The sequence below is a fragment of the Chenopodium quinoa genome, unplaced genomic scaffold, assembly GCF_001683475.1.
Source record: "Chenopodium quinoa cultivar QQ74 unplaced genomic scaffold, ASM168347v1, whole genome shotgun sequence".
Classification (NCBI taxonomy): Eukaryota; Viridiplantae; Streptophyta; class Magnoliopsida; order Caryophyllales; family Amaranthaceae; genus Chenopodium; species Chenopodium quinoa.
The window spans coordinates 6,704,190-6,776,278 of record NW_018745024.1 but is presented as its reverse complement, the minus strand read 5'-3'; the positions used below and the strand labels follow the sequence as shown (position 1 = coordinate 6,776,278).

At 33.9% G+C, this 72,089-nt stretch overlaps 3 protein-coding genes, 1 long non-coding RNA gene and 1 pseudogene across 5 annotated transcripts in view; 1 reads left to right on the top strand and 4 right to left on the bottom strand.

The window, feature by feature from the left end:
- Window positions 1-13,115: 13,115 nt before the first annotated feature.
- LOC110708421 lies at window positions 13,116-17,385 on the top strand (annotated as a pseudogene).
- Window positions 17,386-36,168: 18,783 nt separating this feature from the next.
- LOC110708420 lies at window positions 36,169-40,763 on the bottom strand. The gene is made up of 2 exons (XR_002508721.1): window positions 40,028-40,763; window positions 36,169-36,433 (listed from the first exon to the last, which is right to left on the bottom strand). It is a non-coding gene; the product is annotated as an uncharacterized LOC110708420 (long non-coding RNA).
- Window positions 40,764-50,371: 9,608 nt separating this feature from the next.
- LOC110708418 (protein ROOT PRIMORDIUM DEFECTIVE 1-like) lies at window positions 50,372-58,203 on the bottom strand. Of its 2 annotated transcripts, XR_002508720.1 has the most exons (4): window positions 57,704-58,203; window positions 52,471-53,813; window positions 51,246-51,416; window positions 50,372-51,028 (listed from the first exon to the last, which is right to left on the bottom strand). XR_002508720.1 is itself a non-coding variant. In XM_021886546.1 (2 exons), exon 2 carries the CDS (start codon window positions 53,744-53,746, stop codon window positions 52,505-52,507), a length of 1,242 nt encoding a protein of 413 aa, XP_021742238.1. In that variant the 5' UTR covers window positions 53,747-53,813; window positions 57,704-58,202; the 3' UTR covers window positions 52,342-52,504. The 2 variants fall into 2 exon arrangements, 1 of the variants encoding a protein (XP_021742238.1); XM_021886546.1 differs by lacking the exons at window positions 50,372-51,028; window positions 51,246-51,416 and having other exon boundaries at window positions 52,342-53,813; window positions 57,704-58,202.
- A 1,031-nt stretch (window positions 58,204-59,234) lies between these two features.
- On the bottom strand, window positions 59,235-68,642 carry LOC110708417 (surfeit locus protein 1-like). The gene is made up of 6 exons (XM_021886545.1): window positions 68,382-68,642; window positions 68,078-68,178; window positions 65,952-66,187; window positions 63,069-63,243; window positions 62,698-62,981; window positions 59,235-60,032 (listed from the first exon to the last, which is right to left on the bottom strand). The coding sequence occupies exons 1-6, from the start codon at window positions 68,539-68,541 to the stop codon at window positions 59,963-59,965; spliced, it is 1,026 nt and encodes a 341-aa protein (XP_021742237.1). The 5' UTR covers window positions 68,542-68,642; the 3' UTR covers window positions 59,235-59,962.
- Window positions 68,643-70,858: 2,216 nt separating this feature from the next.
- The window catches only part of LOC110708415 (protein MAINTENANCE OF MERISTEMS-like), a 2,825-nt gene continuing 1,594 nt past the window's right edge, over window positions 70,859-72,089 (bottom strand). The window contains exons 2-4 of the mRNA XM_021886544.1: window positions 71,720-72,089; window positions 71,230-71,625; window positions 70,859-71,138 (exon numbers count right to left, since the gene is read on the bottom strand). The exon at window positions 71,720-72,089 is cut by the window's right edge and continues 968 nt beyond it. Of these exons, the coding sequence (XP_021742236.1) occupies window positions 71,242-71,625; window positions 71,720-72,089 (754 nt within the window). The 3' untranslated portion in view covers window positions 70,859-71,138; window positions 71,230-71,241. The remainder of the gene's footprint in view (window positions 71,139-71,229; window positions 71,626-71,719) is intronic.

Here is a 72,089-nt window from a genome sequence, read left to right as displayed (position 1 = left end):
GAACTAATCTTGCAAGATGGTGAGCTACATAATTACCATCCCTCTTAACATGAGACCAAATAATAGAAGTAAAACTAGAACTAGATACAATTATGTCTTCTAGAATTCTGTCCACCGAGGACAAGTTGAAGGAGTTCTTCTTGAGCTTCAAAACCATAAGCTGTGAATCCGATTCCAAGATCAAGTCTGCAAAGCCAAGCTCCCTTGCCTTCCTTAAACCAAACGCTCAGCTTTGCATTCGGCCACAAGAGGATCTCACCTAGCCTTGACTCTCCTAACAGCAGCAAAAAGAACTTGCCCCAAGCTGTTACGAGCCACCACACCCAAACCAATCCATCCCTCGTCCTTGGTCGAAGCATCTACATTTAATTTAATCACATCCAGGGGAGGAGGAAACCACACACCTCTGCTGGCCGATTGAGAGGGATTTGAGACACCATATATCTTCTCATTGTAGAGGTTGAAATCAACAACCCACCTGCTATGGCGATGAAGAAACATCTCCTCAGCTTCACAAGTGTTCTCAAAAACCCAATTGTTGTACCTACTCCAAAATTGCCAGACAAGAAACAAAGCCTTCTGGAACGTATCTTCATCCAACTTCTCAAGCCATAGCAGAATTATATCACCAAAGGAAGAAAGAGTCCCTATATCGAGGGCAGCAATGCAACCAGACCTCTCCTATAAAGAACGAATGGAGGGACAAGAGATGAGGACATGGACAGTAGTTTCACAACTGAACCCACAGCAAGGGCATCTGGGATCTGCAATTAAGTGCCTGTAATGAAGTAAGCCACGAGTAGGGAGAGTGTTTGTGCTGCACCTCCACAAGAAATGCCTCACCTTTGGCGTGACCTTTGCTTTCCAAATTTCTATCCAATATTTTTCAAAGTTTTCGAGCCTACAAGATTTGCCTAAGAGATAGGCAGTCTTCACTTCATAATCACCATTTCTAGACCAAGCCCAGGAGGGAGTGTATGCAGGCAATCTGTCACTAATTGCAGTAGCATAGATTAGTTGCTTGTCACGATCATTAAAAATCCTCCCAACCTTCTCGAAATTCCATCTTTTTTCAGAAACCGAAATCAAGTCAACCACTAAAAGGCAATGCTGATTATTGCTATCACTTGTGACAAATCGCCCTTCATCATCTAAGAGCCAAGGATCTTCCCACACTCTAATCTTTTGCCCATTCCCAACTCTCCACAAAAGGCCTTCAAGAACAAGATATTTTGATCCCTAAATACTACGCCAAGAAAAGCTTGAGCTGGGACCCAAAGCCGCTTCAAAAACCAACGAGTGAGGGTAGTATTTTGCCTTAAAAACACGACTGAGCAGGGAGCTCTCGTTGCACGCAAGCCGCCAGATCTGTTTTCCTAAGAGTGCATCGTTGAAAACCCCCAAGTCACGAAAACCCAATCCCCCAAGCCATTTGGGTTGACACAAAAAATCTCAACTCTTCCAATGAATTTTCCTCTCTTTATAGTTTGATCCCCACCAAAATCGGGCCATCATTGAATGAATTTCAGCAATGAGAGAGGAAGGGAATTTATATACCCCCATAAGATACGTTGGAATCGCTTGAATAACCGATTTCAAGAGAACTTCTTTTCCGGCTCTAGATAGTAATCTTTCCTTCCACCCTTGAATCTTCTTCCATATCCGGTCCTTCACAAAAGAAAACACAGCTTTTTTCGACCTCCCAACCACAGTCGGTAACCCAAGATACTTCACATGATTGTCAACCAACTCCATGCCAAGAATTGAGCTAAGAGACACCTTCGAATGGAAAGCTACACCTTTACTAAAAGAGACCTTCGACTTCTCCAAATTAATTTTTTGGCCGGAAGTTGCTTCATATTTTTTGAGAATATCAACAATGATCGAACATTCCTGCTAGGTCGCTCTAGTAAATAATAAACTATCATCCGCAAAGAACAGATGAGAGATTTCCGGGCCATTTTTGCTAGCCGAACACCATGGATAAACTTTCTTTCCGAAGCCAACTGCAACATTCTAAATAACACATCCGCAACCAAAATAAAAAAGGTAAGGTGAGATAGGATCACCTTGCCGAAGTCCTCTCGACGGGGTAAGAGATTTCGAGGGGACTCCATTTATTATGAAAGAGTACTCCACTGTAGACACAAATTTCATAATGGTGTCCACCCAAGCTCTGGCAAAGCCAAGCTTAGTTAGTAATCTCCTCAGAAATTCCCACTCCACCCGATCATAGGCCTTGCTCATGTCTAACTTCATAGCTGCATAACCCCGTTTCCCTTTTGCCCTATACTTCATAGTATGAAATAATTCTAGAGCAATAAGGGCATTATCTGTGATCAGTTTCTTCGGAACAAAAGCACTCTGATTTTCAGTAACAGTACTCTGAAGTAGAGGTTTAAGTCTATTTACCACAGATTTTGAGGCCAATTTATATAAGCAAAACTAGTAGTACTCCCGAAATTGAGCAATACTAGTAGGATCTTTCACCTTCGGAATAAGAGCCACATCTGTCCTATTAATCTCCTTAGCATGTATTACCATAAATAATATTGTTCACAAAAATAGTCACATCATCACCAACAATATGCCAAAAATTTCTGATAAAAAATAGCATGTAAACCATCGGGGCCAGGAGCTTTACAAGGAGCCATTTGAGACAGGGCAACAAATATTTCATCTTTTGAAAAAGAACGGCATAAAGTGGAATTCATACCTTCTGTGATCATATGAGGCACACTTTCAAGAACTTTATCAATTAATTGATTATCCACTTCCCCTGCCGAAAATAGAGAACCATAGAAACTCATAATAATGTTCTCAATTTCTTTTTCTCCAGATTGCCAAACCCTATTATTATCTTCAAGCCCCTTAATATAATTCTTGCTCTTCCGTTGAGATGCTTTATGGTGGAAATACTTGGTGTCTTATCACCGTCTTTGATCTCCGCAACATGGGAACGAAGATACCAATAAGCCTCATTTTTCTCATGCAAGTCATCAAGCAAAGCTTCCAATCGAGAGCACTCCGAGAAGTTTGGATGGGAACCCCGAGTGTTCTGTGCGATTATTAGAGCCTCCTCTACCTCGGCTATTTTAACGCCCAAATTGTCATAAGCATCACTACTCCATTTCGTCAAGTAATTTGCAACTGTCTGAAGTCTGTGAGCCATATGTAGATGATTTGAGGAGCCCCAAGCTTGCTTTATAACATCCTCAACCCCTTCCTTCAAAAGCCAGCAGGTTTCGAACATAAAGCGTTTTTTTCTCGGTTTTTTTGGGACCTTCCTCTTAGCATCAGTGTCGAGCAAAATAGCCACATGATCGGATTTATATTTTGTCAAATGTTGCACATGAGCTTCTTTGAACCATGAACACCACCCCGTACAAGCTACAAACCTGTCAAGTCTCTCTCGGACTAACTTCTCTGGCGAATTTCCCCTTTCCCATGTAACCCACGAGCCATCATGACTAAGATCCTTCAAATTACATTCATCAAGCACCCTCCGAAAGTTATATATAAGTCTCGGTTCTCTAGGTACCCCTCCGGATTTTTCATCGTTGCTCAGAATTACATTCAAATCACCCTCAACAATAAAGGGGTAGGGAGAATCCAAATAGAGGTCTTTGAGAAGAGCCCAAGTTTTTTCTTTTGAAGCCGTGTCTGCCCATCCGTACATGCCAACAAACCTCCAGCTCCGACCACCAATATCTTTCACATATCCACAAATGTGATGATCAGAGTACGAGACAATAGAGAAATCAACTCCCTCCTTCCAAAAAATGCACAACCCACCCGATTTTCCTCTGCTGTCAACTCCCATAGCACTAAAATGACCAAGCTCTTTTTTTAATTTTTCAGAATGTTTACCATCAATCATTGTTTCCGAAAGAAAAAAAAAGTCCGGACAAATTTTATTACTCCAAAATCGGAGCGCACGAACTGTTGGGGGGTTGCCCGCACCCCGACAGTTCCAACACAATAGTTTCATTGTCCTTCGAGGGGTTGGTAATCTCCAACACCCTCTACTCGATTTACCCCGTCTCGGGCAATAAGGTCACAAGAAAGTTTCTATTTTTTGAGAGAAACTTCAGTAATCAAATTCTCTTCGTGAGTCAAAGTACCATCCAAATCTCTCTTTCGAGACTTCCCAACTAAAGCTAAATCGGGTTGTACCTTTGACAGAACATCATCAGAATAGTACAACATTCTGTCTCTGACTCTTAAATCTCCTCTTAATCCTTACAGCCCCACCTTTGTCTTCAGGTTGATCATGATCCATGACAATCGGCCCCTCCCCATCAAGACTTCCCATCTGCTCATTAATACTGTCAGCAACTGTTTGCTTGCTCATAGTAGTCTTACTCTTCTCTGCCGTTACCCCTTCTCCATTAGTCAAACCCCTCAGTCTGAGAACAGTCTTAGAACTGATTTCATCCACCACTTTCACAAGAGCAACCTCCCTAGAACGAGGACAAGTACCTAAGTCTTTCATAGTAGGGGAATTAAAAGACAATTTTCTCGCAGCTCCTGGAGGGCCAAGTCTAATAGCATCTGCATCAAAATACCTTGTAGCTCTGCTTTTCTTTGATGATAACAGTCCCTCTTTCAGTAGCCTCTCCTTCTCAATTTCAGCATAAGTTTTGCGAGAAATTTTCTTGGGTGAAGCTCTAAGCCAAGGACCATACTGGAAGACTACGCTTCTCTAGCATCTTCCTTGTGAGGGCATCCACTTTCAGTATGTTCCAAGCGCCCGCAAAAGAAGAAAAAATCCGCTAGGCGTTCGTATTTCAGAGAAATCCACTTCGAGGCTTGGTTGCCATTAGCCAAGAACAAACCCCTACGCAAAGGTTTGTTAATATCAATATTAACCTTAATCCACATAAACTCCCCCCATCCCAGAGGATCAAACTCATCAAACTCGATAAATCCTCCAAGATAATCCCCAATCTCCTTCATCATATTTATATTTCGCTTGTTAAACGGAACATCAAGCAGCCTAACCCATATAGGCGAAGAGTTAAACTCCACCTCCGATGGTTGCTCATTGCCGGAAATCTCCTTTAAAACCAACAGCTTATCATCAAAGAACCACGGGCATCCCTGCATTACCTTCTCCTTGTCATCTTCATTAAAGAATTGGAAGGCAAACAAATTCATCTCTATCATTTTAATTACTACATTACCCTGCAGACGCCACACATTCGTCAAGGTTCGTTTCATAGCTTTAGCATTGAAAGGTTTTGAGGTCCATAATTTCCCTAACAATGACAAGGAAATTTGATTATTCGATCCTGGATCATCTCCTTCCTCTACAACACCCCCTATCAACTTCGCTTCATCCTTCGTAAGTTGAAACTTCTCGAAATTATTGATTAAATCATCAGCCATTGCAAAAGTGATCAAGAACCAGAGGAAGCTAGACACCAAACAGAGAAATCAAGAAAAAAAATTGCGTGAAAGTCAAGGAAAACCACCAAGAAAACCTCAAACCCTAGTCGAGGGACCACAAACCCTAGACGAGGGACTTTCTTGAGAGTCTTTTTTTTTTTTTGAGAAAGATAAAATCCATTAATAAGAAAGCCATACGGCATCTACAAAGGCATTCAACCCCAACAAGAACATTACAAAATAAATCAAAAGGCTAATTGCTTTATCAACACTACAGACACCGCATAGAATTTTCGTGGGGGAGCGTCCCCCGCTAATATCGCCACAGGCTTTCATATCACACGAGAGACTATATATGGAACGGCTTTCGCCTTTGCGTATGTAGTCATGGAGAAACCTACCCTCTGATCCATCTTCATGTGCCCGCCGAATTGACACGCCTTGGAAACCCGCATCAGTTAATGAACAAGCCCTAAATTCCATAGATTAAAATCTAGGAAATAAACACACACAAAAATAAAACAAACCAAAAATCCCACAAGTGGGGAATTATTGAAACCTAAAAAGCAAAATCAAAGAAAAACAAGGAAAAAGGGTCGGCCTAAACAGCCAAACTTTTAGAAAACCCTAGCAGAGGGGGAGAGAGGGGAGAGGAGAGGATAATTGCGTTGTTTTATTGACTTTCTTGAGAGTCTTGATAACCTTTTCATGAGGAAGTATATATATTATACCTTCAAAACAATCGATCAAAAAAAAATACGGAGTACAAAAAATGAGTTAACATGAGAGTGTTTGTCAATAACTTAAGTATAAAGTGTTGTTATTAATATTGTTTCTCTCTCTAGACCTCTAGAGCACCTCTCTCTACTCCAAGTTTCTATCCCACTTCCTTCCTATTCCTTTGAAAACCCATCCCACTCTCCTCTAATCTCTCATCTACCCTTTCCTTATTAACACAAAAATACTTCCTAACTCCCACCATCCAGTCGTATGGCTGATCTAGAGGACTTCGCTCCTCCTAACAAAAACCCCTTCTCTTTCTCTAACATCCGACAAATGGGACCTGTTATACGACCGACAGTAGATGAAAAACTAAAAGCACATGCGGATGTTGGGAGGATAGTAGTGGGGAAGTTTAAAGATTGGAGGAACAAGGACTTTTCTAGTGAAGAAATTCAAGACTGGGTATTCTCAAACTGGTGCACCAAAGGCCTCGTGACTGTAGAAAAAGTGACCGACGTTTTCCTTTTCAAGTTCACAAATCCTGATGACTGCAAAGCATTGGCAGGGAATGGTGTGACTAACTACAAGGGGGCGCTTTTAGTCTTAAAATTATGCCTAATCAGGCATGCGCTGCGATCCATGCCTTTTGACTCAACATATATGTGGGTGAGGATTGAAGGTCTCCCTCTGTACTATAACAACATCAAGATTGCAAGCAGGGCTTTTGCGAGAATTGGGAAGATTTTATTTTATGATAAGGAATCTCTGCAAAACCCGGTTAGATGTGATATTAGAGCCAGGGTATGGGTGGATATCAACAAACCTCTCATACCAGGGTTCTACTTTGAGTATACAATGGGCAAATTTGAATGGGTAAGCTTTAGATATGAAGGAGTCTTTGTCTACTGCAGCATCTGTGGTAGAATAGGCCATAAAGGAAACCACTGCAGATCCTCCCCGGCCAACACCAGCAGAGAAATAGAGGCAGCCATGATGCGCGTCTGTGGTAGTGATGGCTGTCTGAAAATAAATCCATCCTATAAACCCCTGTTTACTAGAAAGCTGATAGGCTTGAAGAGTGTGTAGAGACACCGGACAAGATGCATTGATCTAACGGATGAGTACCTAGGGAGATACAACGAAGGGTCAAGCGAATCTGAGAATAATTGGGATCCGGAATCTCCAAGCTCAGACAGTGAAAGTAGCGAAGAAAGTGACGAACAGGATGAGGACGATGATGATGACGAGGGTGGAGAGGATCATCCAATGGAAGACGCAACGAAATCTAGCGACGATAGCTCACATTCAGGCCCAGGCAATACAGGACCCAGCACTGAGAAAAAAGACAACAACACCGACAACAATGGTGAGGCGGCCACCGAGAAAGGACAAAAAAAATGATAAAACACCCCCAAAAACGAAGGAAGGAGCAGCTCAACAGGTCCCCCAACCGCAATCAACTGCGAAACTCAATCTGAAAGCTTGCCGGAATTTTCTGGTAATGCCGGTAACATGCCCGGGGAAACGCAAGTCAAGTCCGAACCTACTGTGCTCGGAAGACGGAAGACAGCTTGGTAGGTGGAAAAGACCAAGATTAAATGAGGCATTAATGACAGGAAAATGCGAGAGAAGAAAGATCTTGGAGCAGAAGGTGAATCGGGTCGATGGTTCGGGTCGAAAGCTGTTTTCCGAATATACCCCTGGAAATAAGTTATCAAGTTGCTCTGATAAGGGTAATAAGGTAATTCAGGTTACCCTACCCCAGCCGCCTTTTCAGATGGTACGACCAAAGAGATCCTTGTCTGACAGTTTCTTTCCAGTTTCAAATAAAAAACAGAAGCTGATAAGGTATAAGGATAAACTCTTTAAACTTCCCATAAATGGAATTAATGTCAACCCACCCACCCAGGTTGACATTCCCACCTCCCATGAATTTCTTTATTTAAACAGACCAACCACACTCTTCACTCCCACTTGCTTCCTTCTTTCCAAAAAAGCTCAGAATTTACTTCAATCCTTTTCAAGACACATAGTGTTCCCCAACCCCCTTGCTGAGTTGTTCGACTTCGAACCCCCTTCCAGCGACATTGACTCATTGTTGTCAACCCCCTCGGTCCCCTCTAGCCTTGATAAGATGGATCTTCCAAAATTCGGTGATGTGGAGCTCTTGGGCGTTGGGGATGCGGAATGCATTATCTAGGATAGCAATGGGATGACGGGACCCACCAGCCTTACCAACCACTGTGGCCAACTAGCTAGAGGTAAACGCTTCTCAGCTCCTGCTTTTATCTATTCTGATGACTCAGACTCCTCCTTTGAATCCTGGGATGAACTAGGTAGAATAATTGAACCTTTTCTTAAGCCCAAACACAACCGAGCCCAAAAAGTGGCCCATTTTGATGCTTTAATACCAAAGTCCCAACTACCAAAAAAACAGTGTTTAAAACCCCAAAAAGCTCTCCTAACTCACCAGACTCTTTCTTTTCTGCCGCATCCTCCTTGGATTGCTCTCCAAAGCTAGATCTATCCAAACACATGGCCAAAATTAGTGATCTAAACATCTCCCCTAGGTCACCGGACACTGAAAAGGAAGGCCTCATCATCAGATCTTGTAATAGGGTGGGCTGGAAGGGCAAGGGTCTTATGGGACCGAGCCAGGAGCAGGGATATCGGCGTGAGAAGCCCAACAAACCAAGCCCACCCTCGGTAAGGCCTGTAAAGAGTATTTTTTTGGAAGCCTAGCAGGTTCTTGTTGGAAAACATTAAGCGTACTGAGTCCATTAAAGGAAAGCCCAACGCAGAGAAGGTGATCGAGCCCAAAGGAGAATCCAGTGGAGTCAAGCGTGCGTTCAACTCTGTCTTGGACCTCAACCTTGACCCAAAAGATCAAGCCCACGGAGAGCAAAACACAGAAAAGGGAAGGGGAAAGAAGCGCAAGAAATCAAAGGCTTACAGGGGTGCTCATGCCAGGAAGCTTGGTTTGTCGGACGATGATTCTCCAAGACTGGTAATGCCTGGGAGAGGCAAGGATGCAGGGATGGCGGCTCAAGAGACGAAGGATGGGATTGAGAGGGAGGCGCCGATCTTTTTCAAATGCTGCTGCTCATGCTCAAAGGGTTGCGTGGCTACCCCGGGAAAGCCACGAGGTGCGAAATGAGGATCTGGTGCTGGAATTGCTGGGGAATAGGGTCTCTGTCATCCCCTGTAATTCCATTTATTAGTAGTAGTAGTAGGTTGATATCTGTTGATTGTATTTTTATTTCAGAAACTAAGTGTCTAGCGTCTGTATCAATCCCAATTTTCTCTAGGCTGGGATTTAGTGTATGCTCCGGAGTTGATGCTCAGGAGTCGGCAGGGGGTCTCTTTGTAGGTTGGTCTAAACTGTTCTTTGTTGAATGGTTGACCACTAGTCGCTTTTTCATTTCATGTAAGGTCACTGACCACACGAACTTTGAATCAATCTTTACCTTTGTGTACGGTTCGCCATATTTAGATGATAGGAAACGGGTTTGGGAGATGCTACAATCTCACCTAACGGCAATCCCAGGCAATCATATCATAATTGGAGACTTTAACCAGGTTGAGTTTCACTCACAAAAAAAAGGAGGCTCACAGTTACTAAGGGGAGCTAGTTCCTTTAACCAATGGAGAATGGAATGCGACTTGATTGAAATTCCCTGCAAGGGCACACAGTTCACCTGGACGAACAACAGGAATGGGGAAGATAACATAATGGAAAGACTCGATCGAGCCTATTGTAACGCCAATTGGTTTAATCAATTCCCAAATGCATTGTTGTTCAACATGCCAATATTCCTATCTGACCACAGCCCTATCTGTTTAGATACCAATCCTGATTTAAATAAAAAACGAAAAAGACCATATAAATTGGAGGCATGGGTGGTTCACTTTGAGGAAGCCCTATCCTTAATATGCGAAGCATGGCAGGAACATCACAGCGGTTCGCACATGTACCAGATATGCCGCAAGATACAAAACGTAAGAGGTCAATTGCTACACTGGTGATGTAGATGGAAGGCCATAAGAGGCGTACAATGGGATGTGTTCCAGCGTTCCCTAATGGAGATGCAAATGGCAATGACATCAGATGGTGACCAACAGGGGCTTCTAGAGATGGAAAAACAATGCCGACAACAAATGCAACAAGACGCAACAGTCCAATGGTTGTACTGGAAGCAAAGGGCGAAATCGAGATGGGATAGATTAGGGGATGATGTCACCTCATTCTTCTTTCGGAGCGTGAAAGAAAGAAAAGCAAGAAACAGCATTATGGCGATCCAACAGGAAGGGGGAGACTGGATTCTTGAAGATGATAAGATTGCATCAGAATTCATGGGTTACTTTGACAACATCTACAAATGCAACCCTCAGGAGACAATCTCTTCTGGATCTCAACACAATACATCCCCAATATTAGAGGAATGGTTACAACATCTCCCAGAACTAACCTCAGCTCAATTACAGGTACTCAATGAAGACATTACAAACAAAGAGATAAAGGATGCCGTTTTCAGCATGGCCCCCTTGAAAGCTCCTAGACCGGATGGCTACCCGCCAATCATAATTCAAAAATGCTGGAAGTTCATGGAAGCTGACATCTACGCGGCAGTGAAGGGGTTCTTCAATGGTGGCAATCTTCTGAGGGAGCTAAACAGGACCTTCCTATGCTTACTACCAAAGGTAACAAATGCCACAAAAGTCTCACAATTCCGACCAATTGGCCTATGCAACACGTTTTACAAGATCATCTCCAAGTGTCTAGTAAACAGACTGAAGAGGATTTTGGGAGACATAGTAAGCGAGTACCAGAACGCATTCATTCCAGGGAGGTTACTTGTGGATAACAGTCTGATAGCACATGAGCTTATACATACAATAATAAATAAGAGAAAAGGCCCAAATTTCGCAGCTGCTATGAAGGTGGACCTGAACAAAGCCTACGACAGAGTTAGCTGGGTCTTTATAGAAGGAATACTCAGGAAGTTGAACTTCCCTGAGCGTTGGGTGGGATGGATAATGGAGTGCATTACCTCGGTGTCATACGCCCTGGTTATTAATAGGGAGCCAACTAAGTGGTTTAACCCGAGTGTTGGGCTACGGCAAGGGGACCCTTTATCACCATACATATTCATCCTATGTATGGAAGTTCTATCACGAAGAGTAAGCTTCCTACAAGGATCGGGCATCTTGACGGGGGTAAAGGTACAGAGGAACTCTCCTGCTATCACTCACCTCTTTTTTGCAGACGATGCCCTGTTCTTCTTTAAACCCTCTATTGCTGCCTGCACATCGATGAATCAATGTCTTGAAGAGTTTTGCTTGATTAGCGGGGAAATGGTGAGCAAAGAGAAATCATATGTCATCTTTAGCCCAAACACACCTCGGAGGTTCCAACGAATCCTAAGGAAACCACTAAAGGTACAACAGGAGAAGACGCTGGGAAAATATTTGGGATGCCCCATGGACATAGATGGAAGATCAACAAGCGCTCTAAACTTCCTAGTCGAACAGGTTCAGCAGAAAATCCTCTCATGGAAGTTTCAATGCCTGTCCCAAGCAGGGAAGTTTATGCTAATAAATTCCATTCTTATTGCGCTCCTGTCACATATTATGTCTGTATACCTCTTGCCCAACAAAGTTGTAACAAAGCTGACTTCATCGTGCCTCCAATTCTTCTGGGGTAAGTCGGTGGAGAAGAAGCCTATATATTGGAGGAAGAGAGAGGTGCTTGAAAGAAGGAAAGAAGAGGGGGGACTGGGCCTACGCAATATCTCCATGTTAAATAAAGCCCTGATCTTTAAACAAGCGTGGAGGATCCATACGGAAGGAACCTCACTTGTCAGCAGAATACTTAAGGGGAAATACCAACACTCCCCGATCGAGCTGGCTAAGAGAAACAGAAAGCCTTCCAAAATGTCGTGGGCATACAGAAGCATGATCAAGGCGGCGTTACGTATGAAGGAGGGAGTGGGAAAGTGCATTTCAAATGGGAGACAAACAAGCATAACGGAAGATGTCTGGCTAAAAGGTGGTCGAGTTTCCTTTAAGGAGTCAATAGGAGAGGAGGACAAATCAAAATATACAAGGGTAAGCCACCTTCTCAACGAGGATGGCAGCTGGAATTGTGGTTTGGTTAGGCGACTTTTTCCTCTCCGCACTGCAAGATACATCTTATGCACCCCGACCCTACCACTGCCAAATGAGGACGAAGATATCTAGATTGCTGATAAAGCGGGAAGGTATTCAACTAAGGAAGGGTATTGGTGGATGATGAAGAACGGACAAACAGATACTGAGCAATGGTCCAACTCATGGAGAGCGCTATGGAAACTCGACATACCAGGGCGATGGAAAATACTGTTGTGGAAAATCTTACAAGGATGCACGAGTACTAAGGAAAATTTACAGAAGAGGGGTATTGAGATCAGCGAAATTTGTGAAATGTGTGGAGATGCTAGTGAAACACCTGAACACCTATTTCGAGATTGTTCGATCGCTAAAAGAGTTTGGGCTTGTGGCCCATTGGGAATCCAAACGGGTGGGCTAGACCCACCCTTGAATGTTTGGACACGAAACCTGATCCAGTACTTGTCAAAAAACTCAGCACCCGAGCAACTCACTTGCTTCGCAGCCATGTTATGGAGTATCTGGATACATCGGAACGAGGTGACCTTTAGCAAGGCATCGCCTAACCCAAAAAGGATCATGGCGTTGCTAGAGGAATCGGTTTCGAGGTTGAAAGAAAATAGGGTGAAAGAAAAGTCGTATCCTAGAGAGAGTGGAGAATTAACCTTGTTCTGGTCAAAGGGAGTGTGTGAAGAAGGTTCGCTAATATCAGTGTTTACTGATGGAGCATGGAAGATGACCAAGGATGGGATTAGCTCGGCGGGAATAGGATGGGTCATAAAGAGGAACATATGGAAATTGCTAGCGGAGGGAAAGCAGTGATAGCTTCTACTCCACTACATTTAGAACTTCTGGCAATCAAGGAAGGCTTAATTCGAGCACAGGAACTGACCAAATCCGTTGAGGTTTGCACAGACAGCATGGAAGCAAGGAACTGCCTACAACATCCTAATACTGCGCCATGGGAGGTTCGAAGGTTAGCTCAGGATATCATCAAAGGTATTGACAATCTCGTGTACTTCTGTTGTAATAAGGTTCCTCGGACAGTTGTCTCAAAAGCCCATGCGTTAGCCCATGAGGCAAGGAAACAACGGGGGAACTAGTATTATTAACATTTGTTTACAAGTTACCAAAAAAAAAAAAAAAAAAAAAAACCTTTAAAAAACGAGATAATGATCAATAAAAGATGAAATTAAAAATCTAGGGAAAAGTGAGAAACTACGGTGGAATTTTCTCTATGCGCGTTTGATGTGACTTATGTGACTATGTGAGTACTCACGACTACAAATATGAAACCTTTATTTCTTTTTTTAAAGCAACTATAAACCTAGTTTACCATAGAAAATCAAACCAAAATACAAACTTCCTAAGATCATTCATCTCTGTCAGTTGATTCTTTTTCCTTGATTCATATCCATGGAATTACACCAACGTAAAACAACAAACCATTCCAATCACACCGTCAACAATGACGCACCATCCATTTCGAAACCTAAATGTTTATGGAGTTTGCCCTGCAAAACTGCTTACTTCATTGCTGTACTATCCAAAAGAGTCCTCCTCAAGAACACCCAGCACGTAAGAAGGGTTGTTACTCCCCGTTCTCGGTCCTATACTGCCGTTTATGTTGAATCTGATTTTGCTTCTTCGAGTTCATGTTTTCCTATAGATCAGCAAACCCTCTCTTCAGTGACAAGGGAAAAGAACATTGAATCACTTTCGCAACTTGGTGGTGTAAACCATCTTGCTTTAACTTTAGGAACAAACAATGCATTTGGTGTGAGTAGCACCAATACTACTGATCTTTCACGCAGAAAGACTGTATATGGATCTAATGTTTTCCAAAAACCACCTAAAAAAACCTTCCTCAGTTTCGTTATTCAAGCCTTGAAAGACACCACAATCATCATACTTCTCCTCTCCGCATGCCTATCCCTTGGATTTGGCATGAAGCAGCACGGCCTAGAAGAGGGGTGGTACGATGGTGGAAGCATCATCCTTGCTATTTCTCTTGTCGTTTCTATTTCTTCCATCAGCAACTTCAAGCACAGCCGAAGGTTCACAAAGCGCTCCAACATTAGCAGTGACGTACAGGTTGAGGTGTTGAGAGATAGACACCGCCAACATGTTCACATCTTTGAAGTTGTTGTGGGAGATATCGTGTATTTGAACAAAGGAGATCAGATTCCGGCTGATGGATTATTCTTGGATGCATACTGCTTGAAGGTGGATGAATCAAGCATGACCGGAGAAAGTGATCATGTTGAGGTCAATGACAAAAATAACCCGTTTTTGTTCTCTGGCACAAAGGTTACTGACGGTTGTGGGAGGATGCTGGTTACTTCAGTGGGGGTGAACACTTCATTGGGTGAGATGATGAGTTCCATAAGTTGGGATTTGGAAGAAGAGACTCCGTTACAAAAACGGCTTAACAATCTCATCTTAAACATTGTTAAGGTAGGGATTGTAGTCGCTTCACTAGCACTTCTTGTACTGTTGGTACGCTACTTCACAGGACATACTAGAGATGAGCATGGAATCCGGGAATTCAATGGAAGGAAAACAAGACAAAGTCATGTAATGACTGCAGTCTTAGATATGGTTTCTGCTGCAGTAACCATTGTACTTGTTGTTGTTCCTGGAAGTCTCCCTTTAGCTGTGACTTTAACTCTCGCGTATTCAATGAAGAAGATGGTGAGAGATAATGCCATGGTTAGGAGTCTCTCAGCTTGTGAGACAATGGGGTCAGTCACTACCATATGTACTGACAAAACGGCTACTCTTACTCTTAACCAAATGAGTGTCACTGAATTTTGGCAGGGGAAAGAAGTTGTACAAAGGCCACTTTCTTTATCAGAGAATGTTCAAGAACTGCTCCATCAAGCAGTTGGGTTGAACACAACAGGAAGTGTCTGTCAAATACCTTCAGAGCCAATTCTTGAGATATCTGGCAGTCCCACAGAGAAAGCAATCCTCGAATGGGCCGTTCATGTTTTGGGCATGGAGATGAGCATGCTAAACAACAGTTTCGAGGTTCTGAAAGTAGAAGCCTTCAATTCAGAAAAAAAGAGAAGGGGGGTTATGGCTAGGATGACGAGTAATAAAATGGTGCATGTGCATTGGAAGGGAGCAGCAGAGATGATACTAGCTATGTGCTCGAACTATTACAACCAAGAAGGGATGACTGTGAGGTTGGAGGAAGAAGATAAAGAATATTTCCAAGAAATAATTCAAAATATGGCGGCTCAAAGCCTAAGATGCATTGCTTTTGCTCACAAACAAGGGGAGGAAGATGGTATCATGCAGCAGCTCAATGATGGTGAGCTCACTTTGTTGGGTATAGTTGGATTGAAGGACCCATGTTGACCTGGTGTTCTAGATGCAGTAGAATTATGCAAGAAAGCACGAGTTAATGTCAAAATGGTCACAGGAGACAATATTTTCACTGCCAAAGCAATCGCTACAGAATGTGGAATTCTCAAACCAGACGACCAACTACATGAAGAAGCAGTCATAGAAGGTACTCAGTTCAGAAATTACTCACTTGAGGAAAGAATGGCTAAAATTGACAACATTCGAGTAATGGCAAGATCAACTCCATTCGAAAGGCTTCTCATGGTCCAATGCTTGAAGCAGAAAGGTCATGTTGTGGCTGTGGCAGGCAATGGTACAAATGATGCTCCTGCCCTTAAAGAAGCCGATATTGGATTATTGATGGGTGACCAAGGAACTGATGTTGCAAAAGAGTGTTCTGATGTAGTCATCTTAGATAACAACTTTGCTTCTGTTGTCACCGTATTGTGGTGGGGGCGATGGATATACAATAATATCCAGAAGTTCATTCGGCTGCAGCTGACAGCAAACATAGCCGCCCTTGTAATCAACTTTGTCACCGCAATTTCTTCAAGAAATGTTCCTTTGACAGCAAGCCAACTGCTATGGGTGAACTTGATCATGACTACCATAGGAGCATTAGCTTTAGCCACTGAAGAGCCGACAGAAGATCTCATGGAAAAAGACCCTGTTGGAAAAAATGAGCCACTGATAACCAAAGAAATGTGGCGAAACCTTATTGTACAGGCACACATGGCTGCCTTGTTAACCCTGCAGTTTAAAAGCCCGTCAATCTCTAAAGTAGGGGAGAAACTGGACTGATATGGAAAGCTATTGTGTAATTTTGAGTAAACTTGTGACATGTATGTTACTGAGAGTGTCTTAAAATCTTAATTCACTGTAAAACATGCAGTAGCATAAGCAATAACATTTCCTCGTTATAATTGATTTGAGTTTTAAGTGAGAATTATTCCTGACCATCGATTTAACTGTTTATCTCAAACACTCCTACTCAAGCCTCCGGCGATGAGTCATTCTTATCTTGTCTCCTGTCTAGTTTGCATGTTTTCTTTTTGGCTACAGTATATCCGACATTCGAGTTGAAGCAATGTGACATGTTAACAAATCACTTAATCAAACATTAATCAGTTACATTACCAAGTCTCACATACCCACCCCTTGAATCCATGACGAATCAAAAAAATAAAACATACCCACCCCTTAGAAGTGGAATATCTCTGTTTTTTTTTTCCTTCTAATGTGAGAAACTCAGAATTGGAGTTTACATGGTTCCAACTCTTTTTTTTTTTGTTTTTTTTCCATGGTTACATGGTTACAACCTATATACAAGTACTTCTTTTTTTTTCATTTGCGACAATTGAACTTTTTAATTTCTACTTTATCTTTTCTTGAAATTCTTAGAAATTGATGTTCTCAATTTTGAGAAATTTATCAATATGATAAACAAAATTTGTTTATCAAATGGCAAAATTGTAAATAAATCAACAACTTTTTATAAAATATGGGTCCCACTGTTGTTGATATATTTACGAAAATGTCATGATGACTAGGTGTTTATGTTGTTTTATTTACCATTTTGCCATTTGATAAACAAAATTTGTTTATCAAATTGATTAACTAGGACTTCCTCATTTTCGTCATATATTAATTAAATTTTCTGAAGAAATTTATCCATTAATTAATCACTTAAAAGTATATCCATTTTTTGCTTTTTTTTTGGCAGCTTAATACAAAATGATGCATTTTAGGATAGTACTGGTATTAAAAATAATTTCTAGAAGATAAAAATATACAAGTAGTAGTATTTAAAATATTTAAAAAATTATTTTTAATTAAAATTACAAATAAAAAAAATCAAAAAACAAATAATTGTACCGTTTATTTTAAAAAATTATGTTAGTCAAAAGTCATAAGACTACATTAATTATCACTAATACGGAGTACGGAGTACGAAGTACGGAATTGTATACAAAGATTACAAAGTTAATAAGCGCCTGGATTTTTGACGCAGCTAACCAAAATCGAACTACAAAAAAGGTTAGATCTCACTGTTTTTGTCCTGAATTCACTTTTTGTTTTCTTTTTTCGAAAGTTCCTTAATTTATTTTTATTTTTTTTGATAAGATCCTTAATTTACTGTTTGATTCTCCGTAATATAAAATCCACTCTAATCACTTATTAAAAAGGAGGAAAGAGGAAAAAAAAACCTTGTAATTGTAAAGTGAATACCGAAAATACCCCAACCCGAATCCTTCCGTCACTAATCAACATTCCCAGTTTAGTTAACACATCGACAATTCAACACCATCACAGAAAGCACAAGAAACAGAAACAGAGACAAAATAAAAATACCTCGGGTGGTTAATGTAGGTGGAGACGGGGGTTCTGGTTGAAGCGGTTTCTGAGCTTTCTCCTCTCCATTGAAGCGGCTTCTGATGTAAGAGAGAAAGAGTTAGGGGATGACAGGGTGTGTGGCCGTGTGGGTGGGGTTGAGGTATAACCATGGGTATAATTGTCCGTTCAATCAAATTCAAGTCTGGTTTAACAGTCAACTGATTAAAGGGGCGTTTATTTAGTTTAAACTAGTTTTTTGGCCCGTGCAATGCACGGTATGTAGGTGTACAATATAAATTTTTATTTTATAAAATGTTTTAATTGAAAAATGAATAATTTATATAGAAGAAGAAAGGGTGACAATTGAATGTTATTGTATAAGATATTAAGTTAGAACAAAGTGAATCAAATATCTTTCATACATATTCATTTAAAGTTAGTGCTAAATTAAAGGGGATTAATTAACGAAAAGGTGAGGTAACATGTGGCGTAAACAAAGCAGGAAAAAAAAATGAATCATTTAATTATTACAGAGTGTTGTATTACTTTTCCATTTGTTTGATTAAAAGATGAAAATGAATCATTTAACAGGAAATTAAAGTACGAGTATTGATTGATTAGAAGAGGCATAATATATGCCATACACTTTGGGTACCACTTGTACTATGGTGGATATTGATTGATTTTTTTTTTTAATAATAATAATACGATGTACGAAGTATTTGACTCTCGGTTTCAAAAAAAATAAAAAAATAAAGTATTTGACTACTCAATAGTACGTCTTTATGATATTCTAGTGAAGTTTGGTGATTGTGAAAGTTAAATATTCTCTCACATATAACAAACATAAGCCGCATGGACATATAACAAAGGGTTATCCTCACATGTACAAGATACAAATGGAAGAGCAATATTTTTGACAGGATATACTCTGTTGTGGTCCTCAACTACTCTCATAATAGGTCTGTCATATAGAGGTGAATGGGTATCTAAAGTGCAGTTTAGTATAAGAATTACTACCTCCGTTTCATATTATTTACAACGATTAGACATTTTTCTTTTCTATTTATGTCAAATCGTTGCAAATAATATGTAACGGGGGTAATATTTACTCGTGATCAATTCATCACAAAGAAATGGATTTTCTAGTGCAACTATACCAAGAGTGTTAATTATTAAATGATTGAATTTCAGGCTTCTTGGCCCTAAATTGCTCAGGTCCTAATAATGCCCCATTCGATGGGGTGTTTAATGCGACACTAGGTCACACTTTTGATTTTTATGAACCATGTTTAAAGTGATTGTTTTCCTGTTTCCAATCTTTAATACACAACCCTGTGAGCCAATGGCTGGCTAAAAGCTGTGACTAGTTGTTTTCAATCAGATGACTTCAGGGTTTTAAGAAATAGCATGTAATATGTCATTTTGGACTAGATGCACAAGATGTCGAGGGCTTCACATCTGGATCCTTGGCTTCTAAACACACTTTGTTAAACTCTTCATAACTAGCCTGTCTCATCCTCTAAGCTATCCGTCTGTCCACCAGTGAATGTGTTTATGCCAACACATAATAACTTCCAATTCATGTTACATAGGCCATACTTGTTCAGTTTAAACGCGAACCACAATCCTTTCGCTTAAGCACAACAATTAGATCAAAGATGTTATATAGCTATACTCAAGCAAACTTATGAACCATATTGCGAGAGCTTATTAAGACATATTGCTGAGTTGCAAATAACAAGAGTATACGATACAAAACTTGAAAAAGGTGTATAGGCCTTCATGATCTGGCTGTTGTACTGTGATGAGGATCTTTCAGAGAATCGTATGGGATTTGAAGAGTATGTCATGCAAAAAGTTAGTAGGAAAGGTACACCATGCATCATGGAAAAATTTAAGATGTATTGGAAATTGGAAAATCTCCCTCAGTTGACTGCTATAATTTATAAAATCTAGAAGAGAAAGCCATCAGAGGATTTTGCAGATTAATATGGGACCAACATAACAATCTTGTAGAGTATGTTGGAACCTTTTGTTTTAATTATTTTTTTTACATTTGAAAAGTGGTTTCTTCAACTAAACATTATCAATCTTTTGGCTACTGAAAATTTAAGCAGAAAGATGTACAGAGTAATATATAACCCCAGTGCGAAACAACAAGTAATAATCAGCTCTTGCTATTCATTTCTTGCTTTTAAGGTGCAGGATAGTAGTATTTGTACTCTTGTTTGTGAAAACATAACAATCCTAGAAAACTGTATTACTCTAAATTACCTGATTGAAAAGCCTTAACATTGTCTCTGATTATTATTTACTTATTTACATATAATTTTTGCCAGCATGAGCTAATCAAGACTATTGTTGTTCTCTTGTTCCCTGGCAGCACTTAGTAGGCTCTAATTGCAGGCCAAGAGACCTTCAATGTCGTATGTTCTTTCAGATATCTGGCATTGAACTCGTCGGACTTGGCAGTTGGCACAGCACATGTATCCAAAAGATGGAGCTGAGGGTGTCTTTCTCTTCGGTCTCCCTGGAGCAAGCTAAGACGGCTGTCTGATAAGATGTCTGCTAGATTTCACTGCAGGACTATCATGATCAAGTTCACCCACAATTGTTGGACTAAGGTGAGTGACAAATTTAGTGTCTATCTTAGAACACCTAACAGCTGCTCTGATTTTAATAAAAGTGCCTACTAAGGTGACATTTAATGAGAGAAATGGATTCTCACAAAGATGATTAGATGATAACAAATTTCAAGTCACATTCATTTAGAGAAAACAACCACCAAAGGGATAATTTCACATTTACTATATTCATTGAAAGTGCAATTTTTAAGTGTCTAATACCTCTTCAAGATTTACTTAATAATGATGAGTAATGAGCTAATTATTTCAATTAACGAGAATGATGTCACATTTCTGAAAGACTTGCGTGGACCTGGTCCACAATAATATTATTGTGGACCCGAGGTCTGTACACACGCAACTGTCATTATATTGAACATAGTGACCTTTATTTTTAACCTATTAACCTTATTTTTAACCTAGTAACCTTTATTAAAACTACTACAACGTTTAATAATATTGTGAATTTGAAATACGACGCTATTACATAGTGACCTTATTATTCATATTGATCGGTATATAAAATATTTCATTAAAAAAACTAACCACTTAGGCCTATATATTACCAAAATGACTTTTATTTTAACATAGTGACCCATTTTTTTTATTAATAAAACAACCATACTTTCTCTAATGTTAGTGGTCCACAATAAATTAGTGTGAACCTGCTTTATAAGCACGTTTATGCGTGGACCTGGTCCACAATAATATTATTCTAAAGTGCTAAGGAACTTGATGTCGCTTAAGGGAGGTCTCGGGTTCGAGCCTCACCATATGCAGAAACTCTTGTTGGGAGACTCACCCAGCATAAGTCAGGTGTGCTACCCGAGTCGGATCCGGATCTAGTCGGAGCTAAGCTCTGGTGAACCGGGTGGGCAACCTTAAAAAATAAGCACGTTTATGCTAAGTTTATTGTTGCTTTTTAGGTCTTTTTGTTGCTTTTTAGGACGCAAATGCATAAGTTGTTTGTTTTGTACTCTATTAAGCTCCGTTTGTGTTTGTCTTAATGTTTCATGTGATTTTATAGTCATTTGGACGCTTTCGAAGTGTTTGGAGTTGATTCGGATAATATTTGGATGGAAGTTGATTAATTGAGTTTATAAATCAAAGATCCCACATTCGTGGATGTTGATTTTGAGATTTATATGCATGAGGAATGAATATAGCATCCACAAGGGTTGTTATGCACTTTTCGGAAATGAATTTGAGTTAGAAATGAAGTTAAACGATATTTTACAAAGTGGCAAAACTGACCTTTGTCCACTCTTTTGATCATAACTTGAGTTCTACAGATCGGATTACTGAAATTCAAATTGCGTTGGAAACTAGACTTGAAGCTTTCCAATGATAGGTCACATGCTCTGAGAAGCCTCCTAGAACAAAAGTTATGGTCGTTTCAATCCGAGCTAGGCTGTCTGCGCCTCTGCCCCGCGCCCACTCGAGGCCACCTGATGCTACTGCCAGGCCGCGGCTAGGCCTGCGCCCGCAGGTCTGGTCGAGCAGCCCTTGAAGCCTCGAGTAGCTTCGTCGTCCCACATCGTACTTAGTCTTCGTGCCACATCATCCTTTATCATCCAATAATAGTAATACAACTTGTGTAATTTGTATTTTCTTATTTCTTTTCTTTATTTATTTTTAGATTAGATTTAGGAAGTTTAAAAATACTTAATGGCCTGTTTGGTATGGAGCATTTCATTTGATGCTGGAATTGGATCAAACACCTTGTTTGGGTAATCCAAAAAATTTTGAATTGGAATTGGCCCAATTCCAACCCACTTAAACTTAAGTTTATTTTTCATAATTTGAAATCCAGCATAAAAGTCTGTCATTTGAAATCCAAAAAAATAACGACAATGCATCTTTCTCTCTCCTCGTGCTTTCTCTCTCTTCTCATGAGCTCTCTCTCTTCTCGTTCGCTCTCATTGCTCCTTTGCTAAGAATTTGTGCGAAACCACATCTCTCTACAAGGGTTATTCAATTTGTTTAGCTTGAATTTGTTGTGTTATTGGTTAATTTCTGAGAAATTAAGGTTTTATTTTCTATAATCTTAGGTTTAATTGTGTTGGATCTTCTTGGTAATTCTCTGATTTTCCTTCAGATTTTATTTTTTTCTTTTGAATTGGCCTAACTTTCCTCCAAATTGGCCCAATTTTCTTTCTATAATGTATTTTGTTTCCAATTGAATTTCGAAGTTGTATGCATGCTTTGATTGATCTGTAAATTTTTTATCTAATGATGATTTGCTATGTTTATTTCATTTTGTGTAAGATTATCTTTAAACCCTAAAATCCTGAATTAATTGTTGAAATCAATTGTTCACTGCAAAGAAAGGAGCAATTTTGTTCTAGACATGTTGCTGCTAGTAAGCTAATACTGTAATTTCCAAGGAGTCTGAATTCCAAAGGACAAGACAAAGTGTTGTGAATAGGTTCGTAAAACAATGGATTTGATGAGTTCAATATGATAAAAAGATGTATCGAATTAGCAGAGTTAGTCTAAATTTTATATGTAATGATGAATTGATGATGATTAGTAGATTTAATTTGTTTAAGTGGGAGTGAACTTGAATTACAACTTTGATGTAAGTATGTTGTATTTTTGTGGTGATTTTATTAGAAGAATTTGCCTTTGTTTGAAATTCTGGATTTGAAATACATTGTATTACCAAACATCTTATTAGCATTTGAAATTCCAAATTCCAAATTCATAATTTCCCAAACAAATGACTTGAAATTGAATTCTAGCAATTGAAATTCTGGAATTGAATTTCACTATTTGAAATGAAATAAGAGTATCCAAACGCAACCTAAGGGATATTATTTTTCCCTCATGCCTTTTATATCTTTTATTATTTTACGTTCTTTTGAGTTTTCTCTTTTGAACCCTAGTTTCTCATGGCATCTCCATGGATTCTTCCATGGATGATTCTTGGGTTTACTATTTTAATTCATTGATGTATTTTATTTCTATTTTCTTGCTTTCAATTATGCTCTCTTCATTAGATTTAGTTTTTATCATTTATTTCATGCTAGAGTAGATTATTTCTAGGGTTTGGGAATCTATGTTTATACAATGAATCTTGATTGATGTTTTTAATATTTTGATTATTAATTTCTCTAATTGATAGTGTTTTATTGTTAATCTTGCAACCTGATCAATTGTTTGATTAATTATTGTTAATAAGAGTTTGAATCGAAAGATCTTACTTTTAGAGGCTTACTTACAATTAGCAATTCTGATTATGTTTGCGACCAAACTACATATGTTGAATTGAGAGCGTTAAGACCCGACAGTAGGGTTAGCAATTGCGCTAGATAATTGATTGATTGAATTGTTATTGATATTTGATAGATTTAGAACTATAAACATGGTGAACCATAACCCTAGGTATTTTTATTAATTATTTTATCCCTCTTTTAATTTAGACTATTTTTCTATTCCAATTTTGTGACATAGTTTAGATTCTCCATACCTTAGAAGTTAGATTGAATAACCATCTCTCTGTGGATTCGACCCTGCTTACCCTACTACATTGTTAGTTGGTTTTGTTAGGAATTTATTTTTGACAGGTATACGACAACCTATCAGAACCATGTCCATTTAAAAATTTGTATTCACATTTACTCATATCTGGTAATTTGACATTAACGAGAATAATGATTTAATAAAGTATAAATATGTATAGATTTCTATTATTTCATGTTTGTTTAACAAGAGATAACAATAGAAAAGTAAGATAAAAAAAACTTTTGTATACACCTAGTTTGTAGTAATATTTTTGTACATTGAATCACTCTGTGCTGGTCGTGATACAAATTTTTACCTACACCCCACGGCAAGGAACACTACCTGCACCCCCCCCCCCCACCCTCCGCGCGTGCTCCGCCCCGCCCCTTTTCATTTATGAATTTCCTGCAAATTTTTAAAATATGTTCATTTTTGAATTGGTAAATGTTCATTTATGTATCATTAAATGTTCATTTTTATAACAAGGAGTTTTTTGTTCAAATTAAATACATTTCTGAATTGAATTCTAAGAATTTTGTATAAAAAAAAAGAGAAAATTTATTTATAAGGATTAATGCGTTCAAAACATTTTTATTGTAAGAAACATTGCATCATCTAATGTTCATTTTTGTTTATTCGTGTTTCAACAAATGTTCATTTTTGTATCATCAAATGTTCATTTCAAGAGCTATGTGTAAGTTTCATAGTAAGTTGTATAGTATACAAATACATACGTCTTAGAATTCTACTTATTTAAATAAAAAGTTTTTAAAAAATAATTTTCAATATAAAATAAATTTAATTTAATTACAATAATAACGCATTACTATATAACTATACTATTACATGTAATAATTGTTTCATAAACATGAAAATGAACCAAATGTACATATGTGTCTTGGTAAATGAACATTCTTTATTACATTTGATATAATAAAGTGTGTGTATATATATATCCTCCTTTTTGCACCTCTAATATATACGTACATGTGTGTGTTTTCCATGAAATATATAATATGAGCACGATATATTTATCGCCTTCAACTTCCTTAATTGATTATCCTGTACAATAAGAGATCAATCAAGTGTTTTTTTTAAAAAAAAAAAATAACAACACATTCCAAACAAAAGTACATTAAATATAAGGATTTAAAATTGAACTTTTACGCATTAATAATAATTACAAATTTAGAAATGAACGCACTATAAATATATAAAAATATTTCAATATGAAAATGAAAACTTATAAAATCTAAATGAACATGTATTAAATTCTAAATGAACATTTATTAATATGAAAAAGAACATATATAAAAAAAATTCAAATGAATATCTATAAATGTAAATGACCATTAAAAATAATAATCCAATATATCAAAATACAACTTAATATGTATTGATATTAAATGTGGATAAAATACCATAAGATTAAATTATATTTTAAAATAGAATCAAAGGTTTATGATGAATGAACAATATGTGATTTATTTTTGAACATTTTTTGACATGTGAATGAACAATCTATGTGTGAATAAACACATATCCAAATGAACATCTATGTATCAAATTCGAATAAGCATCTATCAATATTAGAGCTAAAATATAATATTCAAATAACGCCCATGAGCATATAATTTAATATGAAATTAAACATGTATTATTATAGTCTATGTGGATATTTTCAATATGAGAATGAACATGTACGTATTTACATTCAAATCATATGTTTAAATACCAGTAAACATTCATTAACATGTAAAGATCATAAACAAAATTAGGGTAATCTTCTCTCAAGAATGAACCCTAGTAGATGAAAGGTAATAATGTAAATAATCATATACTACTATCATAATGAACAACTATCAAAATAAAAATGAACATTTACCGAAAATGAGCATTTGTTCAGCAACTGTCTTCTCCGACAGAACCTTCGAAGTGTTCTTCTCTGTTTCGTTTCTACAAATATACCACCAAATATAGTAGATTTTAGTCTATTTTGCATAAAAATAAGTGTAATTATAGTAGATTTTGTTTTAGAATATCAAAACGCAAAAAAAGATAAAATCTAAGGTTTACACTCAAAATTCTACTTAAATGTACAAATTCTTACTCTTCTTTTTCGGAATTTAGTTGCGATTGGCGAACTTCATCTCGAATGTCAGACATTTTTAGATGTTTTGATGCAATTTGCAGTAATTTTGAAGCAATTTGAGTGAGTTTTTGTAATACCCTAAAATTTTGAAAAAAAATATTTTAATACTTTAATCAATTATTTAAATTATATAGGAGCCAAAATTAATTTTTGGCGCCAAAAATAAGTATTTAATTATTTATTTTAGTACCTTAAATCAATAATAATTAATTATTTTGGTTAGTTCATATTTTATGATATACAACTATTTTAGTTTGATATTATCTAATATGAAACTCAAGCCAACAAGCCAAGTGATTACTTATCTTTATCCTATTAAACTTAAATCTCTTAATATATCTTTCTTAACCATATTAGCATCTATTTTACTTCCATCTCTAATCCGATCCTTTCCATTGGATTTTTCCACATGAATTAACCTAGACTAAATTTCACTCATATTCATTTAACAAACTTACATTTATCATGTTCCCATGTTAATCTCAATCCTCCTTTAACTCTATCTTACTACCCCTTAAACACTATAAATAAACCCTTAATTCTTCCCACTTATTCACACCAAATCAGAAATTCTCTTCTCTACTCTTTATCTCATCACGCCTTCTTCTTACTCTATCTAGCTTAAATAAACTCTGCAACCCATAATTAAGTTGTTGCCACCGAACAACTACCTCTTCCGCCACCAACGACCACCCAACTAGCCTGCTGCCAACATTCTGTTGTGACTTGCTATCAAGGAAGGTGCAGTGTCACGTTCCATCCTTCACCCTTCTTTTTGCCACAAGTCATGATTATTATATTATGATTATTATTACTAATATTATTCCTTTAAGAAGCTAATGAATTATTTACCACTTTGATACTAATAGCACTATTTTTTATAAAGGTTAATATTTAGGTAGTTCATGCACAATAGAATGGTGTTTTTGGTTTTGTGTTATTTTATTAACCTTATACGGAGTATTAATTAAGGTTATTTTATTTGTGTAGGAGGAGTCTCTCGATCGTGGTCAAGTTTAGTAGTCGTACCTTTTTGTTCTCGTGATCAAGGTACGTATAGGTGGTTAGGTTCTTGATACAATCTTTGAATGCGTGTTTTGTATAATGTTTGTTTTAATGATTGTTTGAATAAATGTTGTGTATGAATATTTAAGTTAACAATTTTCATGACAAGTTAAAGTATATAATTTTATGATTTGAAGGTTTGATCTCTAAAAGTGTTGATCGATTTAATAAAAGTTGTTTGATTTATAAATCACTTGGTTCAATTAATTTGCAGCTCATTATGAGCCTGAGTATTTGATATTTTAATTGTCCCTCTACCCGGGACTGGTTAAGTAAGATCATGAACTTTGTATGATCTGGTCTTTCCTCGAGTATAGTATAACTTGCTTGGGAGGTGTGCACACTTAGGTGAGGAAAATTGGTTTAGAATTATATTTTTAAAATTGGAAAGTTTTTAATGATGATCATTACTACCCTTGGAAGGGTTAATTTTAGAAAGTCTAATTTTGAATGTGACTTGTGACAAGTTAAATGGTTATTTCAAAATCATGTTTGACTACTAAAAGTATTTACATGCCTTGCGCTTATACGTACTTAGCGTTTTTGCTAATTTGTTTTTCTTTTTGTTTTGGTTCGCCCTGTTTACCATTTTTGGTAAGCAGTCTTGATTTCAGGTGTGGAGTTGTTCGTGCGCATACTAGAGTCGGGACTGGGATCACATAGTTAGGATTTAATTTTATTTATGTTTGGAGTTTTTATTAGATTATTTTGAAACAGTTATTATGGTTACTCATATTATTATTGATAAAAGTTAGTTATTTTTCCGCTGCAATTTGAGTAATTAAGTAAGCCTTACGTTTTTCACGTGGCGGTATACACCCAAGTCTACTTCTACGGTATTTGTATACGTATAAATATAGTAATTACATAGAGGGAGATTTGGGGGTGTTACAGTTTTATGCGAAATTTTGGTTTTGATGAGAGAGTATTTCACAAAATTGGGTTTGAAATGAAGGTTTTGATTTTTTTTTTCTTTTTTGTATATAAATGTGAGGAATGTGGGGTTACTTGCATTTACTGTGGTTAGTGGGTGGTAACTACATGATTAGTGGGGTGTGGGTAAGGGTTTTATTGTAATTTTGGGGGGGGTAGGTAGTTATGGCTATAAGGGGGTGTAGCCATTAGGAATTAGTATTCTTCCTAAGTCCAATATTTATTAAATGGGCCTAGCTTGTCTGAGGCCTCTAGGCCCTCTAACTCGGGTAAGTGGATCAATCTGATCCATTTTTGCGCTTATTGGATTGATTTAGTTTAGAGATATGGGCTAACTCGGATATAGTCCATACATTTGATGTTTGATGCACAACTTCAAAAAGGCAATTTCTAAGCTGCACCCTGAACAAATTTGATCTTTAATATTTTTTTTTCTTTTTTCTTTTTTTTTTTGAAGAATTTGATCTTTAATTCATTGCAAAATAATTTGACCATTGTATTGTAAAATATTATGTTCATGTACTAAATGGTATTTTCTACTTCTTTTTTTTTCTAAATACGGAGTAATTGTTTTCATTTTTTTTTTCTAAATATGGAGTAATTGTTTTCAAATGTGAAAATTTTATAGTGTTCATCCATAAAATGATTACAGAGTATAACTATACTCATTTTGTTTGACTAATTTTTTTTATATATCTTTTGTTGGCCAAACATATTTTAAGTGATTTTTCTTTTTTAAAAGTTCATTTTTTTAACTTGAATATTAATTTTTAATAATTTTCAAAAATCCTTTTTATTTTTATAATAAATTATGAGTTTCTTAAAAAGATAATTGATTTGTTAAAAAAAATATGATTATTAATTAAGTTTGACCAATATTTCCTCCGTTTCTTTATAGTTGCAACACTTTTTTAAATTAGAAATATCATAATAGTTGCAACACACTATAAAAGGAAGGGTTTATGGTGAAAATTATATTATTACATTGACTATTTAAAATTCATGATCCACTTGATCATACTTCTAACAAGTTAACAACCTCTTAACCCTATTTGAAGTGTATTATATTATGTGAGGTTCATTTTTCTTAAATACCGTGATAAAATGTGTTGTAATTATTAAAAAAAAAATGGAGAAAGTGATCTCTCCTATAATTCTAAAAACTATCATTAATTCACTAATTAATAAACGGCGAGAAGGAAGGAAGGGAAAAAAAAAAAAAAAAAAAACCTTACGATTCTGTTTTCCAACCTTAACCTAACTTTACCGCCAAATCTTACTTAGGGACTTAGGGCAGAACGACCACAATACTCTTATACTTCCACAATCTCAATTTTTTTTCCCCTTGCACTTAAACATTATACTACATATTTCGAAAAATATGATTATTAATCAAATACATAAATAAAAAAAAAAAAAAAAAAAATTATACGTAAGTATACATTATGTTCTTTCATATGATCATAATCCATTAATTTAAATATGACGCCGTCTATATTTAAGAGTTAAGAGTCTAGACTCTAGATCCTAATGCAGTTTTCGGTGAGATACCAAATTATTTAATTGCTTACGATATATTTAGCTAGCTTACTTCATGCAATACTGTCACTCAATAATCACGATTGGCTTCTTCTATAAGTCCAATATTGTGTCTTTCTGAATGATTTCATATCATAAGTAGCAAGGTTCGGTCAATTAGAAGATCAAAGTTTGGGGCGCTTAATCTAAATAACATACACTAAACATGTGCATATAGACATATAGTAAGATGCCACGGCCAATGACCTAATTATAACATACTAGTTATTATTATACGGAGTATATAATAAGAATATAAGACGGTATTTGATTTACAAGTATTTAAATTAGTTTGTAGTCGTAAGAGACTTGTTATAACGTAAGCAGAGTTTTAGATTCAGAACACTAACTATGTGCATATAGACATATAGTAAGATGTCTCGACCAATAATGACCTAGTTATAACATACGAATTATTACATACTCTCTATGTCTCAATTTACTTGTAACATTTTGACTGGACAAGTTTGTCGATGCACATGTTTGACCGTTGATAACTTTTATTATAGATTTATATAAGCTATAAAAAATTTATATTAAGAAACTATACATAAAAATAGACCCAACAACATTTTACATGATTATATTGGCTTCATATAATAGCTAAAAAAGATGGTCAAAGTGAGATATGTGAATAGTGCAAAAAGTCAAAACGTTGCGAGTAATTTGGGACGGAGGGAGTATAATAATAAGGCGGTATTTGATCAACCCGTAATAAAATTGATTTGGGAACGCATCAACTATTGTTGGGACTTGGGAGAGCTTTCTCCGAGAGTCTAACCCATATCTAATCAGAATTAGTCGAAGTCTAGCTTAGTAAACTATGTTGGTAAAAAGCCCAAGGACATCCATTCATAACAATAGATAGAGACCTGAATAAAGTCACTGAAACTTCATTAATCACACAACACCAGCCTATATTCATCAGAAAAAACATCACTAGTGATATTGATGTATATTTGTTTGCATAGTTGTATAATTTTTGACACCACATTATAAGCTCCAAAAACTAATTAATGTATGAGCTCTCAATGTAAATAAAAGCACAAACATACAATGAATAAATTACATGTTCCAATTAATTAAATTTACAGGCACAATTAAAGCGCCGCAGTACAGCTAAGCTCTGAGTTATAGTCTATGAATTAAAATATACAACCTATAAAGTCTAACTACAATCTTGCTCCTTCCTCTGCATCATAAATTATTTGCCCAATAGTTGCCTACATAATCTTATAAATATAATGTTTTTTTTTGTTAATATATTAATAAGATTATAAGATCATTAGTACACATAATTTAAATAATGAAGGTAATTAATGCCAAAACGACATGTTATGGTCAAACTTAACTAAGTACACTTCTTAAACTAGCTTACAAAGGCTACTTAAGCTATTTTTATTATTCCTACTAGTTGGCTAGTTGTTTTGCTTATCATAGTAAGTCAAAAGTCAACGTTTATGAATTTATTAGAGTGATCCTTTTACTATGAATTTTGATTTGAAAACACCAAATAAGTAGGATCTTGTTAGAAAGCTAATGTTACTTATAGTAGTCAAAAGTAGTAATATTCAAATTAGGGGTTGGACTTTCTAAAAAAAAAACAAAGAAGAAAATTATGGATTGGACCAATAATAATGAAGATGGTGACAAATTATTTGGTAAAATAGTACTCGTAATAAATTGTGGTCATGTTAAAGTAATGAACTTGTGCATAGTTTGTGACAAAAAACTATCTTTCTAAGCAAAAACACACATGAGTTGGAGAACTACTACAATGAAATTCTTATTGAACTTTACTTTTAAAAAAATAAGTTTCAAATCTAAGCAGGTCTAATCATATGGTTAATTAGGTCCAAACAAGTAAACATATAACATGAAAATTAAGCTTAATTAAATCTAATAAGTTTAGTTCAGGTAAAAAGAACACAACTTAATTATTAAATTACAAGTCATAGACACCTAACTTAATTAGAGTACCATTTTTAAAAGTATAAAAAGGTTGTCTTGTTCGATTTAATTGAATTAACTTTAACTAATTATTTGTATATAAATTGAACTTGAATTGGGTATCTCTAATCTTTCCTTAACTAATACTTGTATGAATTTGTTGTTTAATCTAAAATTATTTGAATTTATTGTTGTATAAAATATATTATTTATTGTCTAATAATGAAGGATGTGTTGCTAGAATTGAATTTTTAAAAAAATATATATAAAAAAATCAAGATAAGATTAAGGGTCTGTTCTCATAGATTGAACTCAGTTGAATTGAATTGAACTGAACTGAACTGAACTGAATATTTTATAAGAGAAGGAAATTAAGAGCTGAATTGAACTGTACTGAACTGAATTGAAAATAAACGTATGAGAACAGACCCTAAATCAAGATAAAATGACAAAATTCAAAGTCTGATCTAAAGTTGAAAGGATGAATGGAGAGAATAGGATGAATAATGAAAATAATTACATAATTTTAGTCATTATCATATGCTAAAATAATGATAATTGGTATAGATCATGAACTAAAGAAAAATTTGTGGTAAAGATTTTGTACTATATTTTATAAAATATAGAAAGTGGAAATATACTCTCATTGTTTAATACTATTAGGTTAAATTGAATTGGAATGTGATGATTCCTTCTCTAGGTTACCCTTTTACCATGTTGTTATTAATATTATACTCCTTAAGTTGAGCAATAACCCTATAATTATGATACTACAAGCCTACAAGTCTATATGACTTTGCATAGGCATAATGTTCCTTTTAAGTACAATTCATAAATTGTGACTGTTAGTACTGTTTCAACCCTGGCATCCACTTAATTAGTTGAGCATGTAGGAATAGTAAGATCATTACACCAAGCATGCGTATTAAGCCACATGAATCGGACAATTTGGAGTTTTGGACTCACTCTTCTTTTTCAATTATTTTAAAATGAATTATATTCAAGAAAACAATTACTTGCATTAGAAAAAGAATTACTTGCTAGAAAATTAAATTTAATTTTTAAGATGAAATAAATTGTATGATTAATTAGTAATTCCCCTATGTAATCGTCTTAGAATAATTGATAGATTATAATAGTTTAATTAACCTTAATATGCTCTCTAAGGGGAAGTCCAAACCAAATGCTATTTATTGGCTCTACATTTGAAATCAAATAATAGTTTTTTGACAATAACCAAAAAAAAAAAAAAACTTTAGAATAATTTTAATTTAACAGATAGTTTTGGTTAGTACATCTTTAATTATTGCCAAATATCTTTGTAGGCGACTAACACACACTATTGACACAATAGTATTACTTGGTCAAACAAGTCAAGTCAATTAGATAGTAGCCAATTATGCAATCAATATAACCAAGTAAGACCATATATATTTTTCAGAAAAGCAAGTAATCGAAATATGTTCACAAAAGAGGATATAATAGCATTAACTATTTAATTAATTAGACACGAACAATAAATATTACATATATAATAAAATGAAATATCCCCTCTATTTCGATATGATCTTCCCTTATTGAATCTTCAAAATAAATTAGAAAGGGAAAGATTCTAAGAATCAGCCTTCAAAACTATCCTTGTTGGCCGAATATCCAGTTATGCATTTACGATGATATGAATCTGAAATTATTATTATTATTATTGTCTTGAAAAGGTAAAGTACTTTAGTATGACGGTTATATAAAACAAAACTATGACCTTTGAAATGCTTGTCTTGCAAATCAGCGTGCAATATTTGATTATTTCAATGAACCAATAAAATTTAAGATAACATTAAAATAAACCAATTGGAGTATATGTATAACTGAACGTATAACAAAACCACAGAAAAAGAGACAAATCATAAAATAGGGGAGAGACTACCAGGTGTTGTAAAAGTTTTGACAATCCCAGAATCTATTGCTCATGGTGTAATCTATGAATTGTCAGATATCAGAATTTTAAAGCACAAAGAAAATCGAAAGGAACTAAGCAATGGTAATCTAATGGATTCATAACCATCATTTTTTTTTGAAGGGGGGGGGGGGTTTAACGAGCAAACACCGTTTTTGAGATAATGAATCGAAAAGTTCCCTAATTTAATAGATCTATAGAATCGAAAAGAGAGAGAAAGCGTGAATTTTGAACAATAGAGTCAGGGCTTCAAAGCAATGGATCATGATTTTGTGATTACAAAGGTTAGGCTTCGATTTCAGGAGAGGGAGAGGGAGAGAGAGAGAGAGAGAGAGAGAGAGAGAGTGTTAGGGTTCTTGTTGATTGAGAGAGAATGTACGGGGTTGAAGAAAGAGAAAGAAGTGAAGTGGTGATTAATTACGCGCGAAAGGATGAGAGCTAAGGTATTAAATCCAAATGAATATGGTGACATTTTAGAGATTTAAATCTAACCATGACGATATAATGTGGAAAAAAAATGTTCCAAAATGGTAAGATTCAATATGGGACAAACATTTTGATATACTCGGAAAATGGAAAATGGCTTGGGAAGACGATCATTATGAAACGTAAGAATTACGTACGATCTTGAAAAAACTTGATACTTTCTTAACCATAGGTCATAACTCTAACACTTTGTTTGAAATGGATAGATAGGGAGGGATATAAGTTCCTTGTTTGGATGAAGGTTTAGCTAGGTACGCAAAGGAAAGGGAGGGAACTATTCCCTCTGTTTGGATAAGGGTTTAGGGGTGGAAAAAGGGAGAGAAAGAGGTTACATATGCATTTTGGATAAGGATATGAGGGACGAAATGAAGGGAAAGATTAGAGAAATGAATCTATTTTCCTTCCTTCTTTAATAAGCATCATTATCCCTTAAAATTGGAGAAATTCAGAAGAAAAATGGAGCTCCATTTTCCCCTCATTTTCTCTCCCTCGCCCCCTACTTTTCCCTTCTATATTGACATCCTCGACGATGGCCTTTAATTCTCTCTCTTAAGTAATCGTCTCTGTATCTTTTTGTCAATCTCCGCATCTTAGCATAAATGTTAACTTGCATGCAGCCCTTCTCCGATCCTTTGCCCTAACAATACTATTTTCTTTTAATAGATCATGGTTATTGATGCTTCGGCCCACGTCATCTTAAGCTCTCGTCATCTTAGGACAATGTCGTTGCTTCTCCATTTGATCATAAGTTATTTTTGACAACGTTTGATGATTTATTATTAGATATAATTTAATAACTATTTAGATTTAAGCGTCTGATCTTTTCACACTGCAGGATCGGGGTGCATGTACTAATAGAGAACATGCACAAAGTACTTTTCATGTCTAGGTTTAGGATCTTTTGGGAAGGAAATCTTTTAGTATCTTACTAATTAACTAGGTATCTTGAATTTGATTGTAGTCATGTAAGTTACCTAACTTAATGATGAGTCTCACTACAAATCTACAATCCTATAAATATTGTTAAATAAAAATCAATAGTATAAAGGAAGTCTCTAACAAAATCCAAAAAATGGGAAAAAAGTTAACTGTTTTGCAACAATAGGGCGCAAAAGATGCACATGATGATGGAATAGGACATCATGCATGACCCAATTTGGTAACGGTTTGTGGTTGCTTTCAAATGCATGAGAGGCTTAAACAGCTTCCTAATCTTCGGCCACCGATGAATGAAGCATGTGCTCGACATGCATGTTGCAGAAGAGCTTTACTTCTTTCGGTGGCTTGCTTCTTCACCTCTTTCAATAGTTAGCTACGGATGTTACATAACAAACTTTGGATCTATGTTTAAAATATAATCCAAAAACTGTTTGAGAAAGTTGAGCTACTTGTTTGTTGTTTGTTTCTCTCATGATATACACGAGTATAATTAGCTCCGTTTCTCTCGAGGCATAAGTCAAAGATATGTTCTATTCACTTGATTTTTACTTATCTGATCGAACTTATTTTACTTGAACTGATTAGCTAGAACTAGAATTAATTACAATTATTTTAGTTGTATTTTGAACTTGGTCGGTAACACTTATTAGAACTCATTTTTCCTAAACTCATCTTACCTGAACTTAATTGAAACTATTAAACTTGAAATAAGTGAATTTAAGGTGAATCGCCCTAATTTGTTGTTTTTTCCATCATTAAAGACTTACTATACTAGGCACTAGCATGCTACTCCATTTGAACAAAAAATTGTTAGCAAATGCGCCCGTCTTTTTTTTTTTTAGATATTTTTTTAGCCAAGATTATACCGTTGTGACATTAACTTAAGAAGTTTTCTAAGGAAGTTAATGTACATAAATGCTATAAGATATGTATTTATAAATGGTTGTGGCCATCCCAACACATCATTAAACCTTCGAAAATTTCACACAGTATTCCTAAAACGTCATTAAAAGCGTAAATAGCTTAAGTAAATTCTCAACAACACCCTCGATCATAAGTCGTCATCGATCTAATAAACACACACATATGACACATCCTATCATCCCTCAAATCTTCTATTCTTTTTTCCCCACCTCCAAAGAAAAAGAAAAGAAAAGAAGAAAGAAGCCAAGAAACAATAGGTATATATGTATGGTATAGAAAGCTAAGTAGGAGTATAAGTTAGCCAAGCTAAGGCAGCAGGCAGGGACCATGATAATAAGCTGGACCATATCATTTGCATGCGCACGTCACCTGCATGTTCACAAGTCACAACCCACAGTTCTTTTTTATTTCTTTCTTTTTTTTTTTCATTTTTAAATATATATTATTTATTTATTTATTTATTTTTATTTGTAACATATAAACTGAGATCATATATACATACAAAATAAATATAAGTTTCCTGAAATACTTAGAAAAAGACGAGAAAGCTAATATAAGCATGGTGTTGGGGACAACCCCACCTTTTTCTAAGGGTTCTAGTTTTTTGTTTATCATAGGAAACTCCCATTAATGGCATACAAATATACACGTACCTTAGAATATTATATTACCTTCTTTCATATTTATATAATTTTCACCTTACTATTTATAAATATGTTGCCAACAAAGAGCATGTGATCCTATTCAATGATACATAGTCAAGACAAAATTTTAATCCGGATTTCTGTTTTTTTTTTTTTTTTTTTTTTTTTTTGAATTATACATAAATATTATTGTTTTTATTGTTGTTGGCTCAAGTTGGCAAAATTTGTTTGCTTATCAAATTTATAAAAGTTTTTGTGTTGTGTAGCTAAATAGGGTTCCCCAACAAAATAATAATGAATATGACATAAACTCATCCAACAACCATATCATTAAGATCATGAGATTACAAGTTTTACAATTACTAGCTAACTATAGCTAGCTCTATGATCTTTTGTGTTATTTTGTGCTTAAATGTGAACAATGTCCCATAATTAGTTGTAAGTGTATCATGATTTTAATAATCTCTATTAAATGAACAGCCATTTAGATCGATAAATTAGTAAAAAAAAATATACGTAGTATCGGCCATATATGATTTATCATTATATAAGAATAAATTATGAGTTGATTAGGTTTAGAATATATAACATGAAACTATTATTGATTTATAAGGTTAAACTACGAAATTGAGTTGCATTGTGCCCTTTTGTTCCCTTTTGTTTAAGTGGCCTGGGTTCTTCTTAGAGTTATTAGCATGGAATAGACTTTCAATATCTAGAAGACTAGAAGCTCTTGTATTTGTTTTACTAAAGATATAATTTAAATTTACAAAATTGATAATTTTTTTAAAAAAATACACAATTAATCAAGAACATTATAACAACTTGTACATAATACAAGAAACTAGCTTTTCTTTTAAGGGTGCAAAAATATTTTACAAAAATAATTTAGGGTATAAAATAAACTTAATTGATAGTTCGAAGGTAGGAAACTTTTTTCAAACAAGTAGCTATTGTAATCTTTTTTGAAAGGATACATATCAATAAATGTCATGAAAACCAAATGAGTTATTTCATTACTAAATGAGACAATTTTTATTTACATCTAACACATCTTCCACAACCTAATAAGTCTTCAAGATATCGAATCTTAAAGATGTATTGCATATAGAGTAGCTAACAAATGAGAAATGGGAACTAAAATACAATGCAAAGTAGTTTCAAAGCAAATAAGTAAGTAAATGAGACTATTCTAACAAGTTTGTTGACCGGTGCAACACACTCTTAATTATAAAACTAAGAAAAACAAAGTGTATTTCATAATGTATTCTTCTTATGGAAAATACGGCGAGTTTAAGAGAAATTAACAGGGTCATCATTAGTATTTACTTGTAAAAAATATTAAGCAAATAGAAAAAAGAAATAAATCATGGGATAGATGTGTGACAGTAGTAGTTTATGCTTTTAAATATATACTCTGTAATCGTTATAGTTTAATACTACTTGTAATAGGTATAGTTTAAACCCAAATTAATCTATGCTACTTGGTTGGCATTACTAGGAAAGAACAAAATATGAAAAGTAATTAAACGTTCAAGACTTGATATGTCAAAATGCTAATTTAAACTAATCTCCTCAATAGAGTTACTTTAATGTCATTTAATACACCTAGAACACGTTATTAATTATGTCATGTTGAATAACCACATGTTACATCAAACAAATAACAACTGGAGAGAGAGACAGCAAGTAATAACATTGAATGTTTTAGAGTCACACAAAAGATTAAACCGTCAAATTTGTTGTATCAAAATTCATGCGGAAAGTAATCCAAAATGTGCTCAAAACAAAATTCATGATGAAAATAATCCAAAATGTGCTCAAAAGATAATGTTGCAAATAAAAGCCATTGCTATCAAAATAAATCAAATGGTTGTGAATAGTTGGCTATATGTGTTGTACATTTTTTCAGATAAGACTACTCAGATTTTAGGCATTCAATGGCTATTGCAACTTTTTTTCAATTCGTTCCTTAAAAAAATTTAAGAGTGTGTAATGTGTAGAAACATTGTGTAAGCTAAGAATCTAGTTGTTCCAAAATAGTTGGCTACATGTGTTTGTACATCTTTGAGATAAGACTACCTACAATAACTTTTAAGGTCGGGGACCGGTTCATACCAGAACAACGGAAAGGAGATTCGAACGTAAGACCTAATGTAATACTTTAACTAGTCTTACCACTAGAAAATTCGAATAAAGATGCAAATAATCTAGTCAAACTTTATCTGATTACTAAACAAACACTAATCGACTTTAAAATTGGTTTGTTCTAATTGACTGAACTGAATATTTTATGATAGGAGGAAATTAAGAACTAAATTGAACTAAAATAATTTGAAGAGAACAACCCCTTAAGAATGTATAAGTGTGGAATATATGCAACTTGTTACAAATTCATTTCCTTAACTTCCACATTTTTTCTTCAAAAATTATGAGCCGCCTTGTAATACTATTCTACTAATAGTATAAAAAAAAAAAACATTAGAAGAAAAATTATCACATGACCTTGGATCTATAAACTTTTTCATGTATGATGATGATTAACTGAAATTATAAAAATGCTTTAAATGAAAACATGTATATATACATTGTACTTTCAATTTGCTTTCTTTTTCAATCTACCCCTCTTTCGGTGCACAACCTCATCATTAATTCCCATTTTATAAAGCAACAACCAATGTAATATTTTTAGTCTTAATTTTTTAAATTAATTTCATTCTAAACCCATAAAATAAAATCTGTTTTATGTACGAACAAGTTAAGGAAACAAGAAAGAAGAAGTGGTTAGAAACAATTAAATAATTAATTATTTAATTAAATAGTCAATTAGATAGGAGAAAATCACGATTTGACTTAATTAGATAGATCTACTAACAAACAAAACACGATAAGACGCATAAATCAAATCAAAGAAGTTTTATCTCCTAGTAATTAGTAGGTGCAATTAACTTAACATAAAATTAGTCCATTAATTAAATTAATTTCAAAGAATCTATATGGAACAGTGCATGGAAGGGATATATAAAAAGCTTATTTCCCCAAGACTCGAGGAGGGATCTTAAAAACCTTTTTTTAAGTATAATCAAATCAATTATAAAATTAAAAAAGATAAATTAAAATTCAACGATCCAAAAAAAAAATGAAAAATAAGAATTTTCCACAAAACCCTAGCAAAAACTGCATATAATTTCTCACCCTCTAATCATTTTAGATTAATTCTTCACATATAACATTTTTTTTTTTTGGAAAAATTCTTCACATATAACATAGCACACAAATATATATCATATGATTAAGAAATAATAGGCATAACACATACCTTGAGATGAAATATATATGTATCACCAAAACATATGTTGATAACTTTGACGGATTGAAATATTTTCCTTTTTTCGAGCGTGCTCTCGTCAACAGGTGAAGCTACCACATGATCTAATCTTTCTCGACAAGGAGAACGAAACAGAAGAAAAAAAAACAAGGAGAATAGAGAAAAATAAAAAAAAAAAGAAATAGGGGAAAAGAGGGAGAGAAAGTTCAGATCATGCTGGCAGCTTCAACTGCTACTAAGGCACGAAGACGGAAAAACGAACAACTTTTTTTTTTCTTTTTTTTGTGTGTTTTATGTGTTTTTCTCTCGAAGTTTTTGTTGTTGTTGGTGTTGTTCAACAACTAAAATGATGAGAATGAGAGAAGAAGTGAGGAATACGGAAAATGAGAGGAAAATAGTGTGTATATATATAGGAGGGAACTGTAGAAAAGATAGGGAGGGTTCAGGGGTATAGGTGGTAATTTTCTTATTTTTATTTATTTTCCAGGGGTTATATATATTTTTTATTTGTCTTTTTCTTTTTTTTTTTTGGAAAGAATTGTCTTTTTCTACTTGTATTTGGCATAAATTAAGTTTTTTTTGTGCAAAGACAACTATAATAGGCGTTTTCTCTATTCAAATAAAAAAAAGGAAAGAGAAAGAGAAAGACAAATATAATAGACGGTTAGACTTGTTAGTTTTTTTTTCATATATAGTTTAGGTGATTATAAATTTATAACTATCTTTTTAGAGCTATTTTTCTTTCTTAAGGCGTGATTTATAATAATTTAAAATTAATGTAAAAGTTAAAGGTCGAATAAAAGAAGTAGATTTTAGATTTTTGTTGCTTGGAATGTGATATTTTTAACAATAATTCGAGTTAAGGTATATTGATGATACTTTTCGATCTAACTTAATAAATTAATTTTATCTGTTCAATTTTTTAAAGACATTTTATCACCTAAGATAATGTTTCATAATGTTTGTAAACCAAACCAAACAACAAATCTGGGCTACAATGCAAGGGCTACGAGTAGTCACATTATTAAGGACATATGCAATTGATGAATTGATATTCTTTTTGGGAAAAGAATGAAAACAAGGTCAATTGAGACTTCTTTTTCAATCTTGATCTTGACTAATAAATGAACCAAATTTGCACAAATTAAACTAAAATTAAACGTTGTTATGTACTCCCTCTGTTCCTAAATTAGAAGCCCATTTCTCTTATTAATGTAAGTAATAAATATTAAAAATAGACTTTTAATAAAAGGACGGAGGGAGTATGAATTTTAAGGTGTAAGTGTATTATATAACGTAGTTTTTGGTTATTAAAGGGGAACAAGTCATCAAATTTTATTCAAAATTTCTAACAAACAAATATAACTGAAATGTTATACATTAAATTTTATTCAAAATTTCTAACAAACAAATAAAACTGAAATATTACACTTGAATTGTACCGACAAATTTTCAACCTAGCAGTTTCATAATTTGAGAAAGTGAAGGATAGGTCATGTACTTGAGAGCTTTTTTACTGGTTTCAGAAAGTCATGGAATCAATTCTCATCACTCGCAATATTTCATTTAATATTATAAAGATTGTAAATGGATAATAGGATAATATCTTATTGTAACATAGGTAACAATATCTGAAGTATAATATGATATTTTATTATACCAAATATAACATGATTTGGTAATAATATTGATACCAAGTGTGATATTATATCTCTTGGTATCAACATTATTATCAAATCATGTAATTTTTGGTATAATAGGATATTATGTTGTGTAAATACCATTGATATTTTATTTTGTAATCACTAATTAATTATATTATTTGATTTTTATATCTTTCCTAAATCTTAAAAATTGTATTAGGAGTTTTTTTTTTTCTTGTATTAAAGCACTACAGATAAATGAGATAATTGTATCCTTTGAACATTCTTTTTCTCATAACTTCATAAATCAAGCTCATGTCTTTCAATACAAGTTATTTAAATTAAACCTTAAACTCATTCTATGAATACACAAAATTATGAATGAGCCTATGAATAAGCCAAGGACAAACAAAAAATCAAATCGTTCGTGGGATGTTTTATCAACCCAAAGTAAGATGAAATGCATGATTTGATAATTATGGTTTATAAAGCTAGTGATTATGACTAATTTGTATTTAACATAATTGTGATCAAACCATGGTGAATTTACAACACAAAGAAAACTGTATAATCTAAATTAGTGTTTCTTTTACTTTATAATACTTCCTATATCAATAAATTTATGTTGCCATTACTCATTAATATGTCTAGCAACTTTTCATTTTGTTGATATTCAATTACAACAAAGTTCCACTATTTTTCAAATATTGGTTTGTGAAGAAATTAGTCTAATTAGTGATTAAGAATTTACCATCCACAAATTGTTGTTGCTGGCTAGCAATCTAGCATGCATGAAAGCCCAAAAATACTTGGTCCGTTTTAGAATACATCTCTTGTTAGATTTGTTTTTAAAATATAGTTGAAAATTACAATTTAAACTCTTTTAACAATAATTACTCTATATTTACAGATACAGATCTCAAAATCAGATGGTATATATTGAAAACCATGTAAACATGTTAAAAAAAATAGAGGGGGAGTGGAAGATAAGAAGGTCAGCCTCATAGGCAGATATGCATGCATTCACTCTAATACTCTATGCCTTATTGCCTTAACTTATGGTAATAGCCTCATAATTAATTTTATATTCTATCTTATCTCCTTAAGCTAGCTGACACTTGGGGCCTGTTCTCATTGAATGAACTCAGATGAACTGAACTGTACTGAACTGAGCTGAACTAAACTGAACTAGCTGAACTGAATATTTTATAAGAGAAGGAAATTAGGAGCTGAACTGAGCTGAACTGAATTTCAACGTAAGAGAACAGGCCCTTGATGTCATATATTGTTGGGCCGACTCAACCAAAAACCTGAACTTATGTTTAAAGTCCCTATATAAGGGTTTTTTTTTTTCAACTTAAAAATAAAGTTTTTAGTTTCTACGTTTAGCCGTCTAGCCATTTATATTTATTGCCTATACAACAAGAGTCGATCCAGGTGTACCATACGCACGCAATGCAACGAACGAACCGATACACACATCCAGTAAGTGAGCAATGAAATTTACCAGAAAGTCCCGTGACCTAAGTATGAAGACATTGGGAAGAATAATAAATTAAGGCATTAATTGAGGAGTTGAAAGCAAAGGAGTTTAGAAAAAGAGTAAAGCAAAGCAAGAACAAAGACACAAACATAGACATAGACGTAGACATAGACATAGACATAGACATAGACATAGACATAGGAAGAGTAGACGAGAGTGGTCCCAAAGTTAGGAGAGAAACAAATTTAATTCAATATTATCACGCTTACTTCCATCAGGCCACCACATGCACACACTCACTCAACTCACTCACCCACTAGTATAACAAATTAACAATAACTATTAAGTATTAACTAGTCTTTTTTTTATCTTAGCTTTTTTTGTTTTTAATTTCATCTCTTTTTACTACTCTTTCTCTAATGCAGCTGTGATTTCTCTGTATAGTTCGCATCAACCTTGATCCCAAAATAGTGCAGGTCATAATGGGGACCATATTCACCACCAACAAAAAAAATGGTTTTTATTTACTCGACCTGTTACAAAATACATGCATTACTTTGACTTGTATATTTATCGATCCATAAGTTGATATATATGCTAAATATATACATAAAGATGAATTTAAAGTTTCTATTGCACATAATTGTACAAGATTATGGTCAAAATAAGATATGTTAATATGAAAAATATTTTAATTTTTGATTAATCTGCTATGTTTATTATTTTATTTATATTTTGCATGGATTAGCTAGAAGTAGCTACCTAGGTTTTGCATATAAGGTTCACATAAAAAGAACCCAAAAGCAGAAAACAGCATCTCAACCTATCAAAATCATACCACTGCCTTAATTATTATTGTTATTAATTAGGTGGTCACTATATTTATACTCCTTTCAATTAAAGTGATTCCATCTATTGCTGAAATAAGAAATGGAAACAATAAACAAGATATATATGTATAATGGCATGAAATTGGGTTATGGTTGTGTTCTTTTGCTTGTTACTCGTCTAACTCATTAATTGTTCACTATAATTGTGTTGCTCCTACCATATGTGATGACCTAGGTTGCCGATAAGAGTTTATGCCCTGGTAGCTCAGGCTTGTATGTATGCTTCTATAGGAATCTATGTGTTATTTCCGTCATGTGAGGTACACGAAGTGTTTATATTACTTTCTACATGTGTCTTGTACGTACATGTGATAACGCATGTACTGAAGTGAAGTGTAAAGTTGATTAAAGACGTGTTCTCTTTTCTTAAAATAAAAATATTAATTAAGTTTTAATGAGTTTATATAAGTTTTAATCATGTTCGTTCCAATAAGTTTTAATCTTGTTCGATCCAGTAAGCTTACTATTTAATAATTAATTGGTTCTAATAGCTCCAATGAGATTTAGGGCTTGTTCTAACAGACTGAAATTAGCTGAACTGAACTGAACTGAATTGAATTGAAATGAAATGAATATTTTATAAGAGAAGGAAATTAGGAACTGAGTTGAACTGAACTAAACTGAAAATAAACGTATGAGAACAGCCACTTAATCATGGGTATATAAGCTCAATTAAGGTCGTTTCAAATAGATTACAACTTTACAAATTAAGATAATGCACTTTTATAAGTTACTTGTTTTGATAATCATTTGTATACTTAGGTATAATAAGATATAAAGTTTTGTCAAAAAAACAAAAAGGTATAAAATTGGGACTAAACTCTTTAATCCAATTAATAGACTACATACTAAACACTTATTGATTCTTCAAATTTGATTAATTACATCTCTATGTATCACATCTTTTCTCAAAGTTCATCCCTTAGCTCATTCTAAATGTAGCATTGTACATAAATGTGACATACATCATTTACGCACTAGATGCATCAAACACAAAGTAAAAAAGCAAAGTAGATTAGAGGTGTGTTCTGCTATGATCTTCACTAAATAATAGGTTTATAAGTCCAATAATTCAGATGATTCCAAAAAGTTCAATCATGGACAATGAACTCATCACACTCGTAAGTTTACTTTCTTGCAACCAAGGTTAATAAATTGTAATAAGGTTAAGTGAGTTTTAATTTTAATTCAGGTAAAGAAAACATATCCTTACAAATTACATAATACTTGTTAGACAATCACATGTATACATACATAATATTACCATGTAAATAAAAGTTGGTACTAAATTTAAACATTATGGTCCAAAGTCCAACTAGTACTACTACAAAACACTCATTGATTCTTTAAATTTGATTCACATATTCTATGTGTCATACAAAGTATCTTTTATCAAGTTTCATCTCTTAGCTCATTCCAATATACCATATAGCCTTGTACATAAATGCCATACATCATATACTCACTAGATACTTCAAACACAAAAGTGCTCAAAATGTCATAATTGATTGGGACAACCAATTGTAATTAATTTAATTAATTAATTAAAACAGAAGAAGAGTATTTATAGTGTTTAGTGATAGCAACATGTCTTTAAGTTTTGTTTTTATGGGGTGAAGGTAATAGGTCCATTACCAAAATGACACGTGTCATGTAGTTTTGCAGGCCTATTGGTACCAGTTTGTAAATTCATTTATGCTTAGAAAGCAACTAAAGGATTGAAGACATTACCACAGATTAGGTAACATTTGCAACATTAGCCTGTAAAGGTATTACTTCTGACTTTGGCATTAAGAAAATGATGTTAAATTTACTTATACATTTATATTTATTTATATTTACATTTATATACTTCTATTTCCTTGAGAGTTGTTACTTTGATATTGACCTCCATTTTTAAATATTTTTTTCTCAATTTAATTTTGGTTTTTTGATCTACCTTTCATCTATTGGTTGGCTTTTTTTGTTTGGTTTGATCCCATTATGTATGAACTTTATTATATCTTTTTTAAGGGATTGTGATTTGTGAACTTAAATTTGCTTATGTTTGTGTGATAATTTTTTTAAGCATATAATAAAGTTATCTACATTTATAGGCTTTTAGCCTTTTAGAGATAGCTTACTTGTAAAATGCATTCACTATGTTTCATTTAAAGTTCTATTTGAATCAATTCTAAATTAATGCGACTCTTTTCACACAAAAAAAAAAATAAAATAAAAAAAAAAAAAAATAATGTGATTTACTTTAAGGGAATTTACAAAATTAATTTCCTTGCAAGATGAAGTTCCTTTATATTAAGACATAAAAACAAATGTTTCTCATATTATTATGGTCAATTGGTCGTTTTCAACTCTTTTTAGAAGGTGGAGGGAAGTTTCACCATGATTTCATAAAGCAAGCTAAGTGATAGAATATGAATGTATTTGTATGTTTATGGGTGTAATATATGGTGAGCTTCCAGTTTAAAAAAGTTTCACTGATTTTTTTAATTTTTTATTTTAATAAGACTAAAAAAGCATATCCTTATATTTTTAAGGTATTCACAAGGTATCTTTTGCTACAAATTAATATAGGGCCTATTCCGATTGACTGAACTCAGCTGAATTGAACTGAACTGAACTGAACTGAACTGAGCTGAACTGAACTTATTAATTAGTGATTTCTAACTACGGATTAGGGATCTTTGATTATTTATTACTATACATATGTGTATATACAAATGTACATATAAATAATAATAATAATATTATTATTATTAATTTTGATTATTATTATTATTATTATTTATTGATTATTATTATTATTATTATTTATTGATTATTATTATTATTTATTGATTATTATTATTAGTATTATTATTTCAATTATTATTGTTATTATTATTATATTATTATTATTTATTGATGATGATTATTATTATTTATTACTTATTGATTATAATTATTATTATTGTTAATATTATTATTATTATTAATAAGAGCTTAAAAGAATGAAATTTGGCTTTATATCATTAGCAATATCATTAGACGTAAATTAAGAGCTGAACTGAACTGAACTGAATTTCAACGGAAGAGAACAGGCCCATAGTATCCAAAAAGAACTCCTAAACAACATTAAATTAATATATAACACCTAATTGTATTGTTTACATTCTACTATATTCACTTGCTCTAAACACATACGTTCTCTTCCGTTGAAATTCAGATCAGTTCAGTTCAGCTCTTAATTTACGTCTAATGATATTGCTAATGATATAAAGCCAAATTTCATTCTTTTAAGCTCTTATTACAACGACGACGACAACAACAACAACAACAACAACAACAACAACAACAACAACAATAATAACAACAACAATAATAATAAATAATAATAATAATAATAATAATAATAATAATAATAATAATAATAATAATCAATAAATAATAATAATAATAACAACAATAATAATACTAATAATAATACTAATAATAATAATCAATAAATAATAATAATAATCATCAATAAATAATAATAATAATAATAACAATAATAATAATAATAACAATAATAATCAATAAATAATAATCAATAAATAATAATAATAATAATCAAAATTAATAATAATAATAATAATATTATTAATAATAATATGTACATTTGTATATACACATATGTATAGTAATAAATAATCAATAAATAATCAAAGATCATTAATCCGTAGTTAGAAATCACTAATTAATAAGTTCAATTCAGTTCAGTTCAGTTCAGTTCAGCTGAGTTAAGTCAATCGGAACAGGCCTTAAGATAAGTTCATAAGAAGTACTTCCTCTGTTCTTTTTCACTTGACCTGTTTCTTTTATCACGTTTGCCAATATAAAACTTTAGCGATCAATAACCTTAATTCTCCATAAGTAAAAATTATAAAAGTTGTATATTATGATAGTACTTATTGAGACGAATTCAAAAAGATCTCACATGAATATATTTTTCCTTACATATCATTCATAAAAGATGGTCAAAGGAGAGGTAGTAAATAGTTTAAAAGTCAAAGCGGATCAAGTAAAAAAGAACGGAGGAAATATAAGTTTAATACATAAATAATAAGTTTATAATAAGTAAATTTTAAAGTTGATAATGGCTAAAGTGTTGATAAGTTTGGGATCAAAGGAGTTATTCGAGTTCAGTCCTCAACTATTTTGAGCACAAATTTGTAATACTGTAATTGATATCTGATAAAAAGAATGCATCACTTCTTTACAAAATATTAAAATATTATCTCAACCGGCCATAACACAAATTTACTGAACTATTATGTTAACTATTTTAAATGCATAATTAATCTGTCATAACACAAATTTGCTTAATACCCCTTAAAGTTACATTATTTTCCAACAAGTTAATTAGAAATAAATGGAGAGTTCCAACAATAACAAAATTTTAATTTAAAAAATAATAATCACAATACTTTTACGGATTTTTATTTTGAGACTCTAAACATGGGATACTATTCATACTAAGATCCTTCCTAGAAGGAAAGTCACTACCCAAGATCATGCATTAAACTCTATTCTTTGATCAACATTTTTTTTTTTTATTTATTTATTTTTTTATTTACATTTGATTAAAAAAAACTTTATCATCATTTGTTTCTAGAAGTGTTATTAGTTAAAAATAAAAAAAAGTAAGATACTAATTACTAACCACTAACTAGCATGATATACAAATACCAATTGTTGTAATAGAAACACATATATACTGCCCACATGTAAGTGTTACATTTTTAGCATTCGAATTTGACGCTTTGCATTTGCAATTAGACGCAAGTCACGCAACCCAAGTTGCACTTGACTGATTTTTATTTAATTTTTTTAAAAAAATAATAAATCAAATCACAAAAGCTCATTGTCAACTCGATGCTCAATGTGGACAAAATTTAGCTCTAAGCCTCTAAAGCACATGAACCTAGACAATTTATCTTAGGCAAAATCTTTTACTTGTATGTTTTTATTACTTGTATTATCTATTTATTTATTTATTTATTTTCTTTCATGGCTTATCAATACAAAGTACATGGTATTTTACAAGAATAATGTATAATGTACACCCAACACATCTAATCCCATCAAAATTATCCCTTTATAATTTCATATTGACAGTGTTGGCTCATTTTATAAGACTCTCACCTTAAATTTTAGAAGTTTAGGGTTCAAATCCTACCTAGTGAAGGTATTTAGAGATAGAGATTGGAGGTAGGGATTTCCTCAACCTCCCCTTCTACTTCCAAATGTTTGGTCCGTAATTACTAAATATTTAAAAATAAATAAATAAATAAATAAATAATGTAATTTGTTTTTTTGTAAACATATTTATAATGTGGATTTATTTATTTTATAAAGTTAGATTGAGAGTGACCAGTTTATATCTTACACTCATTTGAAAAAAAAAAAAAAAAGCTTTTGACAAGCATGTGTGGCAATGCAAGGCAAATGTCTTAACATACACAAAAAACTATTCCGTAGGTAATGAATAGAGAGTTGATACACATACAACCATTGTATGTTGTCCCTACATACAACACTATTAGAAATTTGACACATCATTAAAAAAGGGAGAAAAATATAAGTCAAGTATAAGAGTCTGTTCCGATTGACTGAACTCAGCTGAACTGAACTGAACTTATTAATTAGTGATTTTTAACTACGGATTAGTGATCTTTGATTATTTATTGATTATTTATTACTATACATATGTGTATATACAAATGTACATATTATTATTATTATTATTAATATTATTATTATTATTAATTATTGATTATTATTATTATTATTATTATTTATTGATATTATTATTATTATTATTATTATTATTATTATTTATTACTTATTGATTATTATTATTATTATTGTTGTTGTTGTTGTTATATCATTAGACATAAATTAAGAGCTGAGCTTAACTGAACTGAATTTTAACGGAAGAGAACAGGCCCTAAATTGATTATAATGGAACTTGATCCCATTATTCTAGCCAATAAAAACATGACAAATTAGAGTTGAATTACTTATTGAATTGGAGTAGATATCATGATTTGCAATACAATTAAAGTGATCCCTTATAGACTTTAGTTTGTTGAATTACTTCAGATTTTCATCGTTAAAATTTGATAACAAATAGGTCTAAATGTTAGAAATAATAAATTCTCGTGCATAGCGTAAAGTTGAATTATATCCTCGTATTACCCGAACAAAGAAAAGCTTTACATCAATCTTTAGTTTAGTACTTTGGTAATTTGGTATTATTGGTTGGATACTAGGATTAAAATTCGAGAACATAGACTTACGTAATACTCTGGTTCAAGCCCATTCTTCTTGGACTTAAGAGTAATGGATTGAATTTCTCAATCCTAAACATTGATCAAGTCATTCAAGTGAGATAAAACACTAATTACATACAACACCCGCCTAGTCCGCCTCCCTATCTCCAAAAACTCATGACCAATATCGAGTGTTTATGCTTCTATAATAGCCTCTGTAATATTACAACAGTCCCAAAATGGCCCTATATAATCCCAATATACAGCATAAATCCGAAGTTCAATGTAGAATAAAGCTGAGGCCTAAAGTGATGTATAATTGTATATGCTCCCACTACAAGACTAGTAACTGGTTCGTTAGTTTGAAGCAAAGCAACAAGCAATCCATGAAACTTCCCCTCTTCAAGAAGAATAAGGGACGTCAATGGCTAAATTGCTTAGGTTTCGGTGAGGTCATCTCAAGACGGTCTCACAATAATGGCACAGCCAACAAAGTTGTTCTGGAAGCAAGGTCTTTTGGTCAGTGTCAGCAAGTTATTCGTTGCTGAAAATTCAGCTTGTGCTTCATCAATATAGTCCTGATGCTGAATGCAGCTTCTCAGGCCGGTGTTCATTCCACATATTCTGAACTTGACTGCCTATTCCCTCAAACCATCACTATACAAGATAATGATCAGGAGCTGTTGACGGACAACACAAGCAACATTATACAAGATAGCTATGGTAGAGGAATTCAAACTAAAATGGTATTTGTATACAGGAAAAGGCAGCACAAAATTCTAGTCTGCATAAAAGTCAGAACATAGATCATATGCAGATAATTGGAGTAACAAGAATGCATAACAGAGAAATTTGATGATTTCCATAAGTACGATACTTAGCTTCATGTACACTGACCTTTATGTTACCAGATCAATCACCAGCATTGACCTGAAAGTCTATCTAATGCACACCCAACAATCATCAAAACTATTTCACACCAGCAACACACTGATCAAAAGTGCCTTTCAGCAGGAACAAGTCTCGTCAAACAACTTCCCAAGGACACTCCTATAATCCTCCCGAAACCTAGAAAAACCACTTGCAATTTAGAAATCAAAAGGAGCACAACATACAAATCAAAACTCAAACCTGAAACAAGTGCAGTATATTTTCCAAATTAGCACAGAGATTTAATTCCTCGAAGTTTGTGAGCAGTTTACAAGCACCTACATAAAATGTTGTCAAGCACTTTCTTCCTTTTCCAGAAAGAAAGTTGAGAAGTAGGCACAAGCACTTGGTGCACAAGTGCTTAGCTGCTTATAAATATCAGAGCCACTCAAATAAGGTCAGTTTGGCCCCTGTACATTTCCTATAAGAAGGGTCTGGTGTAGAGGCCAAGTTTGCACAAGATAGTAGCCAGCGGTGATGAACATACTGAAGCATAAGCGGTTCTTAACCCCCCGGTGTTAGCCAGAACAAAGCAATTCATGTGAGGAATAATTAAATTTTAATGGCAAATGTATGTCTAGTGAAGCAGTGTTAAGGCAATTTTCTCTCCAGGTCTACTGATGAATTGATTGAATAAATGAAGTTCTGTTAGTCAAGTAAACTGCTTTGGTTTCTGAAGTCTCTGAAAGATACTGGCATATGAAGATTTTCTTTCTTTCACCTTTTCTAGAAGGTAGGAAGATGGATCCTATAGGTGTTTTCATCATCTATCTTGTATTGGATTTGTTTGTAAAATTTCACCTTGCTAATTAAAATTTTCTTTTATTGTAAAAAAAAAAAAAAAAAAAAAAAAAAAAAAAAAAAAAAACACTGCATGAATAAGGTTTAAAATAAAGAATAAGTACTTGAGGTGGGTGCAGATTATCACAGTGAATAAAAGCTTGACAGTCAGAAACCTCCATGGTTTAATTCATCAAAAACAAGGAACAAGAGGTAGAAAAGGAACATAACATAAGCCATATGAAAAAATCATGAAGCTCTTACTTGGGACAGGAGAATGTAGTGAAAAGTGGAATGGGCTCAGGGATAGATTTCATTCTTTATCTCTGTATGACTTTATAAAACATTTTAATAATTTTTAAACAATTCCAATATTTTGTAACATCAGCCAATATTTGAAAGATATACAGACCTCTATCTAGCTGCAAGTTGTTGATAACATGTACTTAAAAGGAGCTCTTATCCACTACTATACAATCTTCAACAGCGCATTCTGAATTTAAATCTGAGGCAGACTCTGAATCAGCAACTTCTCTATAGGCAAAGTGAGTATTTGACCTCCGTTGTTTTAGGATCCTATCAGAATCATTCATCAGCTCTATGTATTTCTCTCTCACGGTAAACAAGGGATGCCTCTCTATAGCAGCCTCATCTTCATAAGCCTCTTTCAGGATTGCTGTGCAGGTATGGGCCTTCATGGAAAGGTAAAACATATGTGGGTGTCGCTCAAATGCCTTGTGAAACTTTTGAGGCAAGCTCAAAAACTTTTTAAGACACAGTAGTTTTTTCCTTGGAGCAGCATTTTCTACAAAGAGGCTGAGTAATTCATGCAAAACACCCACGACTCTTTTTTCTGCTATATCACTATCTGGACTCAAATGTGAAAAGTCCTCATATGGAGACACATAAGGAAGCTTCTGAAACTCATCCAACCAGGCCGAAATCTTTCTCTTCAATCTCAAACCTCTCGAGGGAAAAAGCGGGAATGGTATTGGCTCGATCCATCCACCATTGCTCTGTCCTCTCTGTACAGCATTTTTCTGCAAAATGGACATCATCTTTTCTTCACCCTCTACGGCTAATCCTCTATCTCCATTTTCCATTTCCACAAACTTAAAAGAACTATCAAGATTTTTCAGAAAATTGTCAGGCAGACCTAAATACCACTGAACTCCTTGAATTATCCTCAATGGCAACCTCTGCTCTCTAGACATTAATATCAACTTCTTCAGCCTAAGTTGCAAATCCAATTTATAATCCTCATAAATCGCCTTCTCCTCCACGTCAATCTCCATTGCTTTTGGGGTCAATCTAAACCATGGCAAATTGTATTGGGGCCCCACGAACTCTTCAAAGACAGAAGGATACCGCCTCAAAAGCTTCGCAACTTTGATGGGCACATCCAATACTAAACCCCTTTTAGATACATCTGAGATTGGAATGCAGCCACTAGGAGCTTGGGCAATGCAATTTTTAAGAGATATCAATGGTTTCAATTCTGGGCTTCTGTAAATTGTTTCAATTGAGTCATAGCTGCGATTCTTTTTCCATTTCATATACACATTTACATAACTCAACTTTCGGATGCAACAATATGATAGTGGATCCTTGTTGAAAGAGAAAAGGACATTAGCATGGCAGAGAAGTTTCTTTGAAGTTTTTGTTGTGGACCAACATATGGAGAGCATGAATGTCAACTAGGGCTAGGAATCAGTCAAAGATGCCTATTGTAAAAATTTGACAAAATGCAGATCCCTGAAGAGAGAGGAAAACAGTAGAATCTTAGCAAAGAGGACCTTCTACTAAGTACTTATTATGAACTAGTTACAAAGAGCATGAAAGTAACCCATTCCGAGTCTCGCTATACATCAAATAAAAGTTACTTCCTCCGTTCTAAATTAGTTGACACGTATTCTTTTTTTGGGAAGTTTCTTTTCGGTTGACTCATTTCCTTTTTAGCAATGCATTTTTGTGGTAAAAAGTCAGATTTACCCTGAATCCACACAGCCCCGCCCATAGCAACCCACTCTCTCTCCTCTCTAAATTAACCCCTTTTCTCTCCTGTCTTAATACCATGCATCCCATTTTCTCTCTCCTCCATTATAGCCACCCCCACCCCATATCCTCCTCCCTCGCCTTCTCTGTTATCTCCCCCTCCCCGATTCCAATTTATATGATACATTTCTTTTTGGGAGTGTGTTACAATTTCAAAAGTAGTATTGGGAGGAGTTAACCTTGAAAAATAGAAATATACTTCAGAAATATAACAGATAAAAACACCAAGATTCAAGCCATTACAATATTACATGAAGAAGGAACACTTCACACTCGTAACTCAGCTCTTTGCCTCAATTTATAGTGTCTGAAGTTTATATAATTGAAAATTTTTGATTTCAAAATGTCATAGTACTTTTTTGCTCCACAATATCTTAACACACCAGGATTCTCTAGGCCTATGTTACTCGGACTCTTTCATTTACCTCACGTGTCCGTGTCGACACGACTCGTGTCAGACACCGACACCGTCACTTTGGCACTTCATTTATAACTAAAAACACAATATTTTTCAAGAAAATGGGCGAGTCCGATACTTGGACACCCGTGTCTAATTGGACACTTCATCCGAGTCCATGTAATATAGCTCTAGGCCAAACAATCCTTCTTTGCACTTATAACCCAAAAAAAAAGGAATAGAATATAATTAACTGAAGCTAATTGTTATTTATGTTACTCGGACTCAATTAAAGTGTCATGTCAGACTTGGCCACAACAGCCCACAAGGTACGCCGTAATTGTAAAATAATCCAAGGGCCCGTTTTCATTGACTGTACTCAACTGAGCTGAACTGAATATTTTTTAAGAGAAGGAAATTAGGAACTGAACTGAACTGAATTTCAACGTAAGAGAACAGGCCCCAAGTGTGCCACTTTATAAGATATTGCATTATTTTGGTCCAAAATGAAGTACCCAATTGTCATACCAATGTTTGTAAGAGTCTTAAGTTGAATTATCATTGAAATAATTAGATTCACAATCCTAACAAGGAACCAAACTTCTTCATTAAACTACAATAAGACTAATATATAAACCCTTTTTAATATTGTAACTAGTTTTACCAAGTGATGCACTAGACTTTTCTAATATCTCCAATCTTCAATTTTTCATAAAGAAAAAAACTTCAAAATTCTAAATAACTAAGCCAAGTTATGTCTTTGAAATTAACTTCCCTTTTCGCCCGATCATCAGAAATGAGAAATTGAAATTATAACTGTAGATTATAAAACCTTTCACACTATTACATATTAACAAAATCTGAAACTCTCAAGAAATCCAAAATTTTATCAATTTTTTTATTTATTTTTTTGACACAGGAAAAATCTGGGACTGGAAGATTGAAGAAGTTGTTATTAGTGGTAGAATGAAATTATCATCCAATAACAACAATTATACAGAATATCAAAAACCAACAACAGCAACATTGCCATCAAAATTACAAAGTAGATAAAATCAAATCATAATTTTGGCACTAAAAATTTCATTCAAAGCTTCGTTTTAATACAGCAGTATAAATTAGCACCTCTTATTAAACCAGCAAATTGAAAAGAAAAAAAAAAACAACATTAAACGAACTACACCCTTAAACACCCAATGAAATTAAAAAAAATTGAGCAAATAAAAGAAACTTTAAAAATCATAATGATGGGAAAAATTGATAATACTAAAAGAAATTGAATTTAAATTCAAAAGAATTAAGAAATGAAAGAGTATAAGAAAACGAATATATACCTAGCAAATGACTGAGTTTGTTACCTGGAGAAGTTTGAACATGCTCCGGTGGTGGTAACCGAAGGCTGAGTGGTGTTTGATATTTTGTGGAAATGGGAAAAGGGTTTCAGGAACTACTCAACAATTATTTATTTACAGTGGCGGATCCAGGATTTTGGGGGAGGGGTAGCACAACCGACAACGTACGTTATGACACTAAGTTCAAAATGCGCTAAGGCAAATTAGTTAATATAAAAGGGAATTAAAAAAAGTACATAATAATGTATGCAATTACATTACAATACTAATACGTGAAAAAAAAATTAGAGTATGAATTGATCATTGGACCATTGGTATAATATTATGTTCATCTAATCATCTAATCATCTTCATTGGTATAATATTAAGTTTAATAAGCCCACTGCCCACTGCCCACTTTCTCTTTTTTTTTTTTTTTTTTTTTGAAGAAAAATCACTGCCCACTTAAAGAGTTAAAGTAAACAATAAGCATTAAGCAACAAACTTATAAGCAAATTATCAATTAGCAAATAGCAAATTATCAATTAGCAACAAACAGTGAAACAACAATTAGTAATTGTAATTAATTAGATTAATTAGTAATTGTCAAACAGTGAAACAGTGAACTAGTGAAGGCTGTGAAAACCTAGGAAGCACGGAAACGGACTCGGACACGGACACGGACACGGACACGACACGGACACGGGAAAACGGCAATCCTGAAATAGGGGACACGGGTACGGCGTATAACAAGTCATATAATATATTAAAAAAACGAGAATTTGACAACTAATTCAATAAAACACTAAATAATTAGCCTCAAAACACACAATTTTAATTAAACAAGTAAATGAACTAAGTGTACGGACATAGTCTCATACATATCAAGAAACCATCAAACCAAATACACTAGTTTATATCAATGAAGATAGTCATGATTAACCATAACAAGTCCAACAAAACACATTATTCACATCACAGCAAAATTAGCAACAACAAGAACCACAAAAACTGAATTTTCTACTTATAGAACCACTAATCAAAACTAAAATTAGAAACTTCTCTCAAAGCATCAAAGTTTTCTTATATAATAAAACCAGATCAAAGAAGCTTAATAACACAATTATAAAGCCTCGTCATTCACGTTGGTAATACACTCTTTAATCAACCAAATATGAAGGAGATAAATGCTATCAAAGCTCCAAGTATAAAAGCAAACATAATTACACAAATCCCAAAACAATAGGAATCAAGACACAGTGAACATTGCATCTTCAAAACCCCAGGATCCACATGCTACATTTAATAAACACAAATGAAAAAAATAATCCAGAAGCAATATTCCACTGATCTCAAAGAAGATACATTTAAATAAAATTAATTAAATTAAAAAATCTAACTTTTCACAAATTTAGAAAGAAGTGTATGAGGTATTCTTGTGCACATGCTCACCAAACCCAGATTCCAAAAACTCAATTATTATTATTAATGAAAACCCATTGAGGAGGAACCTCAGTAATTGATTAAAATCAGGTTCCACAAGATAGTTAAACGTTAAGAGAAAAGGTTGACACATACTGACATACATTAGAGGCCTTCCACACGAGAAGAGTGGGCAAAAAAAAAAAACTAAATTAAATTGGTTCATGACTCATTCTAGACTTCTAGTAGCCGATTTCTTCCAAACTAAATTAAATCAAGACAAAAAAAAAACTCCTAACTTGGGAGAGGCAATTATAGGTTGTATTAAACTAAATTAATTCAACATTCAGATCCTCTACAATAACAGAGATGATATTGCAATTGGAACAGCTTAAATTATACAAGTATTAAATTCAACTGTGAGAGAGAAGATAATTTACTTGGAGAATGGAGAGTAACAGAGTAACAGAGCCGTCGTCCGTCACTCCGTCGAGCCGAGGTCAGAGGACAGAGGCCAAGATCGAGCAGCAGGGTCGCAGGGGAAGGCGGCTTGACGGCGTCCGGAACTCCGGCGGGCGGCAGCAGTGAATTTGAGTGCGGTGGGGCGGGTGGGCGGAAGTGAGAAGTTAGGATTTAGGGTTTGAAGACTTTGAACGAGAAAAGAGAAGAGGAAGGCAGGAAGCCATTTCCCCGTGGTTTTTTTCTCAAAAAAAAAATTAATTTTTTTTTTTTTTTTTTGGGGGTGTAGCACGTGCCCCCCGGGCCCCTACGTGGGTCCGCCACTGTTTATTTACTGTTTTTTTATAAGAAAACCGATGAATATAAACTTTTTTATTATATTTTTTTAATATAGGTTTTATACAATCAAGAGCACCAGCAACGGGAGAATTATTCTCCTTTTACCATCCTTTTACGTGCTTTTTAGATTCCTCTTGAATGCTAGATTAGTTAAAAAGATCCTCTTTTGATTAGAAAACTAGCATTTTTTTTTTCTGTGGAAAGGAAACAATGTCTCGACCCACGTGCCAAAGCAAACATAAGAAAAAAGGGGAAAAGTAACCGTTGGAAGCAACATGCCAAACCGTTGACGTATTTTTGTTCGATTAATAATAATAATAATAATAATAATAATAAACATATTTTACAAACTAAAATAATAATTAAGTGTGTAAATAGGAGAGAGAATATATGGTGGGGGTATATGTAAATAGGAGAGAGTATATGGGAAAGGATACTCTGATGTTGGAAATATTTAAGAAAGAGGATAAGTAAAAGGATGGAGATAGTGGGAAGTGATGTGTCAAGTGGAGGAAAGGAGAGAGAAATTGGGAAAGGATTGTTGCTTACTTATTGATGTTGCAGCTCCGTGGGATATGAAGTATGAACACTAAGTTTGACATCTAATACGAGTACTTATTAAAATCCTTATCAAAATGGAGGGGATCATGGTTATCAATAACGAATAGAATAATTGAAAAAGAAATCTTAATTCATATAATCAACCCCGTCAATAGGATTAAGGGTTTGTTAACTTCAGCTTAATTTCAGTTCAGTTAAGCTGTGAACAAGTCTCTAAGACCTTTTGATGTTCTTAAATTAAAAAAATTACATTAGAAATAAATATACTTTTTTTTTTACTTTGCCAGAAAGTAAAAATGTGTGATATATTTATTTATTATTTTTTTTTATTACTTTGGTGGTAAATTAGTCCTGCATATAAAGACCAAACACTTGGGAGTAGATCAATAGAGGAAAGTTGAATTCCCTACCCAGAACTCATGGCAAAAGGTTTGGAACGATTTTGGGGCGGGTATAAGATGGGTATGAATATCCAAGTGGGTGATGGGACAGGGATGGATCCTATCTTGTACCCGATGGGGCGGGTATGGATGTGGATATTGTACCTGCCACGGGCGGGGATGGGTATAAAATTTTTAGGCGGGTATGGGTATGGAGGTACCATCATCCGCATCCGACCCGCCCCATCACCATCCCTACCCAGAGGCATCATCACTTGTCATGATTCAAACCCTAGACTTCAAACATTGTTGGTATTGTTTGTGAATTACTGGCTTCTACAAAATTTGCACTCTTTAACCTCTTATTGCTCCATATTTAATGTTTGCAAGTTCATTTAATGTAATGAAGCATGTGAGATGAGGAATTGTCAAAAATAACCAAAAATATATAGAGCAAAAATAATACTCCGTACAAAAATTACAATGTATTAAGTCAAAATACAAGCTGCATTGTGACTGAAGCAAAGAGTTTTCTTTATTGGATGTCTGGCAATGATATGTTGATATTCAGTCAACTCAAATCATTCTTGTAACATCACCCTCTAATATTGGTCTTGAGCACTTACGGAATCTGAAAAGATCAATGCCTGATACCCTGGACTTGTATAGCAGCTTGTACATCAGTGTTCTGTGAATCTGTGATTTGAAAAACGAACTCATCTGTTCCAATGTTTAAATTCCAAAATTTCTAGCAAGGTTTCAAATTCTCAAAGTTTTGTTTGCAAAATCAATATCTCATCTGCTGCTTGTATATACCAGAATATCTTATAACAGTGAAACACGTCCTCTGACATGATGACAAAAGATGTCAGTATTTGGTAGACAGCACCTGATCTTCAGTATTCTCTAGCACGGTCATGAAATAAACAGGGAATTCCTAGGACTTTTATAAATTAAATACTATCTCCGGATTTTTCTTGGCTTCAATCTCTTGTAAGCCATGTATGTCACAGCAGCTGATAGAGAATACCTGCTTGTCATGAATATAAATGTTAGTAATTGGACTAAATATAGAGCATTAGCATGTTTCGGGGTAGTAAAATTGAGTTTAATTACATCCAGGTTAGATATATTTTCTGTCAATCTACATCACACTGCATCATTTCTGACCTATATCATGCATGTTTGGTTTCCTAATCATGAACACAAGCCAGAGACAATATACTGCATGTGTGTTTGGATAAAGAAAGGAGAAGGAAAAGATGGGAAGGGAGGAAAGAATGATGAGGTTTTCATCCAAATTTCTCCATTGTTAGAGATGAGATCAATTTCTTACAAATTTTCCCTCCATTTCTCTCCACAATTCCCTTCCTTCCTCATTTATTATCCAAATGAAAGATACCCCATCTCTCCATCTCCTTTAATCCAAACAAAGTGTCAGCAACAAAACCACCCCCCGCCCTTCCTCCAAAAAAAAAAAAAAAAAAAAAAAAAAGAAAAAAGAAAAAAAAAATTCTAGCAATTAAAGCCTTCAGCAGCAATGGACAAAACATGCTGCCTGCTTATCAAATTGGCACCTCCCTACTCGATAAAATTGTTTTTATTTTATCCGATACCAAACTTGAGTGTTTATAATTTCTTTCCGAAGAGAGTAATGGAATGCCAAATCAAATGTGTAAAGTTCTCCATGAATAAAAGCATAAATTCCTATGTTGGCAAGAACTTCAAGATGAAGTAGACATCTTTTGCTTTAAGACTGTCATATACAGTATGAGAGCAGTAGACATAAATATGACTTGGTTGCAAAGGGATCGCCAAGAATTTCTAAAGACTGGAACTTAATTTGTGCTTTACAAATTTTAGGAGGCAAATGAATTAATTGTCTGAGTGATCTTTTAAACAAGGAGAGTTGTCTTAAAAAACCAGTTTAACTTCCACTTTGACTGAAAAAAGTGTGATAAACCCATATCCCAAAAATAACGCTCAGTTTCACACAATGAGACAATCACACTCTATCCATTTTTCTCTCAACTTTGAATTGACAAATCCCAATTAAACCAATATGAAGGACATTTCAAATCTGGTAAGCAACTATCAGTCTATCACCAAGTATCTTCAGCATACTTCACAAATCAAGAAAACTGATGTACTTAAGATCCTTGTAAAAGATGCATCACTGATGTACTTAAGATCCTTGTAAAAGATGCATCACAATAACATTGTGCATTATTGAAAACTAGGTTACCAGATTGTAAAGCTATTCAGAATTATAACTAACTTGTTTTTCTATTTAGCTCACTTTTGGGCATTGACATACAACAAGTCAGATAGTAGAAATTATGAATCATTGAAAAAATAAAAATTCTGTATAATGCTGACCCAAAATTATCCTTCTCCTCCAACCCCACTGTCCCACACCACATTATCTAGGGCAACGTTACACGGAACGTGTGACATTTTGGAATGTGGTACGGGAATGCAGCGCGTGAGGTCTAGAGTTCCCGGAACGTTTGGCTATTTTTTGAGATGTTTCTTTGGTTGATTTTAAATTTTCTCATTAGTAAATTTCACCATGATAATGTTCCTTTTTTTTAAAATGATAACCTTATTTAATGGAAAGCAGCAAAAAAAAACAAAGGAAATTAAAAGTTCAAAGTCATGTTAAAAACAAAACTACATTTGACAGTAATCCAATATTTCAAGACTCCAAGTTTTTTTTTTTTTAACTTTTTTTTTTTTTTTTTTATTTATTTATTTTTTTTTTTAATTTACAAATACAAAAGATAAATCATAACTAGCAATTTAGTCATTTTTTTCCTCTTAGCACCCAACAAACACCCACCTTATATCATACATTCTCAATGGTGAATCCTCAATATAAGAGCTCTCGGGGTCAATATCCCACCTACTATAAGGGACGGGTGTGTAGCTTTTTGTAAAGCGTGATATAAGTCTTAAGTTAGAGTGAACAAACACTAACTTGTCGGCACGGAGAGCATTCAGCCGATTCCTCTTAATATTGTGGATGTAAGAATAGGTGCTCCAAACTCTTTCGGCAGAATAACTTATAATTGGCTATGATAACATTATAGAATGTGGGATATCCCAAGAGCTCTTAAATTGAGGATTTAACATTGAGAATGGATGACATAAGGTGGGTGCTTGTTGAGGATAATGCAGTTGCTAAGAGAAAGAATTTGACTGACTTGCTAGTTATGGTTTATCCTTTTTTCTTTTTTTTTTTCTTTATGTAATTTGGAGTAAGTGGTTAGAAGTCTTAAAACTTCGAGTCTTGAAATATTAGATTGCTATCAAATATAGTTTTGTTATTAACTTAATTTCGAATTTTTAGATTTCTTCTTTTGCTGCATTCTCTGAAATCAGATTATCATAACAAAAAAAAAGAACATTATCAGTGAAATTTACTAATTATAAAATTTAAAATCAATTAAATAAAATCCCAAAAATAACCAAACATTTCGGAAATTCTAGACCCACATACCGTGTTCCCATTCTCGTACCTTGTTCCAAAACATCCCAAGTTCCGTGTAACATTGGTCATGATTTCAACACACAATATTATACTTCATACAAAGCATAGCAAATTATAGATGGCCATGAAGGGATACAAATAATTTTGAGTAAAGCTACAAGTACACGCATAACATAGAGTGTTCAACTAGCAAGACACGTACCATGTCAATGTGTAATTTAGATGGTCTTGCGGCATGACTGAGCTGCGAATTAAGGTACTAGCATCCTTTGGAATAGGATATGGATTGCTTGCGCTAACATTATCATTAATGTCTTCAATATAGACTGTATTCTGAGGAAGGCCTGATGCATTGGCAATAGCAGGAACATCAACAAAAAACCACTGACCAGAGGCAGGATCATTTTCTGGAACAAAAATGCTTGGTTTTTCACTCCCACGAATCACACCAATTACTTCCACATGGGTGACAGATGGAGCTGGTTCCTGCAATTAAAGAATGGGATAAATGTGACCACCCCTCTTAACACATTTACTAAATGTAACATAAACTATAACAGTGCAAAGTAAAACCTCAGTTGTTTGGGGCTTCTTAGACCAAAATCTCCAGAATGAACGAATTTCACCAGATGATGAAGCAGTGTTGGGTGCATCTTTATCTTCTTCAAGACCTTGAGAAGATTCCAGTGCCTTGTCCCTCCAGCTGCGTGGGACCCATCCCCTATTCACTAAAACTGGGGACTGAACGCTGAAATTTACACAATCAGCCAGAAGAAAACTTTGTACAGCCAAAACATGTTGCTTATTCAAGCAAAATAACTTTTTTTTATCGATGAAATCAAGCAAAATATTTTAATGGCCAGAGATTCTACTGCAATAGCTAGTTTTCCTAAAAGTATTCTCAAATGACTTAGATGTGATTTTATTCCCAAGCTGACTAAACTAATCAAGGCTCTCTTTTCTCTGATCCCTGTCAACCCTGCATTCCTCTACCCTTTCTCCTCCTACACATAAAGGTTTAGGGGAAAAACCGTATTTCAAGAGGAAATCCCCCCCCCCCCTATAAGCCGTAACTTTTTAATTGAAAAAATGGTTTTGTGGGTAAATTTAAACTGCGTTTGTGCTGAAATATTTACAAAGTTTAGAGACAACCAACTTTAGGACCAAAACACTAAGATATTGTAAGGTTTTGATGATTGTGAACAAATGATGATTATCTAACTAACATGTGTATTGAGATGTGCATGAACAAGTCATGAAGCAAGAAGATGAATGAGTACAGGTTAGATCATTATTGAAGATGGTTCCAACATACAATGTATGGATCGTGCTTAAGTTCCCCAGGGGGAACACAAAGAGAAGAAGAGTTTCCAAGGGGGAACACAAAGAGAAGAAGTCTAAACGTACAAACGTATTGTTAGACTTTGTATGCAGTTCCTAAGAATAATGAGAAGTAGTTCTTTACAAGGAATAAGCAGCAATTTGTATGTGACAACAAGAGAAGAGAAGTTCCTTTGAAGGAACAGAAGCTTTTTCAAGACAGAAAAATAGGAGTATATTTTTCTAGGAATCATATAAGTATGTTGGACACGAGAAATTGTTTGGAACATGCCTATGGAACTAAATTGGAACTTCAGTCTCAAAGGAACTGACAGTCTAGAAGGAACTGGGTGTTGCTGACCAGCCAGTTCCTTACGGGAGAGTCTAAAATTCGTGTATAAGAGAAACACACGTTTACACAACACTAAAAGTCGATTTTCCATTTTAGTAGTCATTGCATTATCTTTGCCTACTTTCTAGGTAATTAGTTTTGACTTGGTATAATTTATTTTAAATAGATTTTATTTTATAAAAGATAAGTTTTTAAAAATAAAATCTGATTTTCTTTTTAGTCAAAATGATATTTTATTCTCTTTATTTTCTCCTATATTTTAGGGTTATGTTTTAGATTGTTTCCTATCTAATCTCTAATTGGCTTAATATTTCAAATTAAATAGGATAGTTTTTTGGGATAAAATATTTTTATAAAATATTTATTCTTAATGAATAAATTCCGAATCAGTTTTCAATTGATAAAAATCTGATTTGGTTAGTATTTTATTTTCTTGTAACTTCTATTTTTATTTATTAAGTTTTTGGAAAAATAAAAATTGCTTTTCACGTTCAATTTGAAACAACTTTTTACAGGAGAAAAATAAGGAGATCATGGAGAAAATGTTTTTTTACTCCAATCCATGTCTTCCATTACTTCTTATGTTCATGGAGTTAATGGAGATAATGCCTAGAATTTAGGAAGCACTACTGTTATGATTGAAGATCATGGGATGAATGGGTTTGTCTTTAAAGCACTATAAAAAGAAATGTTTTCATTCATTCCAAACTGTCTGGCTTAATTGAGTCATTCCATAATGGAGTTTATCCAAAGTGGTAGAGCAGTAGAAAAGAAATATATTTTCTCTCCACGTTGGTAAGCCAGTTCAGGTTCCAAGTTCCTTACATATCTCAAAGTGTCCAACATATTAGTTTTATACATTATATCTTTTATATGTATTTGAGAGTTGTTTAAGGGTTTGAGTGAACTCTTGTAATGGGGAATTAATAAGGGTTTGAGTGAACTCTTGTATTGGGGGTGAGAACTTGAGTGAGTTCTTTGTATGTAGAGAAGGCTTTGAGTGAAGCTTGAGAGAAAGAGAAAGAGTAAGGTTTTGAGTGAAGTCTTGAGTGAGAAGAGAGGTCTTTGAGGGAAGATTTCGAGCTGCAACTATTAGAGGGAATAGTTGTTGGGGATATGAGTTCGTTGAGGAACTCGGTAGAGGCTCAAGTTCCTCATAGGTTGTAACAGAGTCGTTGGCCTATTTTAGTGGAATGTTTTGAGTCAAAATCCCTTTGGGTCGAGGTTTTTCACTTCCTATTTGGCTTAGGAAGTTTTCCTCGTAAAATCTCTCTTGCACTATTTCTCTATTGCGTTAAGTTTCTTTTAATTCCGCAAAAAGTAACTAGCAATCTCCATACTACAATTCACCCCCCCTCTTGTAGTATTTCATCTAAATAACAATATTGAAGGGATCCCAGACATTAGATTTTTGCAAAGTTATGTCATAGTCAATTCAGGTTCCTTTAACACAAGGATGACACAAAACTGCATTTTAATGAGTATTTCTTTAAATGATCAGCATCAAACAGAAGTTTATGAAGTAGATAGGGCAGTAATATTATGCAACCAAACATCAAAGAATTTATTATTTATGAGCTATCTATGACACATTAAATAATGCATGCAGATGAAATGAATCAATGATCAATTATGAGTGAGAATAAGGTGAAGGGTGATAAACAAGACATCAACTGAGAGAGGGAATAAGATAGACCACATTGTATCTGTTTGCAGCTAACAATCAAAACTGGATGATGGAACAGGAACACATTTACAAATATGTCTATCAATCATTGGCTCACCTATCCAGATTGCCAAAAATAGGCACAAGTGGTGTAATAATATAGTATCCATTTTCTGTAACTCCTGATATACTTCTGGATCGTGGGCCTACATATATTGACTTCTTCTCGTCAAAAGGTCCTCTGCAGACCACCCTCCGAAACTCCAAAGTATCTGATTTCTCACCAGAAGCTATGTCATTAAACTCAATTGGCTCCATTGCCAACCTTTCTCTTCTGTAATCCAACGTTTTGATCTACATCAGCATACATCTATAGTCAAACAAGATAGTTTAAGAAAATAAACATGGATGGTACATACTAGTATACTACTTATATTCATGTGCAAACATCCACCAGAGGAAAATAACAAGTTGGTTAAAGTTTCACAAAACCCAGAGTATTAAATCAAAAGCTTCTCAACAGCGCATACAATTAGATGACAGTATGACACCATTATGAGAGCATTAGAATGTAGACTTGTGCATGAATTCGAACACACAAACATCTGAAAATGGTCTTTAATATATTCATATCAGGCTCTTCTGCCTAGCAGTAATACTAATTCTAGATTTTAAGATGAAATCCCAAATACACATCCAGTGAGTTTCATAAAAAAAAAAATAAAGATAAAAAAAACCTTCTACTCAGCTAATTTGATTTCAAAAGCTTCAACTGAAGAACTTCCCTTAACCAATAGCATCAATGAACCAAGTTTAACAAAAGATCAATAATAAGGATAGAAAAAAAATGGTAATTTCACCTATTTTACTGATAGACAATAGCTAACAAAGAAGCACAAAGACCAAAATGAACCTAAATTGAATATCAATAACAGATCAATGTCAAATTCTCAACGAGCATTCCTCTTTTGCCAATTACAAAACTTATAAATAGGTCAGATGATTCAATTAAACCAATAACAAAACTTTTCAATTGAAGCTCAATCGGCATCAGGACAGCTTAGTATCTTTAATGGATATTTAAGATGATTCAAAACCTGAAATCGTGAAAAATTAGTAAATTTCTCTCACGTATGCAAATAGAGTTTGAATAAGAAAGCTAGTTACCTACCCATTAATACTAAATTGCACATTTTTTTATAGAAGAAATTCTTCATGGATAAGAAGACAAAATGTACGCTGAAATAAAACTCTACAGCATGGTATGAAATGAAACAAGGCCTTTGCCTCCTTGCCCTTTTTAAGATACAGGGCTTGAATTTCTTGGAGATATAATCCAAAAAAAAGTCAAACTAGAATGGCAATAGACATCTATATATACAAGGCACTATAGTAGAAATTTTACGAAAATTCCCTTGTCACACCCTGAACCAAGGAGTCTTCAAAAAGGTAAGATAACCTAATACACCCCACAAAATTTTGCCAGATGGTTTAACTGACATCAACTTTGATGAAACATTGAATGGGGTTTATCAGACAAGCAGTAAGCTCAACACAATAATGGCCAAAACAAGCATAATAATAAACTCTATATGGGCAATCTAAATTAATCATATATAAATGCAACTACACTAAAAACAAATTTAGACAACTTCACTAGATACTCAAAATCTCAAAAATAATGAAAAAAAATATAGAAGTCATTTCAATTAGCTCAAATCAACTCAACAAAGCTCAATTGGACACAGTTATCTCAAGTACCCAGAAATGCTTTACTGGGGGATCCATTACTGAACATTGGAGATTCCAGCTGCCACACGATTATCCTTCCCTCAACCCAAACAATCAATCCTCAAATAGAACTCCTAGGCTTAAATCTTGGCATTCCATATCATAACATAAACTGTCCACACCAATAAAACCCAACAACTTCTTCACAATAAACAAAAAAATTCAAATGGGCAAATCAATTTGATTTTTCAAATGGCTGCCTATGTTACTTGACTCTTCATTTCAACTCAATTGCTTATCAATCATCATTTCATAAACACCTCAACATAGGTTCAAAGACTTGATACTTCATTTTGCAGCAAAACATTACAATTTTCATAATGTAGCCAAGTCTAACACTTGGATACATACCCGAGTCGGACATAAGTACCCAAGTCCAAATAACATATCGATAGCTAATTCCGGGATCAAAATCAAGCGTAATAAATAAAAGGGAAAGGAGGGAATTTGAACCTTGTCCTGTCGTCTGATAATCTGCCAACTGCCAAGACCAAAAGTAATAGCCCCAGGAAGAAAGAGAAACATCTTCGACCATATTCCTCTTTGCTGCTTTCCTGCTCAATCATTATCACCATTATCATCATTACCCACAAATCAAAAGAAAAAAAAATACAAATTTGAAAAATCAACACAAATCATCATCATCATAATCAACAAATCAAAGAAAAAAAAAATCAAATTCAAAAACCCAATTCAAATTACATTCATAGATTCACTTGGAACAAATGCAAAAGCAAAGAAAGAGGGAAAAATCAACCTTGATGATGAGGTTGAGGTTGAGGAATGGTGGGGTCATCAATGGCGGAAACAGCAGATGCAGTAGAAGTGGAGAAGAAACGAGGTAATGAAGGGGCAGAAGAAGAAGTGGTAATAAATCGAATGTTTCTGGTCAATGTTTTGGAAATGGAGGCAGCCATCTCATGTTCACTGCAATTTCACTGTTTGAACTAGCAAGAACAACAAGACGAAGAAAAGGGTTTTTGGGTTTTTAGAAGAAAAAAAATTCGGGGTTTTTCGTTTTAATTGGGTTTCAATTTTAGCAAAACAAAATTTTATTTTTGTACGGGTAGACTTAGGGGTGAACATGGTCTGTTTTGATGCGTTTTGAGTCTAAATCAAACTAAACCGCAAAATACGGTTTGGTCAATTTTCCAAACCAAACCAAACCATATTAGTATTGAAACCAAATCGTAATAATGCGGTTTGGTGCGGTTTGATTTGCGGTTTATGATGAGACGACATTTTTTTCCTAAAAATTGTCTAATATTAATAAATTTATAATAAAGTTCAAATAATTAGGCCAAATGGATTAAATTATACTACAAATTTTTAATCAAAATAACAACCAACTAATCAAGTGCTAAGTGCTAACACAATAACACGTAATAAAAATTATACATAATATATAATAACTATTTGAGAATGAGTATAGAATATAGTAGTATACTGACTGTATAGTCTTCTAATAATTTTTCATTTTTTTTTATTTTTTTTAATAATATATAATAACTATTTTAATTTATTTAGAAATTATATAAATATTAAAATGTTGTTTACTGGTTTACGGTTTGGTTTGGTTTATAATTTTTGAAAAACCAAACCAAACCGCAAACTGTACTTCCCAAAAAATCGAAACCAAACTGTATTGGTCTGGTTTGGTTACGGTCCAGACCAAACTGTGTACAGCCCTATGTAGACTTGTAGTCCAAGCTTACACAGTTACAAAGCTCACATATCAAATGACAATTTTGTTAAAAAAAAAAAAAGAAAAAAGTACTAAATGCAGGGGTAAATTTACCTAAATGTACAAAAAAAAAATTATAATTCTTGTTTGTCCTTATTTAACTTAGGATTTGTTCACATTTACTGAACTGAACTAATTGAAGCTGAAATGAACTGAATAGAGCTGAAATGAATATTTAATGAGAGAAGGAAATTGAGAGCTGAACTGAACTGAACTAAACCGAAATTAAGCTGAAGTGAACATGCCCTTAATCCTTTACACTTTTTTTAAATGATTAAAATTAAATCATGTACACTCCTAACTATATAATCATCCCTACTATTTAATTTACAACCATATTTTAACGTATTCAATCTTGAATCCTATTTAATATTCAATACTATACAAATTCATAGACAATAATAATGAAGTGCACTACGACATTTTTTTGAGGTAAGAAAATTATGTGTTAAAATAAATGAACAATCAAACAAAATAAAATTTCCATCTTATATGACTAAGATTTTCGAAGGTCTCTAGCACTCCCCGTATACGATTTCTGGGGGTCTCCAATATCCCCCAACTAAGAATTTCAGGGGTCTCTAGCTAGTACCCCCCCCCCCCGGATAAGATTTCCGAGGGTTTTTAGTACCCCCTAGATAAGATTTCCAGGGGTAAATGGTACCCCCGAAAAACATAGCCGGGGGTACTTATAATGAAAATTTACAAAAATTCAATTAAAAAATTAAATGAAAATAACCTAAGATCGGATGATTTATGAGTGGTAAACAACTTATTCATCTCTAGGGCTCAGATTGAAGAATTTTAAAGGAAATAGTGAAATGAAAAAAAAATGGTGACTGAAATGTTGAATGAAATGAAAAACGAGTAAAATGAATTGCAAAATAAAAAAAAAATGTAAATACTAAAAGCCTGGTGAAATGGTGAATCAATTTTTTCATATAGGAAAAGGGTATTTCAGTTTTTTTATTAGTTTCGTATCATTAATTAATTTCTTCATTTGGGTTATTTTGTACTGCATTTAGTAATTGCGAAGAAATAAAAGCCATTTCGATAAATAATGCTGGCAAAATAGCCAATTTCATAAGACCACTCTCATTCATGAGCAAATAAAAAAAAAAGGAAAATTTGACAAGAATAATCCCAACTTTGTCTCATTCGCTAAAAATAATCTCAATTTTGAATTATTTTTTAAGTTGGGATTATTCTTGGTACTTTTTTTTTTTTTTTTTACAATTTCTCATACACTTATGGGCTGAAATTAAAACTGAAATGAAGCTTAACTAAAAATAATTTGAAGAGAACAGGCCATAAGACATACTCTATGATATATCTATGTAAAATCTTGTTTAATTCAATTTAAGATGCACTTTAAAAATATCAACTTTTTATACTACTAGTAAACTGTATTTATTTATATATTTATTTATTTGTGTTTCCAAAAAAAAAAAAAAAAAAAAAAAAAAACTATTTATTTATTTTATCCTAATTAAAAAACAAAATTAGAAATACCAACAGGCAAATGAAGCGAATGACAATACAAATATAAAAATTTAAGTCCAAATTATCCTTCAACTAAAAGTCTCGTTAGTTACAACGATAGTAATTAAATCAGAGAGATGATTAATATTACAAATGAGATCATTTAGCTATGTTCCATTGACGAATGAGATCATCTACTTCGCCAGCAACATCTCTGGTCTCTTTGGTTGGCATAATATCTCGAGCATCCATCCAAGGTTGTATGAGTGTAAGCATATGACTCATCCACTACATACGTATTAGAATTTAAGTAAATGTCAATGTTAAACGCAACCTGCAAATCCCGTGCATTTAAATTATAGAGCTAAATGATACTTACATATGCAGCGTTTTAGCGATCCATCGAACAATCCTCATCAACTAAATAACGATGTGATACATCAAAGAACCAATCATCATATTCTGGAGAGCAGGCACTAGGATTTGAATTACGCTGAAACTCGGAGAGAATTAGCTTGGATCCTCTTGGAAAGATTTGCCAAGTTGACTCAGTGGCCATGACCGGAAACTCAACATTATACAACTTGCTGTCCTCTGGCCTGTAAGCCTTCTCTGGCCTAGATATTGAAGAAGGAATCACCTGTTTGTAGCCTAACTGGCGTAACACCCGTTCAGGCATATATGGCTCAATGATATCCTGATACCGAAGCCACCCCAGGAATAAGGTCCTTGGCACAATGGAAGCAGGATTAGGACCATAAGGCAGCCAATTCACCTACATGTAGAAAGTAGACATCACAAGTACAAAAAATTAAGTATAATACTAGCTTGAAAATGTGAAGATAATGTAATTTTTGTAAGATATATACCTCCAAGGCTGTCAAATAATCTAGATGGGTACGAATCGAACGTAGTCGGGCCTCACTATTGTCCTCCATCTTGGTGCTCCACATAAGAGAGCGAGGGTCATTAGGGCCACAAGTTAGTCGTTTTTGGTGAGGTCGGAAACAAGGGAAGTACTCATATATCCATGCTTGTAGAAGTGTCAGACAACCAGCAATGCCATCACATGCACCCCGACTAGCAACCCCTAGCTGCCGGTACAGAAATGCCAAAGTTGCAGCACCCCACGCATACTTAGGAATCTTTCCTAAATCACAATCATAATTTACCTCAAGTATGCTAGAAGGTCTAATCCTACTCTCATTCTTATCAACAAATAATGAAGAACCAAGCATC

Bases quoted from the DNA above. Each gene is read 5' to 3' on its own strand.
- LOC110708418 (XM_021886546.1), bottom strand. From the start codon at position 53,746: ATGCTCTCCATATGTTGGTCCACAACAAAAACTTCAAAGAAACTTCTC.
- LOC110708417 (XM_021886545.1), bottom strand. From the start codon at position 68,541: ATGGCTGCCTCCATTTCCAAAACATTGACCAGAAACATTCGATTTATT. The intron at 63,244-65,951 runs GTGAGCCAATGA...TGTAAATTTCAG, and splicing joins ATTTTTGGCAATCTGGATAG to CGTTCAGTCCCCAGTTTTAG. The intron at 60,033-62,697 runs GTACGTGTCTTG...CATGACAAGCAG, and splicing joins CTAAATTACACATTGACATG to GTATTCTCTATCAGCTGCTG.